General features: G+C 38.1%; 2 protein-coding genes across 6 annotated transcripts; both read left to right on the top strand.

The window, feature by feature from the left end:
- The first annotated feature begins 901 nt into the window (after positions 1-901).
- LOC140750951 (uncharacterized) lies at positions 902-49,658 on the top strand. 5 transcript variants are annotated; one of them, XM_073084716.1, is made up of 10 exons: positions 902-2,047; positions 3,250-3,371; positions 3,637-3,812; positions 4,220-4,312; positions 4,766-4,887; positions 6,471-6,615; positions 6,939-7,131; positions 7,761-7,927; positions 8,353-8,522; positions 49,466-49,658. In XM_073084716.1, exons 1-10 carry the CDS (start codon positions 1,756-1,758, stop codon positions 49,555-49,557), a joined length of 1,572 nt encoding a protein of 523 aa, XP_072940817.1. In that variant the 5' UTR covers positions 902-1,755; the 3' UTR covers positions 49,558-49,658. The 5 variants fall into 5 exon arrangements, with proteins under 5 accessions (XP_072940817.1, XP_072940816.1, XP_072940814.1 ...); XM_073084715.1 differs by having other exon boundaries at positions 4,169-4,312; positions 6,939-7,110; XM_073084713.1 differs by having other exon boundaries at positions 4,169-4,312.
- On the top strand, positions 32,537-33,637 carry LOC140751152 (uncharacterized). Its single transcript, XM_073085021.1, has one exon. The coding sequence runs from the start codon at positions 32,856-32,858 to the stop codon at positions 33,534-33,536; it is 681 nt and encodes a 226-aa protein (XP_072941122.1). The 5' UTR covers positions 32,537-32,855; the 3' UTR covers positions 33,537-33,637.
- Positions 49,659-54,700: the final 5,042 nt, after the last annotated feature.

Raw genomic sequence — 54,700 nt, 5'->3', positions numbered from 1 at the left:
ACTGGGTCTCACTCTCATAGTGGAACAGCGCCGACAAATGTTTGCTCGGCCCGATATTGCACAGCCACGGAGCTTTTAGCTCGCGGTACTCGATGGCATTTGATTTGAAATAGACGAATCTTGGAATCATGGTACGGATGTTTTTGAAATGTAAACAAACTTCGCGGGCACCGCTATTACACCAATTTTTTTCACCTGTTTACTTTTTATCACTCATTATAACGGCCTCTCGATCGAGGAGTTCAGGTTCCCAGCACGCACCTTTGATTTTTCAAAGTTATGTGCGTATTAGAAATTAATTATCACTTGCTAAAACGGTGAAGGAAAACATCGTGAGGAAACCTGCATACCTGTAAGATTTATAAAAAAAAATCTCAAAGGTATGTGAAGTCTACCAATACGCACTTGGCCAGCGCGGTGGACTATGGCCTAATCCTTCTCATTATGAGAAGAGACCCGTGCCCAGCAGTGGGACAGTAATAGGTCGTTGATGATTGATGACTCATTATAACAGCAGTGTTAAGCGCTGCAGATTTTTTGCTACGCTTGCAGCAACGCATGTTTCTGACCTTTAAATATGGTATCATCTTAGAATAAAAATATTTTCTTTTCACTCTTTGTTTCCTGTAGATATGAAAGGAACCACTTGAGATTAAATCGAACTGAGAAGCAACAATTTATTTTATATATTAATTGAACTGACGGAATCAGGTGCGGATACTGCTACAAAAGAAAGCTGTAATCAAGCCTCTTTTCTAGAGAAGATCCAGGTTGACATGGATTTGGATTTATTTAGTTTTAAAACTAGAAACTAAATTGTATGTAATAAACGAATAATTAGCAAATTTCATAAAAACACAAAAAGTTTATTTTAATAACCTTACAAATATGTATCTTGGAATACCTTTTTCACAGCCCAACGTAGCCGAATATGCCCGAGCATTAAATGAATCAATGTGCCAAAAGCAATATTTTTATGGGATGCTATAAAAACATCCCATAACTTATCTCTCACTGAAATGTGAGTGAGATACTGAAAGGCGAGTTCAAACAAGCATAATGCTTAGTCTCAGCGTGGTAGGGGTTGCAAATGTTTGCTTGCTCCCAATATTGCACACCGTTCCATACTTTTGCTAGAAGCGCGACTTCTGTATACAAAATCCTGGATATTTGAAAAACTTCGCGTTGTTTATTTAGATCTTAATTTTAGACTGATGGAAGAGTAGATAAATACTTATGAGTAGGATATAATTTGGAGAGTTTTGAGTTCAATCCACGGTAGAAAAATATGAATTTAAGATATAAATGTGCTGTCTAGCTGTCGTTGTGTGTCCATGGTTTCGAAGACATAAATAATGTGCTTTGGCGATATGATGTGGCAAGAAGTTATAAAAATTATAAACTTTTAGTTCAGCTAACTCTATTCAAGTTTATTCTTTGAGTTACGTAAAAATCTTTAACTTATATACGATTTGCGATATTATTATGTGAGGTACATAAACGATCTATTAAAAATGTTGGCTGGAGAAAACTTTGAATCAAAAATGTCTTTAAAACCAACATTTTGATTACATGTCGATAATGACATCCGACAATAAAAATATCAGTTGTATTAATAACATTTTAAATGCCAATAACGTTGTGGAGACTCAAGTTAATGCGCTGATAGTTGCTTTAATAAATATAAGTCAATGTCTATAGTATCTAAGTTCTGACTTACCTGTAATAAGTACATTTTACGTTAAGTCTGAAAACATGTCTTCATCAAACGTATCTGAAGAACCTCCTGTCCGTACGATTTACAAGAATGTTCCTCTATCGTCATCATCTGAAGAACCGCCTATGGAAGAATGGTCATCGCTGGACAAAATCGTTATTGAAGACAGCTCAAAGGTGGCTTTATTCAAAGCTGGGCTGTATGACCCTGGCAGCGGAAATATTTGTACTAAGTACATTGCGTTGTCGGACAGTGCAGTGTTGAGGCATCCGTATTACAATTACCCGAGTGTCAAAAACCCTGGTATTTTGGAAGCTTTGTTGGAGCCAGGTATGCTACGAAACATATTCGCTATCCGTATTTGAATCCTAGAACACTTTGTGGTTGAACTTCGGAGATATCGCTACACCTATTTTTACCTAATAAAAGTGTTAAACACTGGTGTGTTCCAATTTGAAGAGAAACAAACCTATCTGAAATGTAGTTCTCAGGGCTATCAACGCGTCTATGGTCGACATAGCATCGTCGCACGTAGCGTCTCGTGGATATCAAACGGAAGAGACGGTCCGCCCCGGGCCTCCAATCATGGGAAACCCCCAAACACAGCTGCTAAAAAGCTCGTCAGAACCAAACAATCTGTGAAATGTATATAAGTCAGCGAAAAAAGGTCATCCGGAATCATATGTATTTTTCGGCGACATGACATTTGTAATTTTGTAAAATCAGATCAACTTTTTACAATGGCGGTAAGCCGCCCCGGGCCTCCGAAGACCTTAGTCCGCCACAGCCTCCGTTACGTTTTCATGATGCACATTTTCACGACACGACGCGCGTCCGGTTTTGTACGATACGGCATCTTATCGTAATGTATGTTTGATCCAAGAATAAGAACAATATTACACAAGATACAGTGTAATCTCTACACGAACTTTTTAATTAATGTAAAACTCCTTTTAACTTAGACATCTTTCGAGTTTGAGTGGTTCACGGAAACGTCTCTTTTGTGTTACTTTCCATATGACGAAATGTTTTAAATAACAAAAGGAAAATTGGCATGTTCTGGTTCAAATAATGTAATATTATGTACGTCGTAGCTGAATACGGGTCACTTTTCGTAATATTTTTCGTGTTTGTAGACCATAGAAATTTTTGTTACAGAAAACATACATATAGAATCAAAATAGAAATCTCTTAGACGCGTAGGCTTTTTTTTTCTTCTGTGTCGACAAGCGATTTCTTATTTTTCATCAATCGTGTTGGGGCAGTTTGGTGGATGGTACTGGTCTTAATTGTGGGGATACAGTTGTGTCCAGCAGTGCGTTATATAATGTCAGGCACATCTGACAAATACGGGAAAGTAAAAGATCTATTTTCTAATATATAACTGTCATATTCTGCAAAGCTGAGTATATATTACTAACAAAAATCCATATAGAATTACAAGTAAACAAATATGAGTCTATCACAATATAGGGATTTTGTTCACTTTGTCCCAAAATCCAACAATTTACAAATTAAGTTTAATTTTGCAGAGGATCAAAAGGTGTACCCTCTTGACGGCAAGGAAATGTATTTAGATTTATGTGAGGAGATGAATATAATACCAGTTAGAAAGTTTCATCGTGGGATGTGTGATGAGCATATTAATTTAAAAGTGAGTATTTTATTTTGGATTCCGTCAAAATTTGAGGCTGGCTTTGAGGAATCGCTTCCATTGTGTAATGCGGTTAGTTTTGGAGAAGGTTATGCTGTACGAAGCTTGTACTTCATAAAAGATACATTTTATTTGGTTTCTTGGAACAATGTTTAACCCTCGCTAATGGCTTTCAAAAATATCTGACGATAGGGTTAGCCTGGTCACTGTACCATCATGTTAGAATAGACTTCTGGTCAGTGAGTTAGTATTATTCCGCTTACAGTATTACGGAGTAAACCCAATAGGAGTAAGAGCAATGTGTCTGGCCCTCACGTACAATAGGTACGTTCGAAGACTGGATCTAACATCTAACTTACTGGACGCAGACGCCTGCTACCATCTCGGGAGGTTGCTCGGAGAAAGTCTTGCTCTTCAAGAAGTTGTGCTGTCTTCGTGCAGGTAATCTCCTCATAAATGTAGTTCAAAGGCGGTAGATCCCGTTCTGGTTCGACTCTGAAGGCATCACCGCCACATCTTTTTTTGGCTTATAACGCTGGAACGCCTCCGATAAGTATGCCACATACTTCAAACCAAAATACAACTGCGTTTACACAGGTGTTATTAGTCAAAAATAGGCGGTGCTGGTTCTGGAGTTGAACTACAAAGAGTTCTAGCACCGTCAAAAATATTTGTGAAAATTATAACTGCTGCTGTAGCTATTATGTGTTCTCAGATCTTATTTTACATGTTCTATCTTATATGAGTCATATGCAAAGTCTATTTTACGTATCAAAATATTCTATATATATTTTTAGTATACAATCCGAGGGTATGCGTAGATTAACAGCATGCCTTTTAAATCGCAGTATCGATTTGCTCGATATATCTAGAAACGGTATCGGCGATACTGGGTTTCAATTTCTTGCCGATCAGCTGAAACTGAATTGTGTGATCAAAAGGTAATTGTCCTTATTACGACTAGGTACTGTCCTCAACAATTTTCTAGAAATAAGGTGTTGTAGTGATCGTCGTGTTATAAAGAGCATGGAAGAAAGTAGAGATTTAATAAGTGGATGAATTAAGGCACTGATTAAGCTGAAGGGAATGGGATCGGGAGACCAAATCACTGCCAACATTAAATGACCACACAGATCTTCATTACGTAAATGTTCCGTTCCTATATACCCGTATACTGAGGCTACATTAACTGAAATATAAGGTAATATAGAAATAGTCCTGTAGTCCCAAAGGGACGCGATGTCCAGTTCATCTTGATTAGCCTAAACAATCATTGTAAAACTCGTTTAGGTAGTTTTGCTTTTAGTTCGTTATATTAACATTAGGAATTAGTTACCTACTGTAGTCAAAATTTTACAAAAATAGTATTAACAAAAATTGTTTATTATATTCAGATTGAACTTAAGTAACAACAACCTGGGAAAAGATTCAGCTTTGGCATTTACAGAAGCTCTTGAATTTAATAATACCGTAACCCACTTGGACCTTTCATGGAACAAACTCTCGACACCTAAAGGTTTCTATTTAATTGTACCTTTAACCTTTAAATTTTTATGCGTAACATATAATCATGAGTAACGCTCGCATCGAGCCGCTCGGCTCCATATAAACACTGCAACGCTCGCATGGAGCGGCTCGGCTCCACATAAACACTGTAACGCTCGTATAGAGCGGCTCGGCTCCACATAAACACTGTATCGCTCGTATGGAGCGGCTCGGCTCCACATAAACACTGTCCCGCTCGTATGGAGCGACTCGGCTCCATGTAAACACTGCAACGCTCGCATGGAGAGGCTCGGTTCCACATAAACACTGTATCGCTCGCATGGAGCGGCTCGGCTCCACATAAACACTGTATCGCTAGTATGGAGCGGCTCGGCTCCACATAAAGACTGTATCGCTCGCATGGAGCGGCTCGGCTCCACATAAACACTGTATCGCTAGTATGGAGCGGCTCGGCTCCACATAAAGACTGTATCGCTCGTATGGAGCGGGTCGGCTCCACATAAACACTGTATCGATCGTATGGAGCGGCTCGGCTCCACAAACGCTGTAACACTCGTATGGAGCGGCTCGGCTCCACATAAACACTGTAACGCTCGTATGGGGCGGCTCGGCTCCATATAAACACTGCAACGCTCGCATGAAGCGGCTCGGCTCCACATAAACACTGCCACGCTCACATAGAGCGGCTCGGCTCCACATAAACATGGTAACGTTCGTTCTGCTCGGACTCTACACAGACTGATGTAATACTAAAGCTGTATCAGGATACAATACACCTAATGTTACAAGCCAATGTCCGCCTTAAGAAAATTTCTTTTATATTATTAAGGAGCTGTTGCATTTCGTTTCGGTTTTATTTTTGCTAATTAAGCGAATTCGTAGTACGTTTTCCCAACAAATCAAGGTGTAAGAGACTCAGGTAAAAACTTTTTAAATCCGTTAGCATTTTTCAGTGGGTACTCCGTACTCGGAAGTCACCTAATTAGGTTTTATTGCAACACCTCTTTGAAACTATGTCACGTAATTACAAGCTTCGGAATGCCGTTTGCGGTTTTTCTCGCTCGGATTAAAATCCCCCTCACTTTTCAACGAATGGTGATTAGTGGGACTCTTGCAAAAAATGCCAATTAGAAATCGCCGATTGCTTGAAAATCTACTTATTTGAAATTAGATTCCATCCCCTATTTACATTACGGGATGTATTTTCAGAAAACATTTTTAATTCTTCCTCTCTTTCTTCTGTACAAACGTTTATGCTTCTAGATCTATATGCTTAAACATTACGTTACCGTCAGCCAGTGCTAAATAATATCCATAAAAGGGGGATATGACTTATAATTTGCTTCAGTTGTAATAAAACTGTAAAAGTCGATACAATCATTCTTATATTACAAGCCGTAAAAACGTCAATAATAATTGAAACGTACCAAAGTACATCTGCAATTTACGTAATATTTTTGGAAGATTTTTCTCATCATAATAAGGATTGTAGTGCCGATGATATTCAGGAATTCACTTGTGATTCATCACTATTAGTGATGAATCACAAGTGCTGATGATATTCAGATTATAATAATAAATATGTGTTTACAGGTATAAATGAACTTCTCCGCCAACTCAGTAACAGTACAGTCCTGGTTGAGTTAAACTTGTCCTGGAACGCACTTACTGTCGGCACTGCGCTGACGGGCTTACTAAAAATACCGACGCTTGAAATACTAGACTTGAGCAATAACAGGTAAAGTATAAATACTAAGTATATTATATTTTATGGAAAAAATATGTAATTTTGTTCTAAAAATTCTTATAATTTATTTTACATATTAATTAGAATGTATTGAAAACGTTTTTAAAATATTAAAATATGATATTATTTTTATTTTTTTAACAATTTACTTTCATAAATGTTATAGGTAAGAGGTTTAAAGGTAAAGGAGTAATAGAATTTCTTTGTTGAAAAGCAGAAAGACAGTATTCACATAGACTAATATTAGAATTGTGTAAAATCACAAAGTTTCATTCGATTTTCAAGATTTTTTTTTATCAAACCTTTCTCTCTAGATTATCAACCGCAGCAGCGACGGCAATAATACAAAACCTACAACTGACTAAACAACTGGACACTTTAGATCTCTCCTACAATCCTCTGTCGCCGTCGGATGCATACATCATCCTCAGCAATATGAGAGACAAGAAAGTTGCTTTGAAAAATCTGCTGATGGAAAATATTACGGTCGAAAGACCATTTCTTCAGGTTTCCTTTGTATTTCACTGAATCATTATAACAAGACAACTATTTATAAACTACGTGTATTTCTTTATGTTAAAAATTAATTACTAATATTATAAAGAGGAAAACTTTGTTTGTTTGTTTGTTTGTTTGTTTGATTGTAATGAATAGGCTCAAAAACTACTTGACCGATTTTAAAAATTCTTTCACCATTCGAAAGCTACATTATCCACGAGTAACATAGGCTATATTTTATATGAAATATATTTGATAAATACATTTTGAGACAGTACAAAGTCTGCCGGGTCAGCTAGTCATACATACATGTAGTTTAACATCGTGGATGAAGTAACAAAATAGACTGTTAATAGATTTACGTTAACTGCATAGTTGACTGTGACAAACGTTCCTCTAAAGAAATTTATAAGGGTGTCTTTACATAAAATCTCTACCTTTTATTTATTTTGTACAAGATCTGGCATGTGTAAGAGAGTAATTTGATTACTTTAATCAGTACTTAGATACAGTTTATAAAAGCGTAAAGATTATTAGGAATAAGTAAGCTCGAACCGAAACGGAAAAAAAATATCAATTTTAAATAATTTATTTTCATCAAAATTGAGGGCATGTTATAATTGAATTATATTTTTTAGAAATTAGATGAAATTCTACAGCTAAAGTACAGAAAAAACTTAAAAGTTACTCATGGAGTGGTTATTCATAATTACACATTGTCGGTGCCTGATATTCGAGAGATAATTATGAGACGATTCGACTTCTTGACGTCGAAAGCGACAAAGAAATGCCGCTTGGATATTGCGTAAGTCATAAAATAAAGTATGGTTAAATTAAAATTACTTACGGTAAGAAAACTTTCATATCAAGCAATACTATTTTTATGGTTGAAATAGCCAGCGAGCAGGGAGAACCCCTGTTCAATATGAAGTTAGTCACAGATGTCCATGGGAGTCAGTGAACACTTACCATAAGATGGTCTACAAGGTCATTTTATCAACCCCAGATAGGATTAGATATTCCTACCTGAGGTCGGCCATAGAAGCGCCGCTACACCTGAAGACTAAGCTGGAACGCCTCGGGAAAGTATGTCTCTCGCACAGAGGCAGAAATATGTGTGACGGTGGGTCCGGAGTCGAACCACAAAGGGCTCTACACCAACTTCAATTCACCCTCAATTCATTTTATGCTTTAATAATAAATACTAAAACTAAAATAATTTCCTAATAGTTTATACTTCCTGCAAAAGTTCAAGGATCGTGAGTTGATGCAACCTCGTGAGATACTGACGGACATGAAGATAGCCAGGGCACCAGTGGATGAAGATTTAGTTTTCGGCCTGGCTAACACGTTCCCAGGGCCCCTGAGCGATAAGGGAGGGAAAACCATTAAGCTGGCTGGTGAGACCATTACTGATACTTTGATTTTTCTAGCGAAAGTGATTGTGAATGTGGTACGTACACAAGATGTAAGTGTTGAATGAAGTCTCTAAACATCTTTATTCTACTTCTAAGGGCCGTTTTCCTGTCGCATTTATGTATCGTGCGGATCTGGCCCCATACCGCTTGTAGACGTGACCTGACAGGAAACAGGCCCTACTCTTTGAGAATGGCTTTGTAAGCAATGACATTTTATAACACGAATTAAAATACTACATCTGCCTTACCAGACTTTTGTACCTATGCAAAAGTCTGGTACCTACGCGTAATTTATATTTAAGCGTAATGTTTTAGTTAATTGTTACTGTTATTTGTGAATAGGTATTATTGAAATGATTCATCGTTTGTGGCCGGACAAGTGCCTTCCTCCACAACACCAGCTGAGAAAGAACCTGTAGTTGTAATATAGACTAAAAAAGAAAAGAAAAAGATAAATAAGTAATTCTATAGTTATTCCTAATTAAGACAATATGAACGAGTACATAATTAAAGTTGAGAATTTTGTTAAACAGTATGTAAGGATATCAATGTTTTGTTAAGTTTAACTCTAGTTATTTACTTAGTTGAAGTTCATTTAAGTTCATATTACTTTGCTTTAATAATAACAGATATTTTGTGATTAATTTGTGCTTTTTGATGAAACGAATATAAAAAACTCGTTAGATTACACGTTTGGGAAATAGATTTAAAGATGTAGTTTTTGTTTTGATCAAAATCGTAAATGTGTAAAATTCTACATGTAATGTGGATTATTAAATTGGGTTAAGTTAAACTTTTAATGGAACTAAATTTTATTGTCAATTTAATCCGCTTTCTAAATGACATTTTAATATATTTACCTACATGCATGAACCTGAATAAAGGGATGAAATCCCGAGGACATTTTCAGGACGCTTCTCACGAGCTTATAAGCATCACAATTAGGGATTATGTAGTATAATGCCTGGCGCACTTTGTTGCTCACATTCTTATAAAATTAATTATGATAGGCTACTAAATTATACTTGAAAATGTTTTATATATGTTGTAAAAATAGATATTATTAATAAGGTATCGGGGATACGTTATTTAGTCTTTTAGGTGGGGATTAAAAAAATATTTCCAGTGCAAAATTTCATGTTTCTAAATTAATGCCCGTTATAACAATATTCAATCGTCGTTAAATCCATTATACTCAATCTATTTTCTTTTCGCCTTCCGAAAATCGTAATTTGACAATTTCTAGTATCGTCTATTATTAAATATCAATATACTATTAAATTAAATAATCAATCTATCCAATGTTTTGCTTATCAAAAATCCACGTTTGTAAAATATCGATTTTTAGTACGTGAAATCTGGATAGTTGTTAATCTTTGGTAAGCAAAACATTGGGTAGATAGAGTGCCTATTACATGGTCATAAATGGTTTAAGCAGTGCGTTATTTGTCTATCAGTTTTATTTATTGTCTTGATAATAATTTTAGTAGAGTGCAGAAGAAACTTAAATATTTCTATATGGTTAGGAGATATACATTTTTTTAAAAATATTTTTAAACTAATCTAATATTGTGGTTAGAGTGAAATATACTAACAATGAAATATAAAGCTTCTCATTCTGAGAGGCGACCCGTGCCCAGCAGTGGGACAATAATGGGTTGATCATGATGATGATTACGATACTAACAATAATGCATTGATCATTAAATAATTTTAGTAACAATATACTGTTTTTCAGTAGGTTTTAATAAAATCTTGTAGTTGAACCGCCCCTTACATCCCTTACGAAATCCCAGAAGAACATTCAGGCCGCTTTATCTCACGAGCTTATAAGCGTCGTCACAATTTGGATTACGAGGTGTAATGAGAATGGGGCATGTTGCTACATCCATATATTGTGAGAGGTGAGGGATATAACTTTGTTCGTTGTTTTCTTTATGACGTGTTTTATAAAGGTGCGTGTTTTAAGGTTGTTACAAATTTATAAATACAGATTAAGTAACGTATTAGCCCTTAAAAGAGTACAGTCCGCATAAAATTGCTAGTCCGCTCTAAATATAGAAATGATTCGCGTCGCCATAGCAAATTGTATGACTACACCTGCTCGCAACAACTTCAGAGCGGACTAGCAGTTTTGCGCGGACTATAGCAGCTGTGTTTGTCCGTTCTGGCCGACAATAGGAAGGGTTTTTCTGTTTGGGATTGATAGAAGATGTGTGGGTGATAGCGACTACTTACCATCGGATGGACTGCTTTTTTATTTTTTATTAATCCTCTAAATACTTGAAGCCTCTTTTATAATAGAGACTCTCAGGGTCTAACATAGTTGTAAATAGGGCGCTGCTCCGAATACCAGTCGAGGTAAGGGAGTAATGTTAGCCTAACCTGAAATCTCGCAATAAACTATAAAAAATATTTTATAATAAACGAAAATAAACTATGACCCGAGAGAATGCTCTGCCCTTTAAAACCAAACCACTAGAACAAAGATCCATAGAGATTTATCAGAAACCTATAATAATACAAACTCGATCGATCACGTCCAAATAAATTAACCAATTGGCTACCAAAGAAAAACAGTTCTACTATCACAAATTGATAAATTACTTCGTGTCTTCGTATTTTACGTAGACCTCTTAAATGTATCCCCTGAGCTAAACTTTCTGAACATCAATCGTAAAGTTTATTTACCCGTTCATGCGGTACTTTTCGCCGAGAAATATATCTCGTACTTTCAGGTGTATCTTTGATATATTTTCGCTAGATTTACTGCCTACTTTTCTTTATCAAAGATATTTTGTATCTACAGGGGTGCTATTCTGTAATCGTTTTGTAATCTCGAAAGCTGAATCTGTGAATACCTAAAAACTTATTCTTTAAAAGTTGGCATTGCGTGTAGCGCAAAACTTGCGATGGATGGATGGAGTTTGTCATTTATCATTACTTACCAGAATTTCATCTTTATAAGCAACACTATCAGATAGTGGAATGTATTTTGTTTCAAAATGATCTCGTTCGATTCCCGGCTAGGGAAAAGATATTTTAAAAAACTAATGATGTAGTATTAGTTTTTATCAAAATCGGCCTCGTAACTCCTTTTAGCATTTTTTGCTAATCCTTATATTTGCGGATTTGGCCCTGAAGGCCCGGTGGAAAAATTCACCCTGTATATGTATTAACATTACCTTTTTTTTTTTTTTCGAGGGGGAAACCTTCAAAAGGTACCCGACGACATGGGAGCGACGCCGGGTTGTGTGGGATTTTTACCGCATTAAAACCCCCCCGGTGGCCGTCCTCAACGCTTGTTGGAGAACTCCGGGATCTCCGACGGAACACAACCGGAGCCCTCCAAGCGCGATGCCCCGATCGGGCTCTACCCTGGGGGAGCAGTTTTCGCTCCTCCCACACCATGTAGTGTTTACGACGGTATGCGACCACACATACCGCCGTCCTTCCCGGGGTCGCTAGCTGGACGGTTCGAGCTCCCACTCTTGCCGCCCGCAATCCCGGAAGCCCCCTTTTAGTCGCCTCTTACGACAGGCAGGGGATACCGTAGCCCTATTCTAGTCCCAGAACTACAGGGACAATGTATTAATATTACCTAGATGTAATTCTGTATTTAGTGGCCCGAACGCTGAGTTTAATTAATTTCTTGCATAATTCACATGTCACAATTCGAATCGAGATGTTATCGAGATTAGACTTCGTGTTGGTATTTTACAGAATAGTATTACATAAACGATATGCGAAAAATGGGTTGATTTTAATTGACGTGTGAGTGACGGACGCGCGCCGGCGGCGTGTGTACACAAAAATGTTTCAGTATGTGTGCGTAAGCTTTGTACAGCCACTATTGGTGGAAAAGCGAAAAATCTATACTCTGATTCATAATTAGGTGTCCAAAATGTAAACAAAGGTGTTGACCTATCAAGAAAATACGTTAGAAATGGTAGTTTTTATTTTTGTCGATATTTAAGTAATACAACAATAATAAAATAATAATCTAAATAAATTAAGATTAATTCACATTTTCTAATATTTATATCACCTCAATTTCGTTCCATACAGTAATAATAATAAAAAACAAAGTTTATGGTAGAAAATTAAAATGTGATAATGGTAACACAATCGGAATCCAAGACATTTCTTGTGCTGTCATTTTTAGTTTCGTAACTGATATTATTCATTTTCGTGATTGTGATCAAACTCTAATGTTTTCTCGTTTACATAATGCGTTTGTTAAATTGTGTATATTTGTTAAATTTTCATTTTTTGTTGAGTTTCTTAAAGTTTGTGTTTCTTGTAAATTTTGACAGTGACATTTCTTTGTTCACCTTTTGGACACCTAATTATGAATCAGACTATAGACTATATTTATAATGCTGCATCTACAAGCTTGAAACTTGTCGCAAATACTAAATCTCTACAAACGCACAAGTGTGTGGACGCGTCGCAAACGCTTGCGGCAAAATTCTTTTTTTACTATAAAAATGTCACTATTGGATCGGCTGCAAGGGTTTGCAAACCTAAACAGTTGGTTTTGTATCAAAATAATAAGTTATTTATTATCTGTAATCTGCCAGTGTTCACTTGTAATTTAGTCTGTGCCGCAGACCGTCTATGCTCTATGACTTTACCCTTTGTACAATTCTCTCGTTGAATAAATCTCTTCTGCTGTCAAAAATAAAATTATAATAATGAAAGTACTATAAAGTTAGGCTGAAAGGCAAAAAGCTAAAACCGTAAAACACCATCAAAAATAAAAAACTTCTGCTGTCACAGTTCAAATTATTAAGTCGTTTTATTTTATAAACAAACTAAGGCAAACGCCCCATCCGTTTTAATTTATAAGGGTTTTTGAGATTCGGCAAGCGTGCAGATACAACATTATGTTTTGCCACCATTACCATGTAAAATCTTTCGTCACTTAATATTCATATACAAAAATATTAAAGAGGGTTTCAACGAAATATTCTAGCGCTATGTAAGTTTGGTAGCTTCGTCATAAATTGATGTCCTACATCGATGATTTTCTTTTGTTACAAGCATTAACCAAGGCCTAGTGTTTCTACGCTATAACGATCTAGTTCGGAACTAGGTTCATTATAAAAACAAAGTTAGGAACAAAGATTCTATTGAATTATACCGACCTATAAAACATTGGCCTCAAAACTTCAAACTTAGCTTTAAATAATCATGTCAGTACAAAATCTAGGCAATCATTGTCTTACGGACAATTCATGTTATATAAAATGTTTTAATTCGAATTACTTATAATACTATAATGTGACGTATTTTCTAAATCGGACTCATACAAAATTATTTACATGAGAAATAGTTACGTAAATTACTTGTCGTTTAAGCTATTGAGCATGTTTCATTTCATTCGAAAAAATCTTTCAACAATCTATTGTTGATTGTTTACACGTATATCTATACAAGATTCTTAAGGTAGTAATTAGTCTTCGAGCAACTTTCTACTAATCGCTACCAGTTGCTCAAGCCATATAATGAAAGAAATTAATAAAACCTTTAAAAAAAAAAGCAATAAAACTCTACAATCTCTCATACAAAGATTTTATTTAATCAAGTCAATTCATATGGTTATTTGAATATTGCAAAGTCTTGAAAAACGATTTATATTTTTTTTGTTTGCTTGGTCAGGGCTCAGGTCTGAAATAATAAATAAATTGTTCATGGACCTAAATATAAGGATGTAATCCCAGGGACATTTCCAGGACGCTTTGTCTCCCGAGCTTATAAACGTCACAATTAGGGATTATGACGTAATGAGGTCGGTGCTTTGTTGCTTATATTTTTATAGTATTTATTATAATAGAGGATTAATGAAAGGTGGTATAACTAGTCAGGGCGACGTGGGCCATCGTCCACCACCTCGCGACCCAGGGAGCAGCGCGCCTCTAGTTAACGAAAAAAACAAGACTGAAATTTATGTGATATTCGTAATTTTGTAAAATTACATCACCTTTTTTTTAGACTAGGGAATTCCGTTCGCGTCTACTATAGGACTAGGACTAGGACTAGGACTAGGAGGAATAGGACTACGGTATCTCCTGCCTGTCGTAAGAGGCGACTAAAAGGGGGCTTCCGGGGTTGCGGGTGGCAAGAGTGGGAGCTCGAACCGCCCGTCGGCGACCCCAGGAAGGATGGCTGTATGTGTGGTCGCATACCGTCGTACACACCAGACGGTGTGGCGAGTGACAAGCTCACCTGGGCGGAGCCTGACGGGGCAATGCGCTAAGAGGACTCCGGTTGCGTTCCTTTGGAGATCCCGAAGTCCTCTACGCAGCGCCGAGGACGACCACCGGGGAGGGTTTAGTGCGGTAAAAGTCCCACATAACCCGGCGTCACTCCCATGGCGTCGGATACCTTTTGGGGGTTTCCTCCTCTTAAAAAAAAAGGGAACTCCGTTCGACTTTCCGCCCCGGGCTCCGACGACCTTAGTCCGTCACAGTTTACATATTATTGTGGCAGACCGCCCGTCAAAATGTATTTTGCCAACATAAAATTTGGGTCTTACTAGTATAGTTCGACCAAACTACTCGCGTGAATCAGTTATTGCATTTCAGTAGGAGGATACCTGATGGTAAGTGGCAATTGTTTGCCATTGACGTGTAATTAATCCCAGACAAGATTGAAATCTTACTTGAGGTTGTTCACAGATGCGTTGCTATCCTGCAGACTAAGTTGGAATGCCTGGGACAAGTACGCCTTACTTATCTCCAAAGTGAAACACAACATCACTTAACACTGCTGTTATGCAGCAATAGCAATGCCACCGCAGTCGAACCACAAAGGTTTCTACTTTAAAATATATTTCCTTTAGGACTTACTACAAATAGTATCAATCCGTAGTAGATTTTGTGTAAAATCTGTTTTCAAAAAGGTAGCTTTATAGGTTTCGCGTTTAGATATAGTGAACAGGAAATTAAACCCCATTTACTATATCCGAGCAGTCACTATTTTGAACACCTCTGGATTTTGTACTTTCTACAGAGGATTATGTTCTCTATTTGTTGTGTGTTAGGGTTGTGTTTAGGGTGTGTTGTTGGATATCGTATTCTTTCGTGAAGACAGTAGTATCGTCGGGGAGATACGAGCGACTGTTGTGCACTTAGGTACCTTCCTCTTTATAGGGTTGAACTGAAAATAGGTTCTTTATTTTATAAAATTCGTAAATAGGTATGCTGTTCACCTGAGTTCTTTATAATAGATGTAGCGAACGAGCATGCAGTCTGGGTGATCATGAGGTGGTGAGTGATGGTGAGTAGCCATTGCCGTCCATGGACATTAGTAATCGATCCGACATTAGATTAGTGCCTTGTTTGAGGTATTCCTGAGGACTATGTTGGAATGCCTCGGATAAGTGTTTCCCTTACCACTCTAAATCGGTACACAGAAGTGCTGTTATACGACAGAAATAAGTGCGACGGTGGTGCCTTCGGAGTGAAATAATAATGTTAGAAATTACTGGGCGATTATGACGGGACTTCTCAAAAAAAAACTTTTAAACGGAAGTGACATATTTTAAATTGTATTTTAAATATAAGGCTTCCTGTACAATATTGCAAAAACACTACGCTTACAAAACAGTTAGCCTACTGGATGAAACTAGACCTCAATCGGGGGCCGAGGATGGAATCCCAGGCACCTCTGACTTTCCCAAGCTGTTGTAAAATTAATTATAACTTGCTATAACCTGTCGTGGCAAACATCATAAACCTGCTGCTGCTGCCTGAGACTTTATAAAAAGACTTCACACACCAATTCATACTTGTCCAGCGCTGTGGACTATTTCATAAACCTTTCAATCTGTGAGGAAACCTGTGTCCAGCAGCGGTACAGTAATGGGTTGACTTACAGGGACGTGCACAGGTGTATTCGTGTCTCTAATCTTAAAATTTTAAAATATGTGAGACATAATGTCCTAATCGGGCAGTTTTAATTCTGCGGCGCGCATCAATTAGCGGCACATGACACCGCCTCAGATTTTAGGAGGTGGCGAGGACGAGCCGCACGGGTTATAAAGGTACCATCGGGGACATAACGCAGAGTTATAGTTGGCTAGAACTGCTTTGATATAAAAATAGTATATAAAAATATAGTCGTTTTGGAAAGGTTGTGTATCTGAATGAGATGGATTTATGGTTAGACAGAAATGTAAAGGTGGTAGAACCCTCTGTGGTTCAACTTCAGCAACACCGCCATATTTCTTTCTGCCATACTAATGTTAGGCGCTGCTGTGTTCTGATTGAAGGGTGGGGTAAGGTTTACATGTATGTACATGTATGTACATGGTGGGGTAAGCATTACAGCGTAGTTGTCAGGGCTAGCGGTGCATCTGTGGCCGACCTCAGGTAGGAATCTAATCTTGTCTGTGGTTGATTACAGATGTCCATGGGCGGCAGTCGCCTCTTACCATTGAGTGGACTACATGTTCGTCTACTATTCCTGTATTATAAAAAAAATGTTGTACAGCTCAATCAACTTCACAGCACTTAAAGATATGAGATTACGTTACGAGATGCGTGAGTGACAGCGGGTATATCGAAATATCAAAATTATTTAAATCCTTTTTTCAGCGCGGGACATGCGACTTACTGAGGCAGCCTGGACTCTTTGATTTTAAAAACATGTACCTAACATATTTATGTTCACTAATGTAGTAGTGTAAGTAATATGAATAAAAAGTTAGGCTCTTCAATATATTCTAAGTCCATAGAAAGTAGGTTCAAGGCGACTTATTAAAACGGTCGCTTTAAAATATGTCGCGCTGGGGCGCCGTTGCTTATAAACAGTGTGATATTGCTGAGTTACTGTGGATGTGCTAAGCTTTTATCGCGAGTCACTTTCAAAAGACATTCTCCAACATTTTCTAGTTTTAGTAATACTAGTTTTAATTTTTAAAACAAGTTTGTTTATAAAAAACGTCACTTTGGAATGCTGCTGTCTAAAATAGGTTAATGATACGTACACGTATAGAGGCCTTGTAGTGCAAATTATTGACTAGATTTTTTCTAGAAAATGGTGTTAATTGTAGCCGTTTCTTTAATATCTATATCTGAAGGAACTAGATCGAAGGCGACTTATTAAATCGGTCGCTTTAAATATGTCGCATCGGGGCGTCGTCGCTTATACACAATGTGATAATGTAAGCCTAATGTGGATCGCCTTATATGTATGATTTTTAATACACAAAGTCAATAAAAAGGTGCAGCTGAAATTTGCGTCTCACTTGAGAGAAAATACTTCAAATGATCGATTTAAATTTAATAAGCCTATCAAAAGATGCGTTTAATTTACTGAAATTTAAATTTTGTTTTGTTTTTTTGTTGTTCTATAAGAATACAAAAACACACGAATCCCAAAATGTAAATAAATGTATTTATTATATACTATAAATATTTTTACAACAAAATAAAATCTCACCGAAATTTTTGAAATAAAGATAAATAACCATTTTCCTCGATCATCCGAAAACGATTATGGAATCTTCACGTTATTGTTCTTAAGAAGGGAATAATTTTCAATATTTATACAATTTCATTACCTTTGGCAGCTTGAATAACCGACGTATAGTAACTATGAGTCTTAAACTCTTCAGTCTTTCCAATATCCAAGTTTTTATCGCCTTTATGAATATTTCAAAAGGAACTAGATACTGAAGGTGGAAAGATTTCTAATGATCGCCTGTCTATTCCTCTGATGTTACTGAGAGCAGTATCCACTTATAAATATGTATGCGCACATAAAAGGGAACGAAACTTGGATGTAATACTTTCGGAAAAGTTGATGTCGATATTGATGCTAAAGAATTTTGCTAGTGCGAATTTTTCTAGTTAGTAGTTCCTCTTAAGTTGGGGATCCGGGATTCGATTCTTAGGCACGTGCCTAATTCTTTTACTCGTGTTAGAAATTAATTATCATTTGTATTACCTGACTGTGAAAGAAAACTTCATGATACGTGAAATTGCCGCTTACGGAAGAGATCGCTGGTTAGCGATAAGACTGCCTTTTATATTGTCTTTTAAATTAGGTAGTTTTATCTATTTTTTATATGTATCTTCTTTTATTGGGTACAATAAAGAGTATTGATTTGATTGCCTCAGAGCTCTTTAAAAAGTTCTCAAAGTTTTTTGAAGTCTACCAATTTACACTTGGCTACCGTCGTGAACGTAGCGTAAACTCTTTTCGTTATCCTGCAGTGGGAAAGTAGTGGGTTGATAATAGTATCCGGTTTAAGAGACGCTGTGAGAGGGGTAGAAATAAAAATATATAACGGCAATGTTAATTACTACTATGTTCTAATTTAAAGTGTGTGGTAATATCTGTCGCAAATATTCATTGTATTTTGAGATGCTAATTTAACATTAAAAAAAATAAATAATTCGATTTGAAACTTGAAAAATTTAAAAGTGAAAATAAAATAAATTAAAATTTCAAATTTTAGAATTACGAGTACAAAAGCTAAAATTACGGACATTGAGATTATAAAGTTACAAAACTTAAAATTAAAAAATTCTAAATTTTTAAAATTTTAATTTTTAATATTCAATAAGTTTAAGGTGTATCCACACTGAGCTTTCGTTTTCGGAGGAGCCGAGTGCTAGCAATGGCCGCTGCGACCGCCATCCACCTCGCAATTTACATCCCGCCCGTATACTATGCGAACATTAAATTCGATCCCTCCCAATTATGGATAGAGTCCTCAATATATTAAAATGATACCCCTGAAATATCGCCCGCTTACTTTTGAGGTAGACGTTTTCAATCTGTGGTTAATCAGTTTGTTTTTTTAAAGGTTTTCTATAATAATATTATAAAGAGGAAAACTTTGTTTGTTTGTAATCAATAGGCTCAAAAACTACTGGACCGATTTTAAAAATTCTTTCACCATTCGAAAGCTACATTTTTCACGAGTAATATAGGCCATATTCTATATGAAATATATTTGATAAATAGATTTTGTGGCGGTACAAATATGCCGGGTCAGCTAGTGTAGTATAAAGTATTATTTTGATATTTTAAGTGATCTTGTGATTTGGCTTGCTTCAGTCATGATTATCAGATTAGCGTATATATATTTAAATATAAAAATAGATCTCTGTCTGTCATTTCAGTGCTATCTTATCCTGTTTACTTATGAAAAAAATGAAAAATGAAAAAATGATTTATTGATTCACAGATACATTACAAAACGTTGCCAGGGCCCCTGTACTGAGTACAACTCGTATTACTGGGTACCCCGCTCAAACCTCCTAGAATACAATTGAATCAACTTATAATATATTATGTAGAAAACAATAACAAAGTTTGATATATCCACTGTGCGTTTCTGATGTTTGAATGTGCGTGTGTGAGTGTATGTGTGGTGTGTGTGTGTGTGTGTGAGGATGTGTGTTTGAGTGATGTGTTTTGTGTGTATGGGTGTGTGTGTGTAAGATTGTGTACCTAACGTTAACTAATTTGTTGCCGTTTCTTATTAGTAGATAGTGATTATTTTATATCATTATATATAGTTAATAAATTAGATTTTCAGTTTCACTGTAATTTAAACTTAGTAGATATTTTGTTATATAGTGTCTTAATTTTATACGTGTCAGTGGGTAAACGTTGAGTCTGCTATTCAGAGAGTTATAAAGATGACTAGATTGGGATGTAAATTGTATATGCCTAAATTTAGTTTTCTTGTTTTGTGCGCTACAGATTGCGAATTTTCTACGTTTAGATGCAAGTTGAGGAGTATACGGTAATTGTTGATGTGTTTTCATAATACAATTTAAGATATACATTTGGCGTGTCGTAAGCAGTTCTAGCGAGTTATAAAGTTCAAACGTCGGGTAACGAATGGGTTTGAAAAACATTACTTTTAGTAGTGCTCTTTGAGCTCTTTCAAGAATAATTAGGTGTGATTTAGCTGCTCCACCCCACACCGGTATACCATAGCTTATTATTGATTGTGCTAACGCTTTGTAAGTCATGATGAGGATATCTTTGCTGGCCACATGCCTAAGCTTTTTGAAAATCCAGATCAGCTTTCTAATTCTGTCAGCAATACTGTTAATGTGAATATTCCAGGTGAGGTGTTGGTCTATAAAGACTCCGAGGTATTTTATATTATTAGATTGTGTTAGTTCATTAAATAGACAGGTATTAGAAGTTGGGTTTAAGCAACTGTGTGCAACTAAAGAAAAGTTAGAAGGTGGCAAAGATGTTTTACGTATGGAGAATGGAACGAACTTAGTTTTGCTAATGTTTAGCGTTAGAAGATTGCCTCTTAACCAACTAGAGATATAATGCATTCCAGATTCGGCGAGAACCTTAATATTTTTCCAAGAATTTGCGTTAAAAACAAGTGCAGTGTCATCAGCATAGGTGAAAATTTTGCAATTTGGGAGGTTAAAGTTACAGAGCTCATTTACGTATATGAGAAATAAGGTAGGGCCTAAAACACTACCTTGAGGAATGCCATAGGAGATATTCATCGGGCTACTTATAATTTGGCCAAGTTTTAATTGTTGCTGACGGTCTGTAAGATAGTCTGAAAGAAAAGAGTGTGGAACACCTCTTATACCAAAATGATACAGTTTTTCTAAGAGAATGGGGATAGAAACTGTGTCGAAGGCTTTGGATAAGTCCAAAAAGACGCCAAGGCAATTTATTACCAGAATCAAGTTGGTAACAAATCTCCTCGGTTAGGGCTAAAACAGCGTCCTCTGAAGAGATACCGTTCCTAAAACCAAATTGATTTTTAGATAGGAGATCGTTATCAGCGAAGAACTTACGTAAGCGGTAATTAATTAACTTTTCCAATATTTTAGATACAATACAATACAATACAATACAAAAATTCTTTATTGCACACCAAAAACAAAATAAAATAAACAAAAATAACAAATAATTAAGGGTACAACCGGCGGTCTTATCACTAAAATAGCGATCTCTTCCAGACAACCATTGATTTTAAGACAACAGAATACAGAAGCAAGTGAAACAGGGTAGGGTGTACAAAATGTATATACCAACTTTAATATGTCAGCAGCTTGTATAGAACAACAAAATAGCAAAATGAGAAGAGGAAAAGAGGAAAGAGGAAAAGGTAAAAGGAAAATAAAAGATCAAAGAGGGAGATATTAAAGGGTTAGGTAATATTCCTTCACTTGCTTTTTAAAAGAGTCCAATGACTGTGCACGTCGGATAACAATCGGTAAGGAATTCCATAGGCGCACAGCCACTGCAGTGAAGGATTTACCGTAGAAGGATGAAGAAGAAGAAGGAGTTGCGAGGGAAAGATTTTCATTAGAACGAAGTAAGCGAGAATTGTGAGATAAATGCAGGTAGTGAAAACGCTCCTTTAAATAACAGGGACTGTTTGAGTTAAACAAGACGCAGTACAAAGCAGACAGAATATGAGTATTCCGACGAAGACGGATTGGGAGCCACTTGAGCTTAATACGATACTCGGAGATATGATCATATTTGCGAATACCAAATATGAATCTAATGAATAAGTTTTGGATGCGCTCAAGTTTATTCAGTTGCTCCTCTGTTAGATCTAGATAGCAAACATCTGCATAGTCAAGGATAGGATGCAGTAATGACAGTGACAGTGAGATTTTCGTTGCAATTGGTAGAAAGTTGCGAAGCCTTCGAAGAGATCCCATAGCCGAAAAAACTTTCCTGCTCACTTCATTGACTTGAGGAACCCAAGAGAAGTATCTATCCATGTGGATACCCAGGTTTTTTATTGTTTCTGTCAATGGTACATGGACACCATCAAATAAGATTCCAGGTAGGTTATCATAATCGACCTTGTTTAATAACCTTGAACTACCAATGACAATGGCTTGGGTTTTTTGTGGATTTACCTTCAATCCATGCAACTGACACCAGTTCGAGATACAAATCAAATCGTTATTAATTACACCGATGGCTTTTGGTAAGTCCTCAAGTGGACATTTATAATATATTTGTAGGTCATCGGCATAAAGGTGGTAGAGTGAAGATAAGTGAGCAGTTATCGAATTGATATAAATAGAAAAGAGAAGAGGAGACAACACGCCACCTTGTGGTACGCCAGCAGCAACGTTAGACCAAGTTGAATACTCGTCGTTATGCATTATTCGCTGACGGCGCCCATACAAGTAACTCTGAAACCAGCCAACCACAGTTGGAGATATGTTAAGAGAACGTAAAATAGCAAGCAAGATGTCATAATCAACAGTGTTAAATGCGTTACTGAAGTCAAGCAAAGTCAACACTGTTACCTCTCTTTTATCCATTCCTAAACGGATGTCGTCCGTGACTTTTAGCAGGGCAGTAGTCGTACTGTGACCAGATCGGAAGCCAGATTGGTAGGGATTCAAGAGATTATGTGAGGAGAGAAAGGAACTAAGCTGGTTATATATAAGACGCTCAAAAACTTTAGATATGAAAGGGAGGATAGATATTGGGCGGAAATCAGAACAACAAACAGGATTAGACTTTTTGGGTAAGGGAATAATTTGAGCGTCTTTCCATGCTGAGGGGAAAGAGCTACAGGAAATAGAAAAATTGAGGATATGTGTGATTACAGGTGCTATAAGATCGAGGATGGGAATGATCATATTACGACTAATGCCATCGCTGCCAGCGGAATCCGAATGAATAGAGAGAATGCTTTTCTTAACATCACAACTGTCGAATTGACTAAATGAAAAAGCGGGAATATCGGGAGTGGGATTCAGAGAAAGAGCGTTTAAAGTAGTTTGCTTTGAATTACTATCAATGCAAGAAAGACTTGAGAAAAACTGATTAAGACAGTTGAGGTTGATATTAATAGGGGAGAGACTGTTACGCGTTTTCCCAACTCCTAGCGACCTAAGAAATTTCCAAACTTTCGCCGGATCTTTATTTTGTACGGAATTGTGGATATAGCGTCGTTGTGCATCTCTACACACCTTATTGCAACGATTCCTGATAGTTTTATATTTTAGATGATTTTTATTGCTCGGATCTGACTTATATCTCGACTTGGCGTTGTTCTTCTTGGTGATTAATACTTTAATGTCCTCAGTCAACCAGGGAGCAGGAAGATGTCGGATACGAACAGGACGAACTGGGGCATGCAAATCTAAAATCTGCACGAGAAGGGAATTAAAGATCGCTACCTGTTCGTCGATTGTGTCTGCACTGTAGATGGTACTCCAGTCGGCTTTAGCAACATCAGCACGAAAAGCGTCTATATCCATGTTGGTGAAATTGCGCCGTAGTAGTATCCTTGACTTAGCTTTAGGAGGTTTTAATTTGTAAGATAGGAAAAGAAGATCATGATAAGAAAACGCATCAGCAGCACACTGACCATGCTTAGCAACATGTTCAGTAGAGGAGACAAATATTAAGTCAAGTAGTGACGGAATGGAATTGGGAAATAAGTGAGTCGCAGAGAGAGGAAGAATATGTAAGTTGGCTGCTTCAGCTAAAGATTTTAATCGGGTTGCTCTTATGTCGTTTTTCAGAAGGCAAGTATTGAAATCTCCCATAAGTATGGAATGAGCATAAATAGGACAAAGGTCTTCGAGATTTTTTTCCAAAGTGGAGAAGAAGTCTACATTTAAAGAGGGACTATAAAAGACTCCTAAGAGTAACTTTGCTTTGGAGAATAAAATTTCGACAAAGAGAAACTCCGCTTCACTTCCAGGTTGGCTCAAAGTTGACATTTGTAAAATTGAAAAGGGGATGTGTGAACGTAAGTAAATAGCAACACCGCCACCGCCCCGGCCAGTGCGATCATTGCGAATCAAATGAAATCCTGGAAGTGAGAAAGATGTAGATGGGAGGCAAGGTTTTAACCAAGACTCAGAAACCAGAACGGCATGAATATTTTTGCTATCGAAAGAACTAAGGAGATCGGGGTAATGTGCTGGAATACTCTGTGCATTAATATGACAAACATTGAAATTTTTCTGCGAATTACAAAAATGAGTCTCTAACGTTGCATGAAGGGAAGAAGTGCTTTGAAAACTGTCGTCGCTGCTTAACCCATCGGATGTTGAAGAAAAGGATACATAAGGTAAACTATCATTACTACTAGTTGCTGACATATTTTAAATAAGAATAAAACAAAAAAAATAATTAAAAATAAACAAAAAATAATAATAATAAACAAAAAAAATAAAAATTAACAAAATTAATAGGTCTAACACCTACCAGCCACTCGTGAAAAGAACATTATTATAATAATTAACAATATTATTAAACTAAACATTCATCTGAAATATTCCTATACTTAATTACAAAGAAACGAAACGCAATCTACTGGTTTGAACACAAACGTCAGAATTTCAGAACAGACTTCAGACTGACAGTCCTGCCGTCATCATCTGTCACTTGTCATTGTCACGAATTGAAGTGTAAACATTAACTTTGAGTTTTCACTATGATTAAAACTTTTGTTATATTACCCTGTATTACAATTATTATTAAAACAATTAAGGAGAAAGTAACAAAACACTGATACTGAACAATTGAACATATATAAGTAGTGAAAATAGAAACTGGTGACGATTAAATAGTAATAGTGACAATATCAAATAAACTATGGACATTTTGTTGGATTCGAAGTCTTCATTTAAAGAAAAGATGAAAAACTAAAAAGAAGAATATGGCACAACAACAAAACAAGATTCTCACTTCTTTTGGGTTCTTTTAAGGCGTGAAGCCATTCGATCCTGCTTATGTGCATCGGTCGAAGCCTGGGCTGGGGAAACCACAACCGGCGCTTTGGGTACGGCATCAAGACTCACCAAGCTATCAACCTGGTGACGAGAGCCATCCGACGCCAGAACATGGATGACGCCGTCGCGAGTCCAGCATTGCTTGACACCATGCCGCCGACGGGCCTCCATGAACAGAGCATGTCTTGTTCGTGTCAAGAATTCTGACAGTGTTATGCCCGTGCCCCTGAGTTTGGTTTTAGTAAACCAAACCTTGTCACGCAGGGGCGCCTCACGGAACTTCACAATGACTGGTCGTGGCTTCTTGTCTGTGGGGCGTCCCAACCGGTGACAGCGACTTAGGGAGGCTGAAGAAAACCCAGCTATGCCGAGTTTGTCCTGTACTATCCCAGCAACAACACTTGCAGTGTCTTCCGACTCCACCTCAGGAACACCATGCAGCAGTAACATTTTTCGGCGAGTTCTTGTTTCTGCACGATCCATCTCACGTCCCAGATATTCAACTTGGCGTTGAAGAGTGCTTAAAGCCGACATGATAAATGTCTTGAATGCTGTAAATTCTGATGCCAAAGATGTGGTGGATACAGCAGTGGGACTGGTTTTTTTCAGTTCTTTTTGGAACTCATTCATCCTGCTGTTGAAGAGCTCAGTCATTTCTGCAAGTGATTCCTTAACAGAATCCATATTTTAGTGCAGTGAGTGTGCAAAATATGTGAAAGGAGTTAACACTGGTAGGTACTTAGTCCTCACATACAGTTAAATACCATGTATAACTGTTTTAACTATTTTTAAATATTAAATTTCACTCGGAAGTAGAAAAAAAACGTCTGTCAGTATTTTCACACCTACCCACTTTTTCGTGCGTTAGATAGTGCGGGAAGTACCGAAATGGGCCTATAGTTATTTACGTCCTCTTTATTCCCACTCTTATAAATGGGGGTAACGATGGCTATTTTAACAACAGAAGGAAATATACCCTTTTCAAAACAAAGATTATAAATATGGCAGAGAATCGGCGTTAAGATATGGCTGGCTCTTTTGATAAATGCATTTGGAATATTGTCTGATCCAGGAGCAGAGTCATTAGAAAGATTAGTTATAACATAGTTTACTTCAGAGGCGTCAGTGTTTAAGAGGACAAATGAATTAGCAGGTGAAATTTTATTAAGGTTAGGATTTATTGTAGGAAATGGCGGTTTATTAATGTTTTCGGCTAGCGATCTACCTATAGTTGCAAAATGATAATTAATGAGATTAGCAGATTCAACGTCCGATGACGATATGTTTTCAAGTTTGTGTGAGTCAACAGATTTATTATTAGTCAAATTACAGATAGATTTTATAGACTTCCATAATGTTTTGCAGTTTTTGTTAGAGTTTTCTAATTTATTTTCATCATAATTATTTTTGAGTTTACAGATTAAGTAGTGACAAAAGTTCCGATATCGTGTATAAGTTATTTTCAGTATTTGATCGTCAGCGTGCTTTTTTACTTTGAGATGTAATTTATCGCGGTTACGGATACAACGTAGCACTCCAGGAGTAATCCACGGTTGTATACATCGTTTCCTTCTAGGGATCGAACTTACGGTTTTGTGTTTATTCATAGCTTCAGAGATTCTAGTTGATAGGAGACTAACTGCTAAATTCGGGTCTTGTATGTCCAGAATATCACAGAGGTTATTTTTAATATCGGCAATGGTGGCGTCATAGTTAAAAGAGATTTTGTAGCACGAGACGGCGTTACGTTTAAGGTTCATCATTAAATTTAAAATGACCGTAGAATGATCAGTGGGTGCATTCGTAAGTACAAGACATTTAGCCGGATAAACCGTTTTTAACATAAAGTGATCATAACACTTATCATTACGTGTATCAAGTCTATGTGCACGTGCAGGGAGTAAGCCAAAGTAAGAAAGTGATGTTAAATAGATGTTCCTTATGTTTATGGAATCAAAATATAAAAGTTTATTTATTAATATTTTCTTGTCTTTTTCAAAACAATCGTTTCATCAGATTATATATGGACTGTATTACAGAGCGCGTTTAAATTTTAGGGTTTAAAATAGAGTCAAATTTGTTTTACTATATGTGTACAATTAAGTATGAAGGGCGTTTTAAAGGCGTTTGAATCGTTAAAAGGTAACCTTTAGGCACAAATCCAATTACCTCTTGTGATATTAGAAAAGTTTTAATTAGTTACCAAAACACTTTCAACCTTCATGGTTGCGAAGCATTTTTCATAGGATGTCCTGAAGTTGTTTATTAAGCTAGTTTTATTACTATCGTTTCCTTTAAATGTCCAATTTATGCATTTACATCAAAACTGAAAATGTCCAATTTTGAACTTTAATAGGCAAAACATTGGATAGATTAAGTGTTAGTAAGCGGTGTTAGCCTTTAGTTAGTTCAGATAAAATCCTCGTTCTACATGGAGTTATTAAATGTCCATGGGTGACAGTGAGCACTTACCATCATGTTCATAGATTGCATGCCTTAATCATCTAAAGAACCTTTTTGATAGAAAATATAGCTGTCTAGTATTAACTTGTATATATTTGCTTGTAATATTTTTACTTGTATGTAGATTGCATGCTTTAATCTCCTAAAAACCTTTTTGATAAACATATAGCTCTTTAGTATTCGCTTTTATATATTTGCTTGTAATATTTTTGCTTGCATGTAGATTTAATGCGTTCATCATTATCAATCCCTTACTGTCCCACTGCTGGGCAGGGGTCTCCTCTCAGAATGAGAAGGATTGGACCATAGTCCACCGCGCTGGCCGAGTGCATATTGGTAGACTTCACATACCCTTGAGATTCTTTTTTATAAATCTCTCAGGTGTGTAGGTTTCCTTACAATGTTTTCCTTCACTGTGATCATTCATTTCACATACGCACATAACTTTGAAAAATCAGAAATGCGTGTGTAGGATTTAAACCCCGGACCTCTCGATCGAGAGGCCGACATTCTTAACCACTAGGTTATCACTGCAAACTGACAAAAATATATCTCTCTAATATTTGCTTGTACGAGTATATATTTGCTTGTAATATTTTTGCTTGTATGTAGATTGCATGCCTCCTAAAAACCTTTTTGATAAACATATAGCTTTCTAATATTTGCTTGTATTTTTTTGCTTGGATTTGTTTAAATTGTTCCCGAAGCTACTTTCAATTAACAAGACGTATCAAGCTCAGTTGTAAGTTTTTTGAACTTACAGAATCAGAGCTTTGATTCTGCTGTTACTATCAGCTGAAATTCTCATCTAAGTTTACGCGAATAGTTGCATAGTTGCTCGCTGTTACCGCGTTGCTTTGAACACAACTTTACTTCGTAATTACCGCTGCCAGGTGGATACGGCTTTATAATCGACGTTTATTGCTTTTCATTTATAGTTTGTTATTGTATTGTAAGGAGTTCGAATGCAACGTCATCAACTACCTGGCGAGGGGCTATATAAGGAGGGTACTCGGAATTAAAAGGGCATTTTGCTCGTGAGCGCTGGACTGTACGGACGTTTGGGAAAATCAGTGTAGATCGTTATTAAGGTCATGTAAGCCATTTTTGTTTCTAATTATTCTTTTTTTGTTATTTAATTTCTTTGAAGTTTGCAGTATTTGGTTTCGTTATTTATTTGTGTCGATTTTACTTAGTTCTTATTTGATTTAATTTTTACTTAAATTGTTATTTTTCAATAAATGAACTTTTCTGTTATTTTTTTTTATTTTTTTAATAATTTTCCACTTCTGATGCTAAAATCAGAAGTGGGATAAAGGACTCATAAGCTCACAATAACGCCTGAAAGACCGTTGACTTTTGAAATTGATTTTTTCTTGTTACAATTACTGCTTGCTTCATTTTTTTTGATATTTTGTGTGTTTTGTTGTTCATTTCTACTGTTATAATGAGACGTACGAGAACTCCTAGTCCACGGAGGCGTGATCTTGTGGACGATTCGCGCGGTCGGGCTCGACCTGCCTCACGAAGATCACGCAATTCTAGTAGTGATAGGCCGAATCACGATTTGAGCAATAGGCGTCATTCTTCACGAAATGGCTTGCGTGTCCGAGATCGACTTGATTCTCACAATACTGAAGTACACCGGTTGCGTACCCAGGTTAGGCGTGAGTCGCGTAGTCGTTCTCGCAGTGACCATCGCGTTAGTTTAAGGTCACGGTCGCGGAATGTTTCACCTGTCGAAACGCGTTCACTTAAAGATAAAGCACAAGCTGCTCATGAAATCAATGTTCAACCCGCAGTTACGACTCCTACATCTGATAATGTTGCGCCGCGACAGCACTCCGTGGAATCTAGTACTCCTTGTTCTGAGGCGTCTACCCTCGCTAATGCTTTGATGCAAGCAATTAAAACAATGCAACCTTCAAGGTCGCAACATTATTATGTTTCCAACTTCGACCCATCAATTAATAGCATCGAAGCATGGTGTGAAGAGGTGGATCGCGCCAGGGAAACTAATGGATGGAACGATCACGAATGCTTGTCGCGTGTAGCGTCATGTCTGAAGGGAGACGCTAGGGTGTGGTTAGGTGAATGGGTGTCAAATGATCGTACTTGGTCTAATTTTAAACGCGAGTTCATACCTCTTTGTCCTGGTAAATTGGACTATGCCAATATTTTGTTTGACGCAATGAATAAAACTTCGGATAAGTACCCTAGTTATGCTGAATACGCTCGTTGTACGCTATTGCGTTTGAAGATAGTTCGGGGGATAAGTGATGATTTGAGAACTCTTATAGTGATACGCGGTATAGATAATGCACAAGTGCGCGCTGCGGCCGCCAACGCTAACCTGGCTCCCGACACTATCGTTTCATTCCTTTCGATTTACACAAAGCCTTTAGCAGGAAAACGGGATAGGGTAGTTGAACATAAAAGACATAGTTATGTAACAAAACCACTTGGCGCTTCAGTTCCTAAATGCTATAATTGTAATCGATTCGGTCATGTCAGTCGCAACTGTAGACAACCCAAATCCAACATGTCTTATAGTCGTCCGCCACATATACCTTCTGAGACAACTTCCAATGTGCAGCCGTCTTCAAGTAATACTTGTACATTTTGCAAGAAGTCAGGACACACTGAGAATAAATGCTTCATCAAAGCTAAGTCCGAGCAACGTAATCAACGCAATGTCAACCTTTGTGCTTACCAATCCGGTATTTCACCCAGTAATGACATAACTTCAGCAATCATAGATGGTATTCCAGTAGATGTTCTTATTGATAGTGGAGCCCTCGATGTGTCTCTCATTTCTTCAGGCATTTTAAAACATTTTACGTGTCAGCCTAAGCCAAGGCACTGCGTTTTGAAGGGCCTTAGTGATCGGGAAGTAGTCGCAACGTCTTACGTTACTCTTACAATAGAGTTTAGTGACATCTCAATTGAAGTAGATTTAATAGTTGTTCCACCGTCTTTTATGAACGTGCCCATCATAATCGGAACTGATGTGTTGAACCGTGATGGAATTACTTATATTCGCACGAAAGATAAACAATACATCACGCGTTCTGATAAAGTTAATAGGGCGGCTAACGTTGTTGAATTAGTCGACCAGTTTAAATTAAATACACCTTTACAAGGCGCTGAGTTGGAGAGTCTTAGGTCTGTTATAAATGAATTCTCTCAATTTTTGATATCGGGAACTGCTGCAACCACAGTTCGAACAGGAGAAATGGAGATAAGACTTACCAATTCAACTCCTGTCGTTTACAAACCGTATAGGCTCTCGTATTCTGAAAAACTTAAAGTCCGCGAGATAACTCAAGATCTCTTAGAGAAAGGAGTTATTAGGCGCTCTAACTCGGAATATGCAAGTCCAATCATACTCGTAAGAAAACGTGATGGTTCGGATAGACTCTGTGTCGATTTTAGGGCACTTAATCGTATCACCGTCAAAGATCGCTACCCTCTTCCATTAATCGACGACCATATCGACATGTTGGGCAGCTACAAGTTCTTCAGCTGTCTCGATATGGCCACGGGATTCCACCAAATTCCCCTAAAAGAGGAGTCTATTCACTTGACTGGGTTCGTGACACCAGAAGAACACTTCGAATATGTCAAGATGCCTTATGGCTTAGCTAATTCTCCTGTAGTATATCAGCGAATTATTAATAACACCCTTCGCACGCATATTAATGAAGGCAATGTATTAGTTTATGTCGATGACATACTTCTTCTTAGTAATTCTGTAAGTGAGGGAATTGAACTATTGCGCCGGGTACTCACGACTCTTACAATGGCGGGTTTTTCCATTAATCTAGGCAAATGTTCATTTCTAGTTACGGAAGTCGAATACTTAGGTAGACTTATAAGACAGGGTCAGGTTAGGCCGAGTCCTCGTAAAGTGGAAGCCCTAGTAAACACCTTGCCGCCAGCAAACGTTAAGCAGGTACGACAACTGTTGGGCCTTGCAGGTTACTTTAGGAAGTACATAAAAAATTACGCAACTAAGACTGCCCCTATTGCTATTCTCACTCATAAAAATGTTAAGTTTCACTGGACTTCCGAATGTGAAAACATTCGTTTAAATCTAATTAAAGAATTAACAAACGAACCGGTTCTTACAATCTTTAACCCAGACTTTCCTACGGAAGTTCATACGGACGCTAGCAGCATTGGATATGGTGCCGTCCTTCTACAGGTACACCCTGACTCAAATAAACACGTGGTCGCGTATTTTAGTCGGTCCACTCAAGGCGCGGAAAGTAATTACCATTCCTACGAGTTGGAAACTCTGGCTGTCGTTAAAGCACTCCAAAACTTTCGCCATTACTTAATAGGCCTTAAATTCGTAGTTGTTACTGACTGCAATGCACTTAAATCCACGGAACGTAAAAAGGACCTTCTGCCCCGGGTAGCGAGGTGGTGGATGTATCTCCAAGATTTCAATTTTTCAATTGAGTATCGTAAGGGAATAATGTTACCTCATGCCGACTATTTAAGTCGCAATCCTGCTCTTGTTAATCAAATTTCGAGACCTCGTAACTGGGCTCAGATTGCTCAGTCAGCTGATGAAGAAACTCAAGACCTTATTCAAAAATGTCATGATGGTAAGCTAGATCCCGATCGTTACAAGATACTAAATGGTATCCTGTATTACAAATACGTCCCGGTAGGCCAGGAAACAAGGTTGCTCTGTTACATACCAAAGGGTCACCGCCTTAGTCTTTTGAGAGTGTTCCATGATGAACATGAACACATTAACGCTGAGAAAACTCTTGACCTCATTCTCCGACACTTTTGGTTCCCTGGTCTCAGGCGATTTGTCTCCAAGTATGTCTCTCATTGCCTTGTGTGCATTTCTCAAAAAAGAGTCCCTCGAGCTCCTTTGCAAATTATAAGTTCGTGGGAAAAACCTGATACCCCATTTGATACAGTTCATGTTGATGCTTTGGGACCTCTGCCAGTATCAGAAGGTTACAAATTCATTCTTCTTATTGTGGACGCTTTTACCAAGTATACACTTCTTTACCCCATTCGTCGTCAAGATTCCACGGAACTTAAGCGCGTCATTACTCAAGCTGTTTCTTTATTCGGAGTGCCTAAACTCATGGTCACAGACAAAGGACGCATGTTTGAGTCCAATGAGTTTGTAACGTGGATCAATGAACTGGGCTGTAACCTGCACTATATTACTCCGGAAATGCACCAGGCGAATGGTCAGGCGGAGAGGTACATGCGTACTGTCCTAAACATGTTACGTATTCAGACTAACCACAAGAACTTACAATGGTCGGAGACTTTGTGGAAACTACAACTGGTGCTTAACATAACTCGACAGAAGACTACGCGAGTGTCTCCTTTGAATCTCCTTATAGGCACGGAGTCAACAACTCCCGCGATTCGTGCACTAGTACGAGATGTGGCAATTGAGGGTTCGGCACCTAACCGAGAAGCGCTTCGTGAAATCACCAGGAGCAGGACCCGCGAACTTCTTCGAAGTAACCAAACTAAACAGGATGTTCAGGTTAACCAGCGACGGTGCATACCACGACAGTATAATGTTAACGACCTCGTGTTTGTTATTAAGTATTCTCAGTCCTCAGGTAAACTTGACTCCGGTATGCGTGGTCCATATAAAGTGGTTGAGGTCCTACCTAGTGGGCGTTATACTCTACGCCTACTTGGAGGCAACTATGGGAAAATTACGCAAGCTGCTGCGCAGTTTATGGTGCCGTGGCGGGGTGAGTGGACCCCAGAGACATGTGCCGCATTTTTTGAGAGTAAGTGAATTTTATATGTCTGAGTTATACGAATTCCTGTGTAAGCCTTTATGGTGAACCACGGATGAATATTTGCTATACGAGTTCCTGTGTAAGCCCTTATGGTGAACCACGGATGAATATTTGCTATACGAGTTCCTGTGTAAGCCCTTATGGTGAACCACGGATGAATATTTGCTATACGAGTTCCTGTGTAAGCCCTTATGGTGAACCACGGATGAATATTTGCTATACGAGTTCCTGTGTAAGCCCTTATGGTGAACCACGGATGAATATTTGCTATACGAGTTCCTGTGTAAGCCCTTATGGTGAACCACGGATGAATATTTGCTATACGAGTTCCTGTGTAAGCCCTTATGGTGAACCACGGATGAATATTTGCTATACGAGTTCCTGTGTAAGCCCTTATGGTGAACCACGGATGAATATTTGCTATACGAGTTCCTGTGTAAGCCCTTATGGTGAACCACGGATGAATATTTGCTATACGAGTTCCTGTGTAAGCCCTTATGGTGAACCACGGATGAATATTTGCTATACGAGTTCCTATGTAAGCCTTTATGGTGAATCATGGATGATTAGTATTCCTCACTTGTATGATTCGCTCTGCACGTTGAGATGCCCTAATGCGTGTGACGATGGTCAGCGTATTTGGAAGCCTCGACTCGCATGAATGTGGTCTGCTTGTCGGGAAGCTTCACACGTTTGACTATAGTCTGCGTGTGGAATGCGTTCGTATGAACGGGCCTGGGGCCATATTACAGGACTATGTTACTGAACATCGTGAAGTCTACTATCAAGATCGAAGTATAAAGGCCTTATGAAAAACAGGAATACAATTTGTTTTATTTGTTTCACTTTTATGAGAATGAAAGAACGATGAATGAATTGATTGACTGGAGATATTCTGATAGGTCTGTTAGGTCTAACGTTTTTAACTTTCTTCCATGAATTGTGGGGAATGGTTTCTTTGTTTTAGATGAAACTAGCATTGAAGAAGAGACTTTACCAATTGAGGCTGGTCCTACAAGTAATCTATCCATGCCCTTGCTTGATGACGACGTAGATGACGGCCCACCGACCTCTGCGGCCGCAGGTCCCAGCGGAACTCAAGGGATTTGCGTCGAGGACGACTCAACGTCAGGAGAGGCCGTGTAAGGAGTTCGAATGCAACGTCATCAACTACCTGGCGAGGGGCTATATAAGGAGGGTACTCGGAATTAAAAGGGCATTTTGCTCGTGAGCGCTGGACTGTACGGACGTTTGGGAAAATCAGTGTAGATCGTTATTAAGGTCATGTAAGCCATTTTTGTTTCTAATTATTCTTTTTTTGTTATTTAATTTCTTTGAAGTTTGCAGTATTTGGTTTCGTTATTTATTTGTGTCGATTTTACTTAGTTCTTATTTGATTTAATTTTTACTTAAATTGTTATTTTTCAATAAATGAACTTTTCTGTTATTTTTTTTTATTTTTTTAATAATTTTCCACTTCTGATGCTAAAAGTATTTTATTAATGGCTGACGCTTTTTATAGTTATTACTATGCTAAGAAAACCAATGATGTGGGTGTGCGCGTGACATAGCTAGCAATGGCTGTTTTCGAGATTTTGGAGGTGGTAGAACCGTTTGTGAGTCGACTCCGGCGTCACCACCGCCACACCTATTTCTGCTTAGCATCAGTGTTAAGCTGCTGTGTTATGGTTTCAAGGGTGAGGTAAGGGTACATATCTGAGGCATTCCACCTTAGTCCTCAGGGGTAACGGTACATTTGTGGACGCTCTGAGGCAAGAATTTAATCTTATTTGAGTTTGATTACAGATGTCCATGGGTGGCAGTATCCACTTACCATATGGTGGAGTACATGCTCATTTATTTCCTTATTATAAAAAAAATATTAAAACGTAAACAATAGCATTAATTAGCCCGTATTAAGTTACCTAATTCGGACTAATCTTAGGAGTAAACAGAAAAAGTAATCAGAGCTCGATTAACAGTTTACCCAAACAATTCCGGTAATCTGCGTTTAAACAGTGCGATGGTCGCACTTAGTAGTAAGCACTTAAGCACATGCTGTGCTACTTGGAGTAAGAACAAAGACTCGAGCGGTTAATGGGTGGTGTTTATATAACTCTTGGATATGATACTTTAATATCAACAAGTAATTTGAACGTAACTTTTTTATACGATTAAAGCATAGATTAGTAAAGATACTTCGCCGCCTTGAAATTGAATGAAGCCACAAAAGGCTTATTTTAGTAAGTTCTTTTTTTGAATTCTTGAGAAAATTTACGAATAAATAACTAATCCTGCGTAATTTACGTAATAAATAAATAATTATTTCAAATATTTTAGGGATATTTTAGCACGGAGACGTGGCAAAACTTTTTTACGCAACTATTTCAATTCTCAAAACTGGGTACATTTTCTTGTTAGGAGTGAGTCATCCATCCATCAGCCTTTTGAGGTCCACTGCTGGACATAGGCCTCCCCTAATTGGCGCCACTCCAACCGGTCCCGTGCCCTTTGAATCCAGCGGTTTCCCGCCGTCTTCTTCAGGTCGTCGGTCCACCTGGTCGGGGGGCGGCCTGAACTCCTTTTGCCTCCGCGTGGTCGCCACTCGAGGACCTTTCTTCCCCATCGGTTATCGGTCCTCCGAGCGATGTGGCCGGCCCATTGCCACTTCAGCCTGCTAATTTTGAGAGCTATGTCGGTAAGCTTAGTTCGTCTACGGATTTCATCATTACGAATCATGTCTCGTAGCGAAATACCAAGCATAGCTCTCTCCATAGCACGCTGAGCGACTCTGAGCTTTCGAACGAGGCCTACGGTAAAGGACCACGTTTCGGCGCCGTAGGTCATCACTGGCAACACACATTGCTCGAATAGTTTCGACTTCAGGCACTGAGGAATTTTGGACGAGAAGATGCTCCATAATTTCGATAATTCCGTAATTTCGTAGTTTTGGCGATAGAAATTCTGTAAAAAATTATAGGCCAATTTCAATTCTATCGACAATGGCTAAAATTTTTGAATCACTTGTATGCCCATCTATCCAAAGTCACTTTCAGCAATATGTTACAGATCATCAACATGGGTTTGTTAAAGCTCGATCCACAAGCACAAACTTAGTTTCTTTTGTGGAAAGTCTTGCTGAAAGCATTGATAAACAGGAAGAAGTAGATGTCATTTACACTGACTTTAGCAAGGCTTTCGACAGTGTACACTTATTGCTTATTGATAAACTCAAAACCTATGGTTTTACAGGAAATTTAATTGATTGGATAAGATCTTATTTAACAAATCGCTCTTTCTTTGTGGTAGTAAATGGATACAACTCTAAATCGCATAAAATAATATCGGGGATTCCTCAGGGTTCACATCTGGGACCAATTCTCTTCAACATATTTGTAAACGATATGCCCAACTGCTTCCTATCATCTGTCCCATTCTTGTTTGCTGATGATCTTAAAGTTATTCGGAAAGTTAAATCACAGTTAGACGTCTCTATGCTCCAACAAGACCTGGATAGGTTGTGTCAATGGTGTTGCGTTAATGGCATGAATCTAAATATAGATAAATGTTTTTTTATAAAATTCCCAAAAAAATACAATACTGTTGATTCAAAATATTATATTCAAGGAACGCGTTTACAAGAGGAAATTAGTATTAGAGACTTGGGGGTTACATTAGATAAAAAGTTAACATTTTTGCCTCATATAGATAATATAATCAAACGTGCATCCAATATGCTGGGGTTCGTCATAAGAAACAGTAAAATCTTAAAAAAAACAGAGACTAGAATCCTTTTGTATAATACTTTAGTACGAAGTGTGTTGGAGTATTGTCCTGTAGTTTGGAGGCCTCATTATGCGGCTCATATTCTTAGAATTGAACGTGTCCAGAAAAGGTTCTTATGGCATTTATCACACTCTGCTAATATTTCAAAAATAATGCGCACATACTCTGAAAAACTTGAACACTTTAATATGTCTTCTTTGAATAAGCGAAGAATACTTCTGGACTTGACATTCCTTTACAAAATTCATAATAACATCATAGATTGTCCACAACTACTTAGCAACTTTAAATTTAGAATACCCCGAACCGCCCCGCGCCATCCAACTTCACTTTTTGTTCTGCCGCTAAGATTAACAGTCTTAGGTAGCAATTCTCCAATACCTCGTTTAAGTAAAACCTTTAATGATTGGTCCATTGACGGACAAATTGATTTATTCTCACTCAAGCTTCACCAGTTTCGACATCATTTGCTCAAGAAAATCCCAAATTAAATTCCACCATTGCTATTAAAATCAGAATTACCCTACATTAATATAGTTATTAAATTAGTAAAACATTGTTTTAAGTCAAGCGCCTCTGTTACTTAGGTATTATGTTCATTGCATGCAGTGTTTACCTATAAGTGATTGTGCATTTAGCTATATTATAGGTTATGTTGTAAGAAGTTATTGTAAGAATGTAACAATTGTTGGTAAACCAAATAAATAAATAAATAAATAAATTTCCCGAACGCAGCCCAGCCGAGTTGGATTCTTCGAGTGACCTCTCTCTCAAAGTTGGACTTACCCATCCGGATCGTTTGTCCCAGGTAATTGTACTCGTCGACAACTTCGAGAGGAGTGCCATCAACAACTACCGGTACGGGTGTGACATGGACATTGGACATGATTTTCGTCTTGTCCATGTTCATCTTAAGACCCACCCGTTGTGAGGCACTGTTGAGGTCTCCTAGCATTTTACTGAGGTCCCTCAGCGAGTCTGCCAAGATGACTATATCATCGGCAAATCGAAGGTGTGTGAGGTGTTCACCATTGATGTTAACGCCAAGACCTTTCCACTCCATCAGCTTGAACACATCTTCCAACGCAGCGGTGAACAGCTTCGGCGATACGACGTCGCCTTGTCTGACTCCCCGCTGCAATTGGATAGGGTTCGTCCTCTGGTCGTGTACTCGGACTGACATGGTGGCGGCTTTGTATACACACTTCAACACCTCGATGTACCTATAGTCGATCTGGCATCGCTGAAGGGACTCCAGCACCGCCCAGGTCTCGATAGAATCGAAGGCTTTCTCATAGTCCACATAGGCAACACATAGCGGCAGATTATACTCCTCGGTCTTCTGTATAATCTGCCGGAGCGTGTGTATGTGGTCCATGGTGCTGTAGCCTTTTCGGAATCCGGCTTGTTCGGGAGGCTGAAAGTCGTCAAGCCTGCGTGCAATACGGTTAGTGAGGATTTATGATATAACAACTGTATACCTATATTAAGCAAAATAAATGATTTGATTTGATTTGACCCTCGAAAAGAGCTTATAAACATGGCTCAGAAGCGCAATGGGCCTGTAGTTCTTCAGTAGGGTTTTATCGCCCTTTTTGAAGAACAGTACCACTACGTTGCCACTTCCAGGGATTAAGGCGGTTGCGTCATATTATGGAAGTCAGCCGGCATCCATTCTCTTATATGTGCAGTGTAAGTAAATCCTCGGTGGAACAGCTTTACTGGTACAATCATCTTTATGGACTACATTTTAATTACATGTTTGCTATTTTTTTTTACATGAAGCGTCCCAATTTAGCCTTAGGAGGTACAACTTACTTTTAATCAGTTTTATTTAGTGTTGGTAACGTATGTCTAATATACTCGTACTGTTAGACACATCACTACCGTTAATGGACACATCACTAGTCATATAGTCAGATAGATTCGGGGTGCTTTTCGGTGAAAAAACAATATGGAGGATTTGTAAGTTCGTTTCGTTCGTACATATTAAAAGTTCAAATAGTTTTTGCAAAGTTGTCTACTAATACCTACCATCATATTATTATAATCTATCATTACCGATTTATTTATTATATTTTAATCAAAGCCCTCGTAATAGTATACTGTTATTTAATTTCAGATCTCCAACTGGCTGATTGGAAAGCTTATACGTTACTATAAAAATAGCCAACCCAGTTTCAGGAAACGTTCAGAAATTCTTGTTGTCGTGGCGCACGTTCTTCTAAAATAGTTGTTGTAATGCCAGATGGTAGCGATAAGCTATACATGTGTTCTTATGTAAGTTTTGTTACGGAAACATTCTGCTACTTCTGCGTGAAGTTCAATCAACTACCGCTATCGTTTAATAAGTGCTATTCAATTCTAATATTTTGGAATTATAGCTAATAATGTCCCTCAAAGAGTGTCGAAGTTGGAGAGTCTGTATACGTATTTCCGACTCACTTTTGATCTTGATCAGCTTAAGTTCGTTATTGATAATCAATCTATCCAAAGTTTTTCCCATCAAAAAATAACATTAACCAATCTTCATACAAGCCATTGCCAAATTTAGACCTAAGGTAGGTATAAAACTGATAGATTTATTACCGTCATACATGTGCTTTAAATGTAGCCACAGGAGCCGATACTAAGGTGCTATAGATAAATACAAAAACAAATGCACAAACACACAAATAAAAAAATAAATAAATTGAGATGTCTGTCCAAACATCAGATTCGCATACTAATCTCTATACATCGTTACTCGTTTCTGGTAAGACATATGACATTCATAGCTCCAATTGGGCTCGGGTAGTTACAGCGCAACTTTTGCACAATTCCAGCGCCGCCAAATCGTCCGCACGTGATCTCGTTGCTTTATTAGCGTTATCTATTAACTAGGTATGTTCATATACGGAAGTAGCAGAAAATGTTAGGCTTATAAGCCTTTCATCTCCTTTCGACGTGGGACAGGCAATATATCTTTGGTTACCGATTGATGAAAATAGACCTACTCTATATTAGTTGCCAATTGTTATCTGTAAAAATGTCCAAAAGAACTGGATTATTACCATGTGGAATAAATATTTAAAAAATATTTTAAAAATACATATGCGGTATGAAAAATAGATAGTAGCCGATTCTCAGACCTACTGCATATGCATATAAAATTTGGTGAAAACCAGTAAAGCCGTTTCTCCTCCGAAACCTACGGTAACTAACATTGTGACACGAGAATTTTATATATAAGATAGTTTTCCTTTATCGTTAAAGCTTGTGACAATTAATTTCTAACACGAACACTTAATAAAAATCAGAAGTGTCTGAGCTATGTTCTGTCGTTTCAGTGATAGAAGAAAAAAGAAGAAGAAGTTAGAAGCATTCAGATTTTAGGTAACTGGGTATAGTCCGCGCCAAACTGCTAGTCCGCTTTGAAGTTGTTGCGAGAGGTGTAGTCATACGATTTGCTATGGCGACGCGATTCATTTCTATATTTAGAGCGGACTAGCAAATTTACGCACAGATGTCCATGTCGTGCGTTCATCACACGTACGTCAGATGGACTGCATGCATGATATAATGCATATAAAAGGTCCACACCACTGCTTTTTTTTACGAGGGGGAAACCTTCATAAGGTCCCTGTGTCGTTGGGGCGATACGGGGTTATGTGGGATTCTTACCGCACTAAAACCCCGCCGGTGGCCATCCTCGGCGCTGCGTTGAAGACTCCGGGATCTCCAGGGAACGCAACCGGAGTCCTCTAAGCGCGATTGCCCCATCGGGCTCCTCCCAGGTGAGCATAAGCTCGCCACATCCTCTGGTGTGTACAAGGGCATGCGGCCACACATACCGCCACACCACCACTACACACACCACTGCTACTGAATCAATGAATTACAATTACACAAATTTATGTGTAGACCCACATAATACCCATTTCATTAGGGCAATAAATCACATCAGCGCTAATATGGCTATTTAACTGTAATAACGTTAGGGTCACTGAAGTACACACGACCTTATGTATGGTTAATTGTGTACATTCACGCCATTACGTCTCGTGCAAACTGATTCAATTACATAGCTTATGACGCTAATTTTACAAATTACTACACTTACAATAGCAGTGGTAGATGCTGCTGTGTTCTGACTTCCAGGGTGTGGTACGGGACATACATTTTCAAGTGGTGGACAGCGTATACTTTTCCTACTTCAATTTCATATTTGTTAAGATTAAAGTAGGAACGAGCTTGCAGTCCATCTGATGTGGTCCTTTTTTATTTTTCTTTTCGTGGGGAAACCCTTCATGGGTTCCTCTCGACTGCGGGGGCAGTGGAGAGGATATGCCGGACTCTTACCGGCTAAAACCCCACGGTGTTCCTCTGAACGCCCTTTTTTGGGACCACGGGTACGCTACACCTGATGTGGTCCCTGCCGTCCATGGACAATTGACCACCTCCATATCGAGCGGGTTCTATTTGAAGCAGATCACTTTGGACCAAGTTAAATTCATGTATTTTTTTTTTGTTTGTTGACGAGGGGGAAACCTTCAAAAGGTACCCTATGCCGTGGGAGCGGCACGGGGTTATGTGGGATTCTTACCGCACTAAAACGCCCCCGGTGGCCGTCCTCGGCGCTGCGTAGAGGACTCCGGGATCTCCAACGGAACGCAACCGGAGTCCACTTGGCGCGTTGCCCCGTCGGGCTCCGCCCAGGTGAGCTTGAAACTCACCACACCATCTGGTGTTCACGACGGTATGCGACCACACATACCGCCGTCCATCCCGGGGTTGCTGGCCAGGCGGTTCGAGCTCCCACTCTTGCCGTCCGCAACCCCAGAAGCCCCCTTTTAGTCGCCTCTTACGACAGGCAGGGGATACCGTAGCCCTATTCTGGTCCCGGAACTACAGGGACAAAATTCATATATTTTGCTAGTTCTATAACATGAAAAATGTCGAATATAAATTAAAAAACAAACCTTCTACCCAATACTAGGTTACGGTATAAGCTTATACGCAGTACGTCTTATTAGCATTGACGCATACCTTATTTAGGCACGTTAGGTCACATTACTCCAGTCTGGCGAACTAACGAGATAATCGGAGGCAAATTGCCGTATCCGAAAGATGAGGCTGTAAACAATTTTGACTAATCATCCGAGAAAAGGTGGATTGTAAATGGGTAATGATGATTGGTTGCTTCGGTTATAACAGACCAAAGTTAGATTATTTAGCACCTTTATTTTCGTTTAGTAATGTTTATAACCCTTTGTTAGTTTGACTTCTTGAAGGTGGTAGAACCTTTTGTGGTTCGACTTCGGCGGCAACACCGTCGCACCTATTTCTGCCTCATAACAACAGTTAAGCATTCCTGTGTTAAGCACCCTTACCATGAGTTTTCAAAACATCCCACAATTTTACGTTACGTTTACTCAATCCATTATTCTGTTCCGTTTTCTTCAGTAGTCTGAATAAACGTAACAATAAGTAAGTGCTGAAGTCTTTTTGTCTGCCTCCGAATTGTATAATTACACCTGCTCGCAACAACTTCAGAGCGGACTAGCAGTTTGCCGCGGACTATACTGCGCTGTCACTTCTCTGCGCTAAAACATTTTGCTCAAGCCTATTCACATACTTCTGATTCGACACAATAAGAGGTTCTCATAAAGGTTACATAAGTGTGTGTCCCGGGAGGGTTACTCTTTGTTTACCCTGTGAGCGGCAGTTAAGTAGCATCGGGGCGCGTTACGGTAAATCTACTTAGGGGAAGCTGACAGTGAAATAAGTATAATGATTTTAGATCTTTATTTAGAACAAAAGTGGAGTTCTTTTCGCCGCCCCTTCTCTTTTAATTGCATTTCCATTTCTGGGAAGTAGCGGTAGGTTATTCAAGTTTAGATTTCTACACTCACAAGTCCACACTGGGGACCGGGGTTCCCTGTATCGTGGATGCCATGACACACAAAGAGGAATACACAAACAATAAGACCCAGAAAATATATCTAAATTCATTATTCAGATATTTGCCTGGCCGGGGATCGAACCTGGAAACCTTTGGGCGTCAGACCGTTATAGCACGGTACAAATATATAGATCCTTATACTGTGGTTATAGTGACCGCCCGCCAAGCTGGTCCTAGTTTTGTCAAGAATTCTGTCAATAATGTGCTTTGAATTTATTTTTTTTGATTTAGTTTAGGCTATTTCTATTATTTATTTACGTAATCAACATTATACTCTTTCATTGAGGGCATCTTTAAATCAGATGAGCTAACTAAAGAAGATACGCACGTAACTATTGTATGGGGAGTCCAAAGTACAGGAGTAGAGCTCGAAAGGTTTTAAACGGGTGAAACGTTTCAAATTTAATGTAAAATGAAAAATCTTTTTCCATAAATTTTCCTATTGGTGAACTTAATTGCACAATTCTGGTCATCAATTTAATAATTTACAATCCAATTTTTTTCTATAGCATATTTCTGCTTTATTCATGACATACAAAATAAGTACTTCACTTTTCATGGCTAATTACATTTCTCAGTACGCGTTAGTCCTTATCCGTGCGTTATCCCAAAGGGCGCGTCATATCGGTTTGTAAGCAACAAGTTATTGCAAGGACGTTGCGGGGAAACATTACGGTATCCACCGGGATCCGTGAGGTATTGTACGGGTGGGATGTGGCCTTGTAACGTGTACTCTAATATGTCTTATCACTTTACTGTTAGAATAACCTCATCAAAACATAAAATAACATAGAAGATGGTTGAACCCTTTGTGGTTTGACTCCGGAGACATCACCGCCACATCTATTCCGGCTTAATAACATCAGTGTTAAGCGCCGTTCTAATAGGCATATAATTTTTATAAATTCTACTTGCCGGGGATTTCTACCTTAGGGTCTAAGCTTCGGTCTAAGGTTGGGGAAATTAAGACGTAAGTCTTTAAGATAGACTTATAAGACAATGTATGATATAATAACAATTCACGTCTATTTGTCAGCAACAAGGCGATCAAGCACAGTTTAGCCACTCTAAAACCACTAATCCGCTTTTCATCGATAAACACTAGTCAAGGAAGTGGGTTTGATCTAGTGTTGCAACACTGCAAACAATGGAACGTGACTCCGAGGAGACGTAGGGAATTACACATAACACATTAAACGTGACTCTTAGCTGGAAACTGCGTTTCTGAAGTCATCTGAGGCTTAAGTGCCACTTATGTGCTTGCACGTGTTAGTTTTTATTGTTTCGTTTGTGGCGCTTAGTGTGTGACTTTATTAATGTGTCTGAAATACAAAGTATATGTTTTCGTTGTTAAATTGTGCGGTAAAAGTAAGAAAAATAGAGATTTTAATACATATTAAAAATATGGACCTAACTACAATAGATACTCGTATTTAGTCGATTTGAATTTTTCATATTTTTCATTGATACGTAATTTGCGACAAAAAAGTTTGCTAAATAATAATAATATTAATAATGTAATTGTTTATTTAAAGTAACAAAGACTTATTTATTTAATTACAATTAATTTTTAAATAGACACTTTCAACTATTTATTACGCACGTTTGATACATTTTTTATAATACATGTATAATAGCAATACATTGCACATTCATCAACAACAAGGCAATCAAACACAGTTTAGCGACTCTAAAACCACTAATCCGCTTTGCATCGATAAACACTAGTGAAGGAAGTGGGTTTGCTCTAGTGTCGCAACACTGCAAACAATGGAACGTGACTCCGAGGAGACGTAGGGAATTACACATAACACATTAAACGTGACTCTTAGCTGGAAACTGCGTTTTTGAAGTCATCTGAGGCTTAAGCGACACTTATGTGCTTGCACGTGTTAGTTTTTACTGTTTCGTTTGTGGCGTTGTGTGTGTGACTTTATTAATGTGTGTCAAATACAATGTATATGTTTTGGTTGTTAAATTGTGCGGTGAAAGTAATAAAAAGAGAAATTTTAATACATATTAAAAAATGGTTGTAAGTAGAATAGTTACTCGTATTTAGTCGATTTGAATTTTTCATATTTTTCATTGATACGTAATTTGCGACAAAAAAGTTTGCTAAATAGACACTTTCAACTATTTATTACGCACGTTTGATACATTTTTTATAATACATGTATAATAGCAATACATTGCACATTCATCAACAACAAGGCAATCAAACACAGTTTAGCGACTCTAAAACCACTAATCCGCTTTTCATCGATAAACACTAGTCAAGAAAGTGGGTTTGCTCTAGTGTCGCAACACTGCAAACAATGGAACGTGACTCCGAGGAGACGTAGGGCATTACACATAACACATTAAACGTGACTCTTAGCTGGAAACTGCGTTTCTGAGGTCATCTGACGCTTAAGTGCCACTTATGTGCTTGCTTGCACGTGTTAGTTTTGTATGAGGTTTCGTTTGTTTAGCGATGTGTGTGAGATTTTATTAATGTGTGTGAAATACAATGCATATGTTTTTTCATTAAATTGATTTTGTGTATTTTTTACAATGTTATATAATATAACAATTAATTGCACATTCAGGATCTTCATTTGTCACAAGAAATGCACTTAAACTCAGTTTAGCCCTCTAAAACCACTAATCCACTTTTCATCGATAAACACTAGTCAAGGAAGTGGGTTTGCTCTACTGTCGCAACACTGCAAACAATGGAACGTGACTCCGAGGAGACGTAGGGAATTACACATAACACATTAAACGTGACTCTTAGCTGGAAACTGCGTTTCTGAAGTCATCTGAGGCTTAAGTGCCACTTATGTGCTTGCTGGCACATATAGTTTTGACTGAGGTTTGTATGCTTGGTGTTTGCCTCGTATGTAATTTGAAATTGAAAAAAAATCGACAGTATGTACCTACTAGTTTTCTTTTTATTTTCTCCATTATTGTGTTTTCCACTAATACGTGTAACAAACTATTCGACATTCTGGGAAAAGTTGGAAAATAGACGTTTGTGATATATGCATAACATACGAGTACTATGTAATTTATACAATGAATGCTTTAGTAAATACATAAGTACATACTATCTCGATGGTTTGTAACGTTTACTAAAATAACTTTTTCATTACGTGATATTGACAACATTGTAACTATAAGGAAGAAATATGTACAATACATATATCAATGATATGACTTAAATATCTGGATTAGCTACTGACCTTAGTTTAGCTTGCTTTTAAAAAAGAAAAATCAATTTCGTCTCGTAGTTGTTAATCCAAAAGAATCAAAAATAAAACCACTCCAAAACCTTTAATTACATTTTTTAACTGTTCCCATTTTTTCAAAATATGTAATTGTAATTGTAACCCTTGACCATATGTGAGCAGAAAACAACGTAAAGTTGTAACAATCGGAAAGTTGTAATGTTTTTTGTTCGTTCTAACGGCGGACCTTCGGATGTGTTAATGCGCAATATCTGTTAGGACCTTTCGAAAATTGGATTCTGGGAACTTTAGTTTTGATTGTGTTCTGCCCTAATTTGACAGACAGGGGTCAGTTGCGGAGTCATTATTGAATTTTGCGATAACTTATTAATCCTAAACTAACTTGGAACACACTTTGACTGTTAATATATTACAGGTGTGAATGTTATTAGTCGGGTTTCTGTAAATACAGGGTGAGGCAAAATTAATCACCCTATTTTGTTTTGGAATAACTTTTGTATTGAATAAAAAAAAGTGATTTTGAGTATTAGAAATCTTTACCAGGACCTGTAACTTTTTTTTGCCAGTTATAAAATATGATATCTGTCAAGTGTCTTCCACCAGACTTGACACAAATTTGCGCCCGTTTTATCATATTTTCCACGACTTTGCTTAAGATTTCCGCCGGTAACACTTCGCATTCCAGTTGAATATTCTCCTTCAGAGCTGCGATTGACCCGTGACTTCAAGTAGTCCCGAAGAAAGAAGTCTTGGATGGTTAAATTGGGCGATCTTGCTTGATACTCAAAATCACTTTTTTATTTAGTACAAACGTTATTCAAAAACAAAATAGGGTGATTAATTTTGCATCACCCTGTACAAAGGGTGGTTATCTATTTAATACTGAACACATATCCCAACTAGGTGACCCTTAAAATCGATAATACACACAAAATAAAACATCAAATCTGTTTGTAAAAGCATGTAAAACAATAAGAATTGGAATCATCATCATCATTGGAATCAAAGATGGTAGAGTCATTTGGCTTCGATCGGGGTTGTACCACCGCCACAACCAATGTGTAAAGCAGCTCTACATTTCGATGGACATATGAGACAACTATCGACCTCGATATGGCAACATTTGTGATCGACTTCGGGTAGAACCCGTTCTATTTGGAGAGAGGATTGTTCGTGTTATTGTTTATAAATAAATAAATTCGGTGTCCGAGACGCGTTATACGTAAATTAATCCTTATGCCGCAAGACATTTTGTTATTTATCTATTTATCGTTACATCTATCATTACAGGTATTCTTAACCTAAAGCGATAGAGTAGCCCAATTATAGCGTTACATATAAGATATTAAATATACTGACACTTTTGCGAATTCACTCCAGTGACAACAAAAGACGTCACTTCTATTGTGGACCTCATTCGAATAGCTCTGGTGAGGGGAGCCTGTAGCCTGGTCCTAGCTGCCGGAGGATTCTAACGAGCAGCAAGGTGCACTGGTAACTACTGCCAATAGTACGTGGGAGTCGCTAACGACCGGCGGCGACATTCGGCAGCCATAGTCGTCGGTCGCTAACAATCGTCGCGGTCGTCGGCGACCGTCGCCGGCGCTACCTGCCGCTCTATATTATTAAATTAAAATGAATTCATTCTCTTTTGAATCATCAAATTTTATTCGTTATTTTACAACTTTAGATTTTTATTCTCTTTTTAGAAATTTCACTGCAAATTTGTCTATTTCTCTTTGGACGAGATTTTTCACAGCAATTTTGGCTATACCTCTTTCAGATTATACCATGGAGCTAGTCTTCCCATTATGCCGCTCGTATATTAGCTCCCTTACATGCGTTTTTCATTATCAGTGTGACCCGTGTTATTTTGGAATTTAATCGTACAAGGAATTTGGGCTTACCGGCTTACGGTGAACCTTTACCTATATTTACACAACACTTGTTTTGCATTGTAAATTGCATTTTCCTGTGAAGCGTGAACTTAGTAGGCCAAATAGTTTTCTGGTCTAGTTTATCAGTGTGACTGTAAGTATTTAGGATTGAGATTGGTATCTTTTTTTTTATAATATAGGAGTAGCAGACGAGCATGTTCATCTGATGGTAAGTGGATACTGCCGCCCATGGACATCTTTAATCAATATCAGATAGGATGAGATATTTTTCCCTGAGGTGGGCCACTGATGCGCCGCTGCCCCTGAGGACTAAACTGGAACGCCTCGGAAAAGTCTGTCTCCCTTACCACACCCTTCAAACCGGAACACAGCAGCGCCTAACACTGCTGTTATTAGGTAGAAATGGGTGTGGCGGTGGTGCCGCCGAACCACAAAGGTTCTACCATCTTCAAACTTCCAGTATTTTGTCACTATACACTATAGACGTTATATAAACATATGGAACTGATATTAATAGCCGAGTAACCTTACTACTAAAAAGTAAAGACTGCTTAATCGCTAAAGCTACCAGTTGCTCAAGCAATAGATTATGAACAAAAAAGATGATACAAAAACCTTTCACTTAAATCATTATCGCTTTATTCCATAGTCCAAATGTTCCGAATGCCGCCTCAGGACAAGTTATGAAGCAATATGATTGTTGATGAAAACTAGTTTATGTTATTGCACAAGTTCTGTTAATCTTGGCATCAAATTTTATGCCGTAATTGTGTTGGTGCCGATGAAATATTAATTTTGAGGCAAACTTCGGTGTTAGCAGGGTTGACGATATTTTTGCCGATCATCAAACATTTGTTGTGTGTGTTTGACGGTGGTAGAACCACCTGTGGTTTGAATGTGGATGCATCTATTTCTGCCTAGTAAAAGCAGTGTTAAACGCTGCTCAGTTTCGATTTGGAAGGTGTGGGATGGATCCATACTTATCGGAGGCATTCTAACTTATTTTTAGGAGTAGCAACGAACTGTTAGCAATCTCAGGTAGGAATCTAATCTTATCTGGATTACAGATTTCCTTGGGCGTTACTACTACCAAGTCCAGAGTGACTACCCACTGTGGACTTACCATAAAGTGGACTGTGTGTTCATTTGCTACATCTAATATATAAAATTCTCGTGTCACAGTTTTCGTTGCCCTACTCCTCCGTAACGGCTTGACCGATTTTGATGAAATTTTTTGTGCTTATCCGGTATCTATGAGAATCGGCCAACATTACACCACCATTTTCACCCCCCTAAGTGATAAGGGTTGTTCACCCTTAATTTTTTTATTTATATGGCAACACAACATTTGCCGGGTCAGCTAGTCAATAATATAAAAAATGTATCCCATTGAATAGCACAAGTCAGTGTGAGAAGGGTTTAGTCAGCGGTTGGCAAATGCAAAAATGGCGGCAATGGCGGTTAGAGCAAATGTTAATATGAGTGATATGCAAATAATTTGTAAAAATCAGAGGTGCTTGTACAGTCAGGAAGAATATATTTTAGGAAAAAAGTTATTTTTTAATTTTGTAACAAATTAATGTCTGATAGAAATTGATTAAAGTTATCACAAAAATACTTGTAAAAGTAGCAATAAATAAATATTGGGAAACTGCAATATTGTATAAGGGTTGGTAACCCTACCAGAGTAAACTGTAACAATTTATTGTTTTGTATTTAGGTGAAGCTGGTATTTGTGAAGCCTCCGACTTGTTGGCTTAGCGTATAATCGACGCTGGATAGACTTAATAATTAACCTTTATTGGGACTGTAGTTAACGGTTCATAGAACTTATTGGTAATTATATGGATATTCCTCTTGTTATATTTCAACTTGTTTAGTTTTTATAACGCATTCCATAGCCTGATGGTATAAAGAAAGTATATGGTTAAAAGGAATTTGCGACAATGTGGCATTATATGTGATATTATGGTGATCATTGTGTCATTAATGTATGTTGGTTTCTCTATTACCGACTAAACGGATAAGACAGGCAAATGTCGCGCGGAAAAATGGCGGTTAAAGACGCTATTTGTTATTTTTATTTGATGTGTTATATTTCAAATATTTCAATTTGCTGTGTGCAGCACACTCTTACATATGTGTGAATACGTGAGCATGCAAAATAAAATATACATCCACACGAGTACCACTAATGTGTATCGCTCCAAAACGGAATGTCATTAGGATAAGTTGACTTTGTCTCTGTAGTTCCGGGACAAGAATAGGGCTACGTTTCCCCTGCCTGTTGTAAGAGGCGACTAAAGGGGCTTCTAGGGTCGCGGGTGGCTAGAGTGGGAGCTCGAACCGCCCGGCCGACGGCCCCGGGAAGGACAGCGGTATGTGTGGTCGCATACCGTCGTACGCACCAGACGATGTGTCGAGCGTCAAGCTCACTTGGGCGCAGCCCGACGGGGCAACGCACTAAGAGGACTCCGGTTGCGTTCCTATGGAGATCCCGAGTCCTCTATGCAGCGCCAAGGACGGCCACCGGTTTTAGTGTGGTAAGGGTCCCACATGACCCTGTGTTGCTCCCACGGCATCGGGTACCTTTTGAAGGTTTCCCCCTCGTCAAAAAAAGGATAAGTTGACTTTACGGTGATAATTTCTATGTGACAAGAAAATTGAAGCGTAATTACAGAAATGTCTCGTTTAAAAGTTGTGAAATGAAACACTTTCTATACTTACTCATTGGTATAACAATAACAACTTTCTCTCATTAGTTCAATCCTCGACAGCGGACAGTAACTAAGTGGCTTAACTAAAAGTAACGTAAACATTTAGCACTCTCGCCAGCTTTCCACTAAACCCAATATACGTGGAGGCACATCTGCAAACCAATGGTTTAGTTTAGCAACTACAGGGCTTCAGACACGAATTTAGAAAGAAAAGAAAAAAAAAAGATTGTCTGGCATTATTGTCCCACTGGTGGGCACAGGTCTCTTCTCAGAATTCGAAGGATTTTATAGTATTCTGCGCTGGCTAACTGCGAATTGGTAGATATCATCTATTGTATAATATAACCACCACCGCCACACCTATTTCTACCTAATGACAACAGTGTTAAGTGCTGCTGCTGTGTTCTGGTTTGAAGGGTGTGGTAAGGGAGACATACTTTTCTGAGGCGTTCCAGCTTAGTCCTCAGGAGTAACGGCGCATCTGTGGCCGACCTCAGGTGGGAATATCTAATCCTATTTGGGGTTGATTACAGATGTCCATGGGCGGCAGTAGCCACTTACCATCAGGTGAACTGTATGCTCGCCTGCTACTCCTATATTATAAAAGAAAAACATAAAAGAAGAAAAGAAAAGTATAACGAACACATGTCAGAGAGTTTGTTCAAAAACTTCTTAAGATGTGTCTAAGAGTGTCTACCAATTAGCTAACTGGAATAGGTACTATAAATTCATGTTATTAGGAGAAGAGTTACGTGCTCATCAATGGGACAATATTATGTTGATGGTATTAATACTACTACATATAACTTGATGTTAGCCGTTGGAGCACACGTGTATACGGAATTTCAAACATAAACTCGGTATTGCAACTACTAAACAGTTAAACCCCATACAGTCACAAAGTAAAGCTTTAGGCTGTTAGGTAGACCTTGTTTGTATACTTAAATATACATTTATATGCCGTATGTATATGTTATACATTAATGTAGGTATGTGTTATCATCATCAACCCGTATCCGCGTTATACGGATGTTCCATTACCTTCGTTTGTAGGTATTGTGCAAAGTACAGGGACGTTCCGGGACTAGAATAGAGCTGCGATATCCCCTGTCCGTCGTAAGAGGCGACTAAAAGGGGGCTTCCGGGGTTGCGGGCGGCAAGAGTAGGAGCTCGAACCGTCCAGTAAGCGAACCCGGAAAGGACGGCGGTATGTGTGGTCGCATACCGTCGTGAACACCAGATGGTGTGGGAGGAGCGAAACTGTTCTCCCACGGCAGAGCCCGATCGGAGCATCGCGCTTGGAGGATTCCGGTTGCGTTCCGTCGGAGATCTCGGAGTTCTCCAACAAGCGTTTAGGACGGATTTTTACCGGGGGAGTCCCCGGTAAAAATCCCACATAACCCCGCGTCGTTCTTAGGTCGTCGGGTACCTTTTGAAGGTTTCCCCCTCGTTAAGAAACAAAAAGGTATTGTGCAAAACCCCTAATACTCGTAGTATGGAAGTGTTTTTACCATATTTGGATTATAAGCGGTATAAATTGTTGCTGTGTTTAGGTTTGAAGTGTATATAAGGGAGAGACGCATTCGCGAGTAATTTCAACATAGGTAGTCCGCATGGGTAGTAAGCCATCTACGACCAGTCGACCACTGGTAAGACTTCAACCATTTATGAGGGTAATTGTTGTCCACACCTGCCATACATTAGTAAAGATTACTCACTCCTAACAAGAAAATGTAACCAGTTTTGACAATTGAAATAGTTGCGAAAAAAAGTTTTGCCACGTCTCCGTGCTAAAATGTCCTTAAAATATTATAATAATTATTTATTTTTTTATGGAAAGTACGCAGTATTAGCTGTTTATTTGTAAATTTTCTCAAAAAATGTTTTATTTGTCAAGAATTAAAAAAATTGGAAAATCCAAAAGTGCACGACTCATAATGCTCATTTAATTATGAAATATAAAAAAAAAAACTTAAGTCGTTCAAAATTGCCGAAAAAACAGCTGTAGTAGGAAGAAGGTACTGCACAAGCGCCCCTGGTGGAATAAATGTACATAATATCTATAGATATACAGTCTTGTAGTTTTCGTTTTTTATTAATTGCAATTAAACGACACTGAATTAATTAATCATTCGCATTCAGTGACCTACAAACGTCGATTAGAATTAAAAAAAAAAAAATAACTCAAATGATGGATTTTTTCACAAGTTACAGTGTTTTCAGGTTTCACACATGACGGACAGGAAAATTTTTAGACCTATTTTGGTGTTTTTTTCCAATTCTATTGCAGTAAATCAATTTTTAAAAAGTATGGAATTAATCTCCATTAAATTATCTCGACAATAGTGTGCAAAATATCTTGATTCCGTGAACTATTAAGGCTATAATAATAAAAATAGCCGCCAAAATGAAGCGAAAAAAATTTTTCGATCGTAAAGCACTCTCTGATGCTTCGCATCATGAGTCGTGCAAAAAAAACAACTTACAAATAAGCCGTTCATTCAATTTCAAGGTGGCGAAGTATCTTTATTAATATATGATGGCTGCATTCAATTTCAAAAATGTTTACAAGTTACTAGTTACAAGTTAGTAAGTAACATAAGTTTGTTAGTTAGTAAATTTTGTTAAGTTAAAGACTCTCTCTCTTTAAACAGAAAATATCGGCATACATTTTAGATTTTATTAACACACAATTGAACAAGAATTGTAGTTAGAATTAAATAAGAATTATAAATGTTATTTATTCTTAAGTATGTAAGCTTGGGCTTTAAAATGCCCCCCTAGATTTACCTACAACCATTTAATTTACTTCGTTTATATGGATGCACTTCGAATGAAACAACGTGTTTATTTTACCCGCTTGAGGGCGCTAGCAGCATTAAACAGCCATTGGAGCTGTCCCGCTGCGCTGAGTGCTCTAATGTTCCAGCTCAATGTGTTTACCTATTCGCTAGTCTAGGATGGCTAATTTGCCTGGATTTAGTTTGTCTGTTACGCTGGTTGCACTTTATTTAACGTGTATTTACTTAAAGCATTGTAATGTATTTCGAAGGTAGTAGAACACTTTGTGGTTCTTCTCCCTGAGGTATGAACGGCAAACCTATTTCTACCTAATAACAGCAGTGTTAAGTACTGCCGAGTTTCGGTTTGAAGGATGTGGTCAGGCAGAATAACTTATTCCAGGCGTCTCAACTTCATCCTCAGGGGTAGCATTGCATCTGGAGCCGACCTCGGATAGGAATCTAATCTTATCTGGGTTTGATTACAGATAACCTTGAGCGGTAATACATACATACGCAGTACACACAGCCATTTAATTTACTTTGTCTATATAGACTCGATGTGCTACATACTGTTGGAATGAAACGACGTGTTTATTTTATCTGCTTGAGGGCGCTAGCAGCATAAAACAGCCATTGGAGCTGCCCCGCTGCGCTGAGTGCTCTAATGTTCCAGCTCAATGTGTTTACCTATTCGCTAGTCTAGGATGGCTAATTTGCCTGGATTTAGTTTGTCTGTTAAGCTGGTTTGACTTTATTTAACGTGTATTGTCTGTAACTGTTATCACGCCTTAGTGGGTATGGC

The sequence above is a fragment of the Epargyreus clarus genome, unplaced genomic scaffold, assembly GCF_041222505.1.
Source record: "Epargyreus clarus isolate Ecla_fem2 unplaced genomic scaffold, WU_Ecla_fem_2.2 ptg000021l, whole genome shotgun sequence".
Taxonomy (NCBI): Eukaryota; Metazoa; Arthropoda; class Insecta; order Lepidoptera; family Hesperiidae; genus Epargyreus; species Epargyreus clarus.
The sequence above is the reverse complement of the archived record's forward strand: the minus strand, read 5'-3'. Positions and strand labels throughout refer to the sequence as shown.

Coding starts and splice junctions, on each gene's coding strand:
- LOC140750951 (XM_073084713.1), top strand. CDS start 1,756: ATGTCTTCATCAAACGTATCTGAAGAACCTCCTGTCCGTACGATTTAC. Junction 2,048..3,249: donor GGAAGCTTTGTTGGAGCCAG/GTATGCTACGAA, acceptor TTAATTTTGCAG/AGGATCAAAAGGTGTACCCT. Junction 8,523..49,465: donor GAAAACCATTAAGCTGGCTG/GTGAGACCATTA, acceptor TCTGGATTACAG/ATTTCCTTGGGCGTTACTAC.
- LOC140751152 (XM_073085021.1), top strand. CDS start 32,856: ATGGTCACAGACAAAGGACGCATGTTTGAGTCCAATGAGTTTGTAACG.